Here is a 72,089-nt window from a genome sequence, read left to right on the forward strand (position 1 = left end):
TCGGATATCCGTGGGACTTTTCGGTTGTTCCCACTTCATCACAGCTTCAATATTTGCTGGATCAACCATTATCCCTTCTTGGCTGACCACGTGACCCAAGAATTGGACTTCTCGAATCCAAAAATAACATTTGGAGAACTTTGCATACAACTTCTCTTTCTTCAAGACTTCTAACACTTCTCGCAAGTGTCTATCACGAGTAAATCAGAATGTCATCTATGAACACTATCATAGATTTATCAAGTAACGGATTACAAACCCTATTCATCAAATCCATGAATGTTGCTGGAGCATTGGTTAGTCCAAACGACATAACCAAGAACTCATAGTGCCCATATCGCGTTCTGAATGCAGTCTTCTCGATATCTTGTTCTCTTACCTTAAGCTGATGATATCGTGACCTTAGGTCGATCTTTGAAAAATAACTTGAACCTTGTAGTTGATCGAACATGTCATCAATCTTCGGCAACGAATATCTATTCTTTATAGTTTCCTTGTTCAGCTCTCTGTAATCGATGCACATTCTCATACTTCCATCTTTCTTCTTCACGAATAAGAGCTCCCCAGGGTGATGGACTAGGTCTAATGAAACCCTTGTCCAATAACTCTTGAAGTTGCATCATCAGCTCCTTCATCTCCGTCGGTGCTAATCGATAAGGTGCTTTTGCTATTGGTGTGGTTGCTGGTAGCAAGTCTATTCTGAACTCCACTTGTCTATCAGGTGGTAATCTAGGAAGATCTTTGGGAAATACTTCTGGATAATCACACACCACTAGAATACTCTGCATCACCTTCTTTTCCTTCTTAGCATCGATCATGAATGCTAAATATGATGTACATCCCTTGGTCAAACACTTTCTGGCTTTCATTAGGGAAATGATTCCAGAATTTACTCGACGTTTATCTCTATACACCATAAACAACTCTTTCCCTGGCGGGTTTACTTTTACAATCTTCTTCTTGCATAGTATTTCGGCATCATTGGCGCTAAGCCAATCCATTCCAAGCACGATGTCGAAACCGTTAAGTTTGATAAACAATAATTCCTCGTGAAACTTAGTCCCCTAGAAGTCAATTAAGATGTTTTTCATATGATGGCTAACAGGTACAAGCTTGCCACTAACAACTTCGACTAATAAAACATTATCTAGTCTATCAACAGGCAAAGCTAGTTTTCTACCAAACTCATGTGAAATAAAGGAGTAGTTGGCTCCAGAATCAAACAAAATTTGAGCAGGTAATCCGTTTACGAAAAAGGTACCTGAAGCGACATCAGCTTCATCTTTCGCAGCCTCAAGTGTCATCCGAAAGGCTCTCACCTTCGACTTTGGTGGAATGATGGGCTTAGCTGCCTCCTTCTTCTTCGGGCAGTCTTTCAAAATGTGTCATTCCTCGTTACAACCAAAGCACATCCTTTTGTTGGATAGAAAGTCATTGGCAAAATGTCCAATTTTTGCACACTTGTAGTAGGTTACATCATCACTACATTTTCCAAAGTGCTTTTTCTTGCACTTCTCACACCATTTCGCTTCGCCTCCTTTTCCTCCATACGTTTTCGAATCAGACTTCGAAAATTTTCTTTTCTTATTGGAACTTGAAGTTTCTTCAAACTTTCTCTTCTCGCCAACTTCAACCTTGCTGGTGGTTCTTCCCTTGATCATGTCCTCAACAGACTTGGCAACCTAAATAGTTGCCTCTAGAGTAGGTGTCTGACGAACTAGCACTGCGTACCCCCATGAGAGTCTTTTTGCATACCGGTCAACCTTTATCAGCTCATCTGGAACGATGCGCAAGGAAAACTCCATTTTGTCGGTGAAAGCATTTGTGTATTCATCAACTGATATGCTGCCCTTTGTTAATGTCAGAAACTTGTTCTCCAACTCCAATAGATTTTGAGCCGAGCAGAACTTGCGCTTGAACTGCGCCAAGAACTCTACCCATGACAATTGCAGTGGCTCATTAGGGCTTAAAGTCTTCCCTTGAGTGTTCCACTAATGAACGGCTCCACCTCGGAACTGACGCACTGCAAAGGTAGTCTGCAACTTGCCTCTGCAGCCACAAGTCATGAAGGCTAACTTCATTTCGGAGATCCAATCCATCACTCCGATCGGGTCCTCCTTTCCAGTGAAGGTCGATGGTTTGCAAGTTAGAAAGTCCTTGTACTTACATCCCATTCCATCATTCCTTCCATCATGGTTGTTTTGCTTAACTATCGGTGGGTTTTCTTGACCAATAACTCCATTGAATTTCTCTCCTTCAGACCGCCCTCCATTCACTTCGGGCTCTTCCACTTGAATTAACAGTTCTTCATGATTCCGTTGAAGCAGACATCTCGTTTCATCAATCTGAAGATCCAACATCGTCTGAATCATCAATTGTACACCAGCCTATGTTATCGGCTCAAGTGCTGCTGCTACGACAGGTATTTGCTCAATCACTCGTGGTTAATTCCTGTTTTCATCAGCATTTCCAACTTCACTTGTTGTTCTCACCATTTTTGATCTATACACTAAATAAGGTGAAATTAGATCCTTATGATAGATATTCAAATCATCCTTATCACTCCGAAACGTTTACATGCTAGTTCTAAATTCGTAGACGTACGCTTAGAATCCTACACACATAAGGTTTGTAGATCCGGTTGGCAACAGACCATAGATCCGAACAAATAATATCAGATATGGCAACAAATAACATTTAGCACATAAAAGCATTTTAGGCAACTTTCCTAAAATAAACTAGTGCTCGTGTCTAAAACATAACAGACACACATCTCAAAATTTCACTTAGCATTTTAAGTTTAAGTCTAGAAATCCTACAAATTCCTAGTTCGCTTAAACTAATGCTCTGATACCAACTGTGTCATCCCCAAAATCCTCGGCCAGAATAGACCGATTTTCATTTATGCTTTAAAATAATTTCAGAGTAAATTCTTTTGATTTGAAAGAGTTGCGGAATTTGATCCCAAAAACAAAGTATGCTAAAATAATATTTGATGGGTTTTAGCCATAAGAACTTTCCTATGTGCGCATGCAAAACCCTAATGCTTGGATCTAGGCTTTCTAATTAAACATGCTTTGAATCCAAGACTTCTAATAGCTAATTAGGTTAAATAACAACATTGAAATAGATCTAGAATCATACCTTTGGATTCCTTGTTGATCTTGTTGTCTTGGAGCTTCTAGAGTCACAAATATCACTCCTCTAATGGCTTACAAACACCAATAGCAAGCAAGATGATTTAGGAGAGAGGAGAGGGGAGGAATTCGGCCAGAGTATCTCTACTTTAGATGGTGTGTCGAATTCCCTCACCCCTAGGGTCTATTTATACTTGTAGACTCCTTAAGGGTTACAACCTAAACCCTAATTGGATAATCTTCTCTTAAGGCTATCCAAATCCATTCCATAGATAAACCTTTGGACGATTTTAGCTTATCCAAGCCCTAGAAATCGTCCATCCTATCCAGGATAAGGATTTATAGTCTAAAGTTTAACTATCAAACAATTGACAGTTTATACCCTCTTATTTAATTAATCTCTTTAAGTCACCAAATTAATTCCAATTAATCTTTGACTTATATTAATCAAATAACCATATATTATTCCTTATAATAATTACTCTCTTTTAACAAATCATCCATCAAGTTGCTATGGTGAAGGCAACCCAAAAGGACCATGCACAACCGGATCAAATACTTGCCTAATATAGTTGCAGCCTTAGACACTATTCCAACAGTCTCCCACTTGGATAAGTCTAGTAACTATACAAGTACAATTTGGTTTGCAATCATAGCTCTCAAAGATGCTGTCAACTCTGATCTAATCAATCTTGTCCTTTAGATAAGGGATCGTACAGTCCTCTGTTAGATATCATGCCGACAATCCTATGGAATGGTTAGTCAAGCATTTGATTTCTCGATCTCCGATTTATTTGACATAGAACTTAATCAAACACATCAATTCAGTTCTGACCGGGCCCAGCACATAAGTCAAATCAAATCATCGAGTGGCCGAGATATCGCTTTTACCTTCATAGATAAAAGTTACAGATAAACTTCGACTTATATGCATTTACTTATCCATTAACCTACTATACACAACAATGCGTTTTATAACACCGAGTTACTGATGCGTTTTCGCATTATCAATGTACAATCAATTAACAAATAATAAACCATATATCTAGGTTTTAAGACTTTATGATATTATTGTCTTGCGATCACCTTTTATATCGTATTCCATAAGGTGATTCCAGCAAGCGCGGGTTTATTCCAATGCTCAAAACCAGTTCATAAGCACTCATGAACGTTGCAGCAACCCTTGCTATGTCTAACACCATTTAGACATTCTACACACCAATTCATGACAATCTTCATTCATATCTACTCCCAACATATGAACGATTGTGGACCATTTGAATAATTTGATTATTCCTAATAAACTCAATTATTCTGGAAGTCAAAACATGCAAAGTGAAACAATAGTTAAACAATTAACATGTGATAGTAACTTTACTCATAAATAAAACTCCTTTATTTAATCATCAAATGTTAATTACATTTATCTATTATACGTTTCTAATACTATCTAATCTATACTAATATCATCCTTCAGCTCAATACTCCTAGCATGCTGCAAGTGCTTAACCCTACTCAGTCCCTTCGTAAGCGGATCTGCTGGGTTATCTTCTGATGATATCCTCTTCACTACGAGTTGTCCTTCTTCTACACGATGTCTAATGAAGTGATATTTTCTGTCGATATGTCGAGATCTACCATGATCCCTCGGTTCCTTGGTCAAGGCAACCGCACCTTCGTTATCACAGAAAATCTCCATGGGCTCCTTTATGGCCGGCACAACCCCAAGATCACCTATGAAGTTCTTTAGCCATATTGCCTCCTTCGACGGTTCGCTTGCTGCAATGTACTCTGATCCGCACGTTGAATCAGCTACAGTTTCCTGCTTGGAACTCTTCCATGTCACTGCTCCTCCATTTAGGGTAAAGACCCAGCCCGACTGCGAACGGTAGTTGTCCCTGTCGGTCTGAAAGCTGGCGTCACTATACCCTTGCACCTTCAAGTCATCACTCCCTCCGAGGACTAAGAACCATTCCTTCGTCCTCCGAAGGTACTTAAGGATGTTCTTCACCGCAATCTAATGTGCTTTGCCAGGGTTCCCTTGATATCTGCTAACCATGCTCAAGGCGAAGGCTACATCAGGGCGAGTACAAGTCATAGCGTACATGATTGAGCCAACTACGGAAGCGTATGGTACTCAGCTCATTTCTGCTATCTCGGCTTCGGTACTCGGACTTTGAGTCTTACTCAACTTGGCATTTCCTTGTATCAGTAATTCTCCCTTTTTTGAGTTTTTCATACTAAAACGTTTTGGTACCTTCTCTAAGTAAGTATTCTGACTAAGTCCAATTAGTCTCTTACTTCTTTCTCTTACTATCCTTATTCCTAAAATGTAAGAAGCCTCTCTGAGGTCCTTCATAGCGAAACACTTCCCGAGCCAGGACTTAACCTCCTGCAGAGTCGGGATGTCGTTCCCTATGAGTAATATGTCATCGACATATAGAACGAGAAAGCTTACTATACTCCCACTGGCTTTGACATATACACAAGATTCGTCTTCGCTTCGTACAAATCCAAACTCTTTGACTTTCTCATCGAAGCAAAGATTCCATCTACGAGACGCTTGCTTAAGTCCATAAATGGACTTCTCAAGCTTACACACTCTATTCGGATGCTTCGGATCCACAAACCCCTCTGGCTGAGCCATGTAAACATCCTCAGCCAACTTTCCGTTAAGGAAAGCAGTCTTGACATCCATTTGCCAAATCTCATAATCATGAAATGCGGCAATTGCTAGCATCACTCTAATAGATTTAATCTTCGCAACTGGTGAGAAGGTCTCATCATAGTCAACTCTGGGAGTTTGAGTAAAGCCCTTCGCGACCAATCGCGCCTTATATGTGTGTACGTTCCCATCCACGTCGGTCTTCTTTTTGAAGATCCATTTGCACCCAACGGTCTTACGTTCGGGCACATAATCAACCAAATTCCAAACTTGGTTATCGTACATGGATTGGATCTCGCTATCCATTGCCTCTTTCCATTTCGCAGACTCCGGGCCTGCCATGGCTTCCTTATAGCTATTAGGTTCATCAAGATTTACTAGTGTACCATCACTAATATACGTGTCCCCTTCGGTAGTAAATATGAAAACCATAAAACTGGGGTTGAACTCTAACTCTATCGGAACGTCTGAGAGGTAAGGATTCGTCAATCGGTTCAACCGGAGTTTCCTCCTCGGGTTGAATGCCAGCGGTAGAGGTTCCTTCATCTATCGACTCTTGAATCTCTTCAAGTTCGATTTTCCTCCCACTGTCTCCTTGGCTTATGAGTTCTTGCTCTCGGAAAACTCCTATCCTCGCAACAAAGACAACATTGTCTTTCGGTCTATAGAAGAGATATCCAAAGGATGTTTGCGGGTAGCCGATGAAAATACATCGCTCACTTCGAGGTTCAAGCTTGTTGTGAGTATCTCGTCTTACGAAATCCTCGCAACCCCAAACCTTGATATGTGCCAACGAGGGAGCTTTCCGTGTCCACATCTCGTGAGGTGTTTTGGCAACCTTCTTAGTAGGGACTCGGTTAAGGATATGGGCGGCAGTCTCTAAGGCATACCCCCAAAAGAAGATAGGTAGTGAAGCACGACTCATCATAGAGCGAACCATATCCAATAAGGTTCGATTACGCCTTTCTGCCACACCATTCAACTGCGGTGTCCTAGGAGGCGTCAATTGCGAAACTATTCCACACTCCTTGAGATAATCGTGGAATTCAAGACTTAGGTACTCTCCTCCTCGATCGGATCGAAGCATCTTGATTTTCCTGCCCAATTGATTCTCCACTTCATTCTTGAACTTTTCAAAGGTGTCTGACTTTTGCTTGATTAAGTAGATATACCCATATCTACTATAGTCATCGGTAAAAGTCACATAGAAGCGGTTCCCATCCTTCGTGGTTGATCTAAAGGGTCCACATACATTGGTATGTATTAGGTCCAATAGCCCCTCACCACTTTCACAAGTACTCGTGAAGGGTGACTTAGTCATCTTTCCAAGTAAACAAGACTCGCATGTGTCATCTTCCCTAAGGTCGAATGACTCCAACACTCCATCCTTTTGGAGTTGTGCTATGCGTTTCTTGTTGACATGTCCAAGACGACAATGCCACAAGGATGCTTTATCCATACTAGTGGAAGAATCAATATTCAAAACATCATTTCCTAAGTTATCAAAAATCATAACAGTTTCATATATTCCATTACATGGTATAGCTTCAAAGTAAAAGACACCATTTAGATAAGCCAAAATAGAACCATTCTCATTATTAAAAGAAAATCTAAATCCCTGTCTATATAAACCATGAAATGAAATGATGTTTCTAGCCATTTCTAGCGAATAGCAACAATTGTTCAAATCTAAAACCAAACTATTCCTAAGCACTAAAGAATACACTCCAATCTTGGTCACAGGCGACGATCTTCTGTTCCCCATGATTAGATTGATCCTTCCTTGCTCTACATCCCTACTTCTTCTTAGTCCCTGCACATTAGAACAAATGTGATAACCACAACCGGTATCAAGAACCCAAGAAATAGCATGATTAGAATCGTTAGATTTGATTGTGTATATACCTGCGAAAGATGGCTTGATCTTTCCTTCTTTGATCGCTTGCAGGTAATCCGGGCAGCTTCTCTTCCAATGTCCTATCTTGTGGCAGTGGTGGCACTCTGCCTCCTTTGGGTTGGAGCAGGGCTTAGAGGGATCAACTTTGGTCCCACTAGAAGAGGCACCATCTCGGGCTTTCACCTTGCGATAGTTATTTGATGAAGCTTTCCTCTTCTTTCCCTTCCATTGACCAATAGCCAAGACAGGAGCAACGGACGGATTGGGAGTTGGTGCAATAGACTTGTCCTTGAAGTTGCTCTCAGCGACCCTCAAGAGACCTTGGAGTTTGCTTAGGGTGACCTCTTCTTTGTTCATGTGGTAGGTCATCCTAAATTGGTTGTACATTGGAGGCAAAGAGTGAAGCACCATGTCGATCGCCAAGTCTTCACCGAAGTCAACATTTAACTTGCGAAGGCGGTCGACATACCTTTGCATCTTTTGCAGGTGCACGGTAAGAGATTCTCCATGACCCATCTTAGTGGAGATCATGTTAGTGAAAATCTCGTAACGCTCTTGTCTCGCATTTTGGTGGTATCTTTCCAACAAGTCTTGATGCATCTCGTATGGATACATGTCCTCGTAGGACTTTTGAAATTCGGAGTTCATGGTGGCGATCATGATGCAATGTACCTTCGTTGCATCTCGCTCATGAGTTTCAAAGGCAGTGATTTCTTCGGGAGTAGCAACTTCGGGGTTGATTTTCTCGAGCTTCTCATCGAGGACATACTCTTTATCCTCATAGCGAGCAATGGTGCGAATGTATCTTATCCATTCGCTAAAGTTTGTTCCATCGAAGGTGACCTTTTGGCAAAGGCTCATCAACGTGAAAGAACTAGCAGCAGCGTTGTTTGCGTTCGACATATTCAATTAGAAAAAGGACAAAGATAGATTAGAATAACAATCCCTAATTATCACCCAATAAGAAAATTAGGGCTAGGATCCAACAATAACATTTACATACTAGAAAAGGGATGCTGTAATCTAACATGCAAATAAATTGAAGGTAAGTGAATGACGATTCACTAATTCTCCATCACAAAACTTAAACTATTAGTCCTAAGTGTTTTTGAGAATTCCTAGGTTCGGATGAGATTCATTGAACTACTCAATGGCATGTTTAAATTTCGATATGCCCCTCTTGTTTGTGACTGGGATGCCGAGGATCACAAAGCGGGTGTGAATTACCATGCAAATTCACATAGTGCCTTCATTGTAACGATCACCTATTCGATGTGCCGGTAAACCACACACGCTCCATCGAACTATGATAAACAATGAATCACCCTTTGCCACCTTCGCTTAGAACCAATTAGTGTGCCGGTAAACCACACACGCTCCACTAACTTCTTAGCAAGGTGCAAAGTGTAATTTCATGGGATTGCATCAATTCACTTTTCCTAAAGTAACTAAGATTGGGAAATTTTTAAAATGTGTAGTTACTTTGTATTTCTTATTATACTTTTAATGGGAGGATGAGGTTGCCCTATCCTACCCGTTCGGCTAACGACCCTCCACCAATCAAGCAAGCGGTGGGTGTGAGTGTACACCCATTAAGCGTCATTTTATAGGCCGCAACCTTATACCCACCTTATAGATCGGCTTCGTGAATGAGGCCTACTAACGGTAAGACTAGCATTTAGTTATACATATATATATATATATATATATATATATATATATATATATATATATATATATATATATATTATTCTAGTAATATCATATTAGTATAGGGTTGTATTTTAAAACCTTTTAAAATCTAGGGTTTGAAATTTAAGTTGTCTAAATTAAAACTTTTAATCACAAATATAAATTTCAAAACTTTAGGGTAGGTTTTAAACATTTAAAACACGGAGGATCAAATAACAAATAATTCCAATTAACAATTAATATCCTAATTATCTTTATTTGATTTATCCAAGATTTCTTTTAAGATAATTATCAAAATAATTAATCATTTATCACATAAGGAAATTAAATATTTTATTAGATGATAAATATCTTTAATTAGATCAAGATAATAGTCATATATATCAAAAAATCGGATTAGGGTTGATCTAATATGATTAAGGTAAGTTTCCATAAGATAAACATGAAAAAATCCCGGTTTTGCCTAATCCAGACGCCCGGACTCGCCGAGTACAGGCCTACTCACCGAGTACATGACTCATAAACCCAAAATCGAATTTTGCAGGTTTGTTTCAGTTAATCAAGCAACAATTTAAAGAAAACCAAGCTAGGCTCTGATACCACTGATGGGTTTTAGCCATAAGAACTTTCCTATGTGCGCATGCAAAACCCTAATGCTTGGATCTAGGCTTTCTAATTAAACATGCTTTGAATCCAAGACTTCTAATAGCTAATTAGGTTAAATAACAACATTGAAATAGATCTAGAATCATACCTTTGGATTCCTTGTTGATCTTGTTATCTTGGAGCTTCTAGAGTCACAAATGTCACTCCTCTAATGGCTTACAAACACCAATAGCAAGCAAGATGATTTAGGAGAGAGGAGAGGGGAGGAATTCGGATAGAGTATCTCTACTTTAGATGGTGTGTCGAATTCCCTCACCCCTAGGGTCTATTTATACTTGTAGACTCCTTAAGGGTTACAACCTAAACCCTAATTGGATAATCTTCTCTTAAGGCTATCCAAATCCATTCCATAGATAAACCTTTGGACGATTTTAGCTTATCCAAGCCCTAGAAATCGTCCATCCTATCTAGGATAAGGATTTATAGTCTAAAGTTTAACTATCAAACAATTGACAGTTTATACCCTCTTATTTAATTAATCTCTTTAAGTCACCAAATTAATTCCAATTAATCTTTGACTTATATTAATCAAATAACCATATATTATTCCTTATAATAATTACTCTCTTTTAACAAATCATCCATCAAGTTGCTATGGTGAAGGCAACCCAAAAGGACCATGCACAACCAGATCAAATACTTACCTAATATAGTTGCAGCCTTAGACACTATTCCAACAATATTTACCAAAGCATTTCATCAAGAAATGTATTTTCATTATATAATCAAAACTCGGGATGTCATGTTCTGATACAGACCATAAAGCATAAACGATAACATTACAAGTCATTCAACAAATATATACATATACAGACTTGTAAACAAAACAACTTGATGATTCATCCATCTTATGCCCTTGCGCCACTTCTTGTAATACAAATAAAACTGAGTGGGTCAGGCTTGGGAGCGTGGTGAGCATATAGGGTTTTCAACCCACAATAAATGATTAAATTAATTTTCATCAACCAAAAATAACCCAATTACCCATTCCCGTTATTCTCACTTTACGTCCCTAAAATAACTAACACAAGGGACCTAGTCTAAGAATATTTCATCGGGGTGACAACACATGCTTTGGGGGTTTCCCAGCAATATATGTCAAATAAGGCAACCATAAACGAGGATGGAGTACAACAAATGAACACCCAAGTTCATTAACACCTACATGTGTCGATCCTAATAGCGTTCCATAAGAATGTCTAGAAAAGTCTGTGGTCGTCATCTAAACTCTGCTAGATGACTGAATCAAAAACAACATCGAGGCCTCTCATCTGTTTATCACACAACTATCTATCCATGTTCTACCCGACATATTAGTAGATAAAAATATATATTTTTATACATAGTTAAAACCAGTATAGCATGTTCAATCAATACATATTCCATATAACAGATGAGGCACACACACATCACACGTATTTCATAGAGAATAAATCAGATCTATGAGATAGAAGAAAGTGAATATACATTCACACATATAACAACAAAATATACACATAACACGTATTTCGTATAAAATACTTCATAATTATGTGTTAGAAGAAAATAACTACATACTCACTTGATCAGAAGATGATCGGACAACACTACGGCTCTAAGAGTAGTATTCTTCGGTGAAAGCGGGATCACTTCACACACCGGGCTTCACGCGGGCAAAACTTCGGCTCGGAAACTCTTTTCTTCTGGGGATCTTTAAGCTTCGGGACTTGCTTCGGGTCTCGGGATGAACACTGGGGCTTCAGGATGGCTTGTCGAGGTAATTACGCAGAGTAACGACACTTAGAAGAGAAGAAATGAGCACCTAAACCCGAAACCATCGACTTCTATTTATAGGATGTATTCACGTCGTGAGCATGGGTGGCTCACGTCGTGAGCTCGACCAGGTCTCCTCACATAGACTTGACAACTCGTTGATAGGTTCTGGAACCCATCCATCACAGACTCACGTTGTGAGCATGGTTCCCTCACATCGTGAGGCTGAGTTAGTCTCGGATTTTGTGTCCCGGACTTGTAAAATCCGTAACTTTCGCGTACGAGCTCCGGTTTCGACGTTATTTATATGCACGCGTAGGTGTGAAAAGGCTCTACAACTCTAGTTTAGACTCCGTCGGCTAATTTTGACTTTAATTTTATTATATTATTAATATATTATTTTTAATAGGCCGGGACAGGAAAACTCCGTTAGAAAATCATAACTTCTTCATCCGACGTCTGTTTTAGCCTATCTTTTTATCGTTTCACTACTATCGATGAGATCTTCGATTCTCATTTAGATTGTTTCGGCTAAAAATCACTCGATCTCAAATCGAGGATTCGGGCTGCATACTACTAAGTCGAAACTTCGGAAAATCATAACTTCCTCATACGAAGTCAGATTTGGGCGTTCTTTTTATGCACGCTCTCGGTTTAACGAACTCTAAAACTTTTGTTTAGATCACTAAGGCTAGATATCACTCTATCTTAAATTCATATTTTATGTCATTCAGCGTCGTGCTGGTTCTGTCGCGAAACTTCGACATGTCATAACTTCTTCGTTATAACTCAGATTTCGGCGTTCTTTATATCCCCAGAATCCTTGTTTCGACCACTACAACTTTATGTAAAGATATCAGGCTTATCTCACACTTTAATTTTGACGCTTATTTTTATCCTTTATTAATTATATCTTTATAATTAAGTAATAAGCACACAAATACACATAATTCAGATAATACTCAAATATTTCATCATTAATACTTCAAAAAGAGCTACAAGGGTTAACCTAGACTATTACATTGTAACGCCCGCATTTCTAGGCTAGGCATTTTCGTTGATGTAATACTCTAGGTTAACCTTTGTAACCCGTTTTGAAATAATAGAAGTGTATTATTTGAGTATTATGTGTTTTGTGCTTAATTGCTTAATTATGTGGTTTGATTAATTAAGAATAAAAATAAGCGTCAAAATTTAAGTGTCAAATAAACTTGTTATCTTTAGATAATGTTGTAGTAGTTGAAACAAGGTTTCCGAAGATATAAAGAATGCCGAAATCCGAGTTATAACGAGGAAGTTATGACCTGTCAAAGTTTCGCGACAGAACCGACACCGCTGAATGACGTAAAAAGTGAAATTTACGTTAGAGCGATATTTAGCCTTAGTGATCTAAACGAGAATCGAGGATCTCGTTGTTAGTATCAAAGCGATAAAAGTTAGGCGACAACGGACGTCAAACGAAGAAGTTATGAATTTATAACGAAATTTTCTATCCCAGCCTATTAAAAATAAATTCAAAATTAGCCGACGGAGTCTAAACGAAAGTTGTAGAGCGTAGTCTCACCTTCGCGTGGATATAAAGAACGTCGAAAACGGAATTCGTATGAAGAAGATATGAATTTCCGAAGTTTATTAAATAATTAATAATTAAATTTAATTATTAAAATCCGGCCTTATCCGAAGGCGAGTCACCGGGCTCATCCGGAGTACGCCCCGCGTACAGCGAAGAGTGTCGACACTCGCACTCGAGGACTTCGGATGACGAACGCCATGACGAACTCGGAGCAGTACGCCCCGCGTACTGCTGTACGCCCTGCGTAATTGAGGCTTCCAGCCTCCTATAAATAGGATGCGAGGATAGCCGGATCTTTTGCCATTTTCTCCCTTCTCTCTCCCGTTTTGCATCGTTTTGCGTGCCAGAAATACCCCGAAGCCCCGGTAATATTCCCGAGTCCCGAAGCAAGTCCCGAGATCCCGAAGATCCCGACAAGTGCGGTTTCCGAGCCGAAGCTCTGCCCACGAGAAGTTCGATTTTTGTAGAGATCTTACAGATCTGCTGAGCATTACTACTTTTGCAAATCATAGTACTGTCCGATCATCTTCTGATCAAGTGAGTGTATACTACTTTTCATAAACACGATAATAATACAAGTATGATTTGAGTGTACTAAGTATATTGTTGTTTATATGTGTGAGTGTGTGGTTACTTTCTTCTAACGCATAATTATCAAGTATTTAATATAAAATACGTGTTATGTGTATATTTTGTTGTTATATTCGTGAATGTATATTCACTTTCTTCTATCTCATAGATATGATTTATTCTCTTTGAAATACGTGTTATGTGTATGTGTCTCATCTGTTGTTTTGGAATATGTATTGAATGAGAATGCTATGCAGGTTTTAAACTATGTATAAAAATATATATTTTTATCTACTAATATGTTGGGTAGAACATGGGTAGATAGTTGGTGTGTAATAAACAAATGAGAGGCCTCAATGTTGTTTTGATCTAGTCATCTAGCGGAATTTAGATGACGACCACAGACTTTTCTAGACAGTCCAGTGGAACGCTAGCAGGCTCATAACATGTAGGTGTGAATGAACTTGGGTGTTCATTCGCTGTATTCCATCCCCCTCATGGTTGCCTTATTTGACTTATATTACTGAGGAACCCCCGAAGCATGTGTTGTCACCCCGATGAAATATTCTTAGACTAGGTCCCTTGTGTTACTTATTTTAGGGACATAAAGTGAGAATAACGGGAATGGGTAATTGGGTTATTGTTGGTTGATAATAATTAATTTAATTATTTATTGTGGGTTGAAAACACTATATGCTCACCAGGCTCCCAAGCATGACCCACTCAATTTTATTTGTATTACAGGAAGTGGCGCAAGGGCGTAAGATGGATGAACCATCAAGTTGTTTTGTTTACAAGTCTGTATATGTATATATTTGTTGAATGACTTGTAATGTTATCGTTTATGCTTATTGGTCTGTATCGGAACATGACACCCCGAGTTTTGATTATATAATGAAAATACATTTCTTTTATGAAATGCTTTGGTAAACATTGTTTTATCATGTTTTGTTTTTGGGAACAAATTCCACAACTCTTTCAAATCAAAAGGATTTACTCTAAAATTATTTTAAAAGCATAAATGAAAATCGGTCTTTTCTGGCCGAGATTTTAGGGGATGTCACAGTTGGTATCAGAGTATTAGTTTAAGCGAACTAGGAATTTGTAGGATTTCTAGACTTAAACTTAGAATGCTAAGTGGAATTTTGAGATGTGTGTCTGTTATATTTTAGACACGAGCACTAGTTTATTTTAGGAGAGTTGCCTAAAATGCTTTATGTGCTAAATGTTATATGTTGCCATATATGATATTATTTGTTCGGATCTATGGTCTGTTGCCGACCGGATCTAGAAACTTTATGTGTGTAGGATTCTAAGCGTACGTCTACGATATTAGAACTAGCATGTAAACGTTTCGGAGTGATAAGGATGATTTGAATATCTATCTTGAATAAGGATCTAATTTCACCTTATTCGGTGTGTTGATCAAAAATGGTGAGAACAAGAAGTGGAGTTGGAAATGCTGATGAAAACAGGAATCAACCACCAGTGATTGAACAAAGACCTATCGTAGCAGCAGCACCTGAGCCAATAACCATGGCTGGTGTGCAAATGATGATTCAAACAATGTTGGATCGTCAGATGGATGAAACTAGACGGTTGCTTCAATAGAATCATGAAGAAATTTCAATTCGTGTGGAAGAGCCTGAATTAAATGAAGGGCACTCGGAAGGTGGAAACTTCAGTGGGTCTGTTGGTCAAGCCAACCCACTGATAGTTAGGCGAGACAACCATGATGGAAGGAATGATGGAATGGGATGCAAGTACAAGGACTTTCTAACTTGCAAACCATCGACCTTCAATGGAAAGGAGGATCCGATTGGAGTTATGGATTGGATCTCAGAAATGGAATTGACCTTCATGACTTGTGGCTACAGAGGCAAGTTGCAGACCATCTATGCAGTGCATCAATTCCGAGGTGGAGTTGTTCGTTGGTGGAATACTCTAGGGAAGACTTTAAGCCCAAATGAGCCACTGCAATTGACATGGGCAGAGTTCTTGGTGCAGTTCAAGCGCAAGTTCTGCTCGGCTCAAAATATATTGGAACTAGAGAACAAGCTTATGACATTGATGAAAGGCAGCATGTCAGTTGATGAATACACCAATAAGATGGAGTTTGCCTTGCGTATCGTTCCAGACGAGCTGGCAAAGGTGGACCGGTGTGCGAAGGGACTCCCATGGGAGTACGAGGTGCCAGTACGTCAGGCACATACTCTAGAGGCAGCTATCTGGGCTTCCAAGTCTGTTGAGAACATGATAAAGGGGAGAACCACCAACAAGGTTGAGGTTGGTGAGAAGAGAAAGTTTGAGGGAACATCTGGTTCCGATAAGAAAGGAAAATTTTCAAAATCTGATTCGAAAAAGTTTGGAGGAAAAGGAGGCGAAGCGAAATGGTGTGATAAGTGTAAGAAAAAGCACTTTGGGAAATGTAGCGATGATGTAACCTGCTGCAAGTGTGGGAAGGTTGGACATTTTTCCAATGAATGTCCGAACAACAAAAAGATGTGTTTTGGTTGTAATGAGGAGGGGCACATTTTGAAAGACTGTCCGAAGAAGAAGGAGGCAGCTAAGCCCAACATTCCACCAAAGCTGAAGGCGAGAGCATTCCAGATGACACTGGAAGCTGCTAAGGATGAAGTTGATGTCGCTTCAGGTACCTTTCTCGTAAACACATTGCCTGCCCAAATTTTATTTGATTATGGAGCCAACTACTCCTTTATGTCGCATGAATTTGGTAGAAAACTAGCTTTGCCTGTTGATAGACTAGATAATGCTTTATTAGTCGAAGTTGCTAGTGGCAAGTTTGTACCTGTTAGCCATCGTATGAAAAACATCTTAATCGACCTTAATGGGAATAAGTTTCATGAAGAATTATTACCTATCGAACTTAATGGTTTCGATATCGTGTTGGGAATGGATTGGCTTAGTGCCAATGATGCCGAGATATTGTGCAAGAAGAAGATAGTTAAAGTAAACCCGCCTGGAAAAGATTTGTTTGTGGTGTATGGGGACAAACGTCGAGTGAATTCTGGAATCATTTCCCTAATGAAAGCCAGAAAGTGTTTGACCAAGGGATGTACATCATATTTAGCATTCGTGATTGATGCTAAGAAGGAAAAGAAGGTGATGCAGAGTATTCCAGTGGTGTGTGATTATCCGGAAGTATTTCCCGAAGATCTTCCTGGATTACCACCTGATAAACAAGTGGAGTTCAGAATTGACTTGTTACCAGGAACCACGCCAATAGCAAAAACACCTTATCGATTAGCACCAACGGAGATGAAGGAGTTGATGATGCAACTTCAGGAGTTATTGGACAAAGGTTTCATTAGACCTAGTTCATCACCCTGGGGAGCTCCGGTGTTATTCATGAAGAAGAAAGATGGAAGTATGAGAATGTGCATTGATTACAGGGAGCTGAACAAGGCAACAATAAAGAATAGATATCCGTTGCCAAGGATTGATGACCTGTTTGATCAATTGCAAGGTTCGAGCTATTTCTCGAAGATCGATCTAAGGTCAGGATATCATTAGCTAAAAGTAAGAGAGCAAGATATCGAGAAGAACGCATTCAGAACTAGATATGGACACTACGAGTTCTTGGTTATGTCATTTGGACTAACCAATGCTCCAGTAGCATTCATGGATTTAATGAACAGAGTTTGTAATCAGTTCCTTGATAAATCTGTGATAGTGTTCATAGATGACATTCTGATTTACTCGAAAAGCTAGGAGGAACATGGCAGACACTTGCGAGAAGTGTTAGAAGTCTTGAAGAAGGAGAAGCTGTATGCTAAGTTCTCCAAATGTGATTTTTGGATTCGTGAAGTCCAATTCTTGGGTCACGTGGTCAACCAAGAAAGGATAATGCTTGATCCAGCAAAGATTGAAGTTGTAATGAAGTGGGAACAACCGAAAAGTCCCACGGAGATCCGAAGCTTTTTGGGATTAGTCGGATATTACCGAAGGTTTATCCAAGGTTTTTCTTCGATCGCTACTCCGTTGACAGCTTTGACCCACAAAGGAGCTACTTATGCTTGGAGTGAGAAGCATAAAGAAGCATTCGAGAAGCTAAAGAAGAAACTATGCGAGGCACCGATACTTTCTCTACCCGATGGAGTTGAAGACTTCGCTGTTTATAGCGATGCATTTGGTGTTGGATTGGGTTGTATTTTAACCCAAAGAGAAAAGGTAATAGCATATGCGTCTCGACAGCTGAAGGAGCATGAAAAGAACTACCCGACTCATGATTTGGAGTTGGCAGCGGTAGTTTTTGCTCTAAAGATATGGAGGCATTACCTCTATGGCACGAAGTGCAAACTTTTCACTGATCATAAGAGTCTCCAATATCTCTTTAATCAGAAGGAATTGAATATGAGGCAACGACGCTGGCTAGAATTACTCAAGGACTACGACTGTGAGATACTTTACCATCCTGGTAAAGCTAATGTAGTTGTTGATGCTCTCAGTCGGAAAGTCAATCTTGAAAGGAAAAGGCCAAGAGCATTGAGAATTGAAATTGTCTCAACCATTGTGGAAAGTATAAAGAAAGCTCAAGAGGAAGCTTCTGAGAAGAATGACCGAAAGGAGGAACGTTTGGGCAAAACGTTGGTGTTCGGTTTAAACAGTCATGGACTGAAAGTGTTCCAGGACCTGATTTGGATACCTAAGTCAGGAGGAATCAGAGATCTTCTGATGGAAGAAGTTCACAAGACCATGTACTCGATTCATCCCGGTAGCACAAAAATGTATAGGGACCTGAAACCCTACTACTGGTGGCCGACGATGAAGATTGATGTTGCAAAGTATGTGGCCGAGTGTGTGACTTGTGCAAGAGTCAAGACACAACATCAGAAACCATATGGGAGTTTAGAACCTTTAGATGTGCCTATGGGTAAGTGGGAAGACATTGCTATGGATTTTTTTCACTAAACTGCCCAGAACAAAGAATGGTCACGACATGATTTGGGTGGTCGTCGATCGATTCACTAAGAGTGCGCATTTCATAGCAGCCAGGGAAAAATGGTCTATGGAAAAGCTTGCGAATTCTTATGTGAAGGAAACTGTGAGACTTCACGGTGTTCCGCTAACAATTGTGTCGGATCGTGATAGTCGTTTCACCTCAAGGTTTTGGAAAAGTCTACAAGAGGAAATGGGTACCAAGTTATGTTTAAGTACAGCTTACCATCCGCAGACTGATGGCCAGAGCGAACGAACGATACAAACACTTGAAGATATGCTGAGAGCATGTACCTTGGAATTCCTAGGTAATTGGGATGAACATTTACCACTGGTAGAATTTTCCTATAATAATAGTTTTCACTCGAGCATTAAGATGGCACCTTACCAAGCTTTGTATGGACAAAAGTGTCGTACGCCGTCTTGTTGGCTTGAGGCTGGGGAAAAGCAGTTCATGGGACCGGAGATGGTTCATCAAACCGCTGAAAAGTTAAAAATAATTTAGGAAAGAATGTTAGCGGCTCAGGATCGTCAAAAGAGCTATGTTGACAAAAAGCGAAGACCGATGACTTTTGAAGTTGGGGATTCGGTTTTGCTTAAAGTCTCGCCTTGGAAGGGACTTATAAGATTTGGAAAAAGGGGAAAATTAAGTTCAAGGTTTATTGGACCGTTTAATGTTCTTCAGAGGATTGGGAACCAAGCTTACAAGCTCGAACTACCAGAAGAACTGACTGGAATTCATAACACTTTCCATGTGTGTTATTTGAGGAAGTTCACAGGAGAAGTTCCCGACATGATTCCACTTTCGGAGTTGAGAATCGATGAGAACAAAAGGTTGATTGAGGAACCAGAGGCAATCGTTGACCGGAAGACTAAGAAATTGCGACGTAAAATGGTTGAGTTAGTGCTTGTCTGATGGAAACACACGAATGGGCCAAATCTCACTTGGGAAACGGAGAGTGACATGTTGAGTCGCTATCCGCATTTGTTTGTTGATGTGTGATTCCGGGGACGAAATCATCCTAAGGGGGAGAGAATTGTAACGCCCGCATTTCCAGGCTAGGCATTTTCGTTGATGTAATAGTCTAGGTTAACCTTTGTAACCCATTTTGAAATAATAGAAGTGTATTATTTGAGTATTATGTGTTTTGTGCTTAATTGCTTAATTATGTGGTTTGATTAATTAAGAATAAAAATAAGCGTCAAAATTTAAGTGTAAAATAAACTTGATATCTTTAAATAATGTTGTAGTAGTTGAAACAAGGTTTCCGAAGATATAAAGAATGCCGAAATCTGAGTTATAACGAGGAAGTTATGACCTGTCAAAGTTTCGCGACAGAACCGGCACCGCTGAATGACGTAAAAATTGAAATTTACGTTAGAGCGATATTTAGCCTTAGTGATCTAAACGAGAATCGAAGATCTCGTTGTTAGAATCAAAGAGATAAAAAGTTAGGCGAGAACGGACGTCAAACGAAGAAGTTATGAATTTATAACGAAATTTTCTGTCCCAGGCCTATTAAAAATAAATAATAAAAATAAATTCAAAATTAGCCAACGAAGTCTAAACGAAAGTTGTATAGCGTAGTCTCACCTTCGCGTGTATATAAAGAACGTCGAAAACGGAGTTCGTATGAAGAAGATATGAATTTTCGAAGTTTATTAAATAATTAATAATTAAATTTAATTATTAAATCCGGCATTATCCGAAGGCGAGTCACCGGGCTCATCCGGAGTACGCCCCGCGTATAGCGAAGAGTGTCGACACTCGCACTCGAGGACTTTGGATGACGAACGCCATGACGAACTCGGAGCAGTACGCCCCGCGTACTGCTGTACGCCCCGCGTAATTGAGGCTTCTAGCCTCCTATAAATAGGATGCGAGGACAGCCGGATCTTTTGCTATTTTCTCCCTTCTCTCTCCCGTTTTGCATCGTTTTGCGTGCCAGAAATACCCCGATGCCCCGGTAATATTCCCGAGTCCCGAAGCAAGTCCCGAGATCCCGAAGATCCCGAGAAGTGCGGTTTCCGAGCCGAAGCTCTGCCCGCGAGAAGTTTGATTTTTGTAGAGATCTTCCAGATCTGCTGAGGATTACTACTTTTGCAAATCATAGTACTGTCCGATCATCTTCTGATCAAGTGAGTGTATACTACTTTTCATAAACACGATAATAATACAAGTATGATTTGAGTGTACTAAGTATATTGTTGTTTATATGTGTGAGTGTGTGGTTACTTTCTTCTAATGCATAATTATCAAGTACTTAATATAAAATACGTGTTATGTGTATATTTTGTTGTTATATTCGTGAATGTATATTCACTTTCTTCTATCTCATAGATATGATTTATTCTCTATGAAATACGTGTTATGTGTATGTGTCTCATCTGTTGTTTTGGAATATGTATTGAATGAGAATGCTATGCAGGTTTTAAACTATGTATAAAAATATATATTTTTATCTACTAATACGTTGGGTAGAACATGGGTAGATAGTTGGTGTGTAATAAACAAATGAGAGGCCTCGATGTTGTTTTGATCCAGTCATCTAGCGGAATTTAGATGACGACCACGGACTTTTCTAGACAGTCCAGTGGAACGCTAGCAGGCTCATAACATGTAGGTGTGAATGAACTTGGGTGTTCATTCGCTGTATTCCATCCCCCTCATGGTTGCCTTATTTGACTTATATTACTGAGGAACCCCCGAAGCATGTGTTGTCACCCGATGAAATATTCTTAGACTAGGTCTCTTGTGTTAGTTATTTTAGGGACATAAAGTGAGAATAACGGGAATGGCTAATTGAGTTATTGTTGGTTGATAATAATTAATTTAATTATTTATTGTGGGTTGAAAACCGTATATGCTCACCAGACTCCCAAGCCCGACCCACTCAGTTTTATTTGTATTACAGGAAGTGGCGCAAGGGCGTAAGATGGATGAACCATCAAGTTGTTTTGTTTACAAGTCTGTATATGTATATATTTGTTGAATGACTTGTAATGTTATCGTTTATGCTTATTGGTCTGTATCGGAACATGACACCTCAAGTTTTGATTATATAATGAAAATACATTTCTTTTATGAAATGTTTTGGTAAACATTGTTTTATCATGTTTTGTTTTTGGGAACAAATTCCGCAACTCTTTCAAATCAAAAGGATTTACTCTGAAATTATTTTAAAAGCATAAATGAAAATCGGTCTTTTCTGGCCGAGATTTTAGGGGATGTCACATACATCAACGAAAATGCCTAGCCTAGAAACACGGGCGTTACAATTACTGCCCGGAAACTATTCATCGCCGTCGTTGTGCGCGGGTACACCGCTAGTTACTTAGTTATTGGTCATTATCAAATGTAATCTTTTATTTATTCGAATTTTACTGCCAACAGAATAAAATGAATATATTAGTTAGACTACACATAGTGCGTGGCACCAACATATATACCAGAGGCCCCTTCGACGATAGCTATAGAAGGTCGCTAGAGGTGGTGGTCATGGTATAAGGGTTTATCTATAAAAGTCCGAAACCATATAATAGTGTATAATATTTGGAATAATTTTGTGTTATCTAAATTACAATGAAAACTCGTATGAAAACTATATCAAACATAAATAAATACGGAAACTTGGGTAAACTTGGCTAATATCGAATCAAATAATAATATAATACTATTATCATGCATATGGTTTTTTTGACAAAATTTTGATTATCTCTTGAATCATTTGAAGTTTGACATCATTCATTAAATCATTTCATTGTGTGGATATTTAGCTCTTCAGATCAAAATAAGATTACCATTGATTATCATGAAATCAGATAAAGCAGTAACCACCATTCATTATTCACTGCTTATGCATTTGTCACATACGTAGTAAATAGAAATTAAAGCACACACATTATTTAGAGGATTATATATCAAGCACACACTTCTTTGTAATACGGTAGGTTCTTAGATCTTCATTCATCATCTTCAAGTCCCTTCAGAGTCCAAGATGACTTGTGGCAACCAGGATTCATGCCACTCGGAGGAGCGTGGCCGTAGTTTGGGCCTGGAGCTCCATAGCCGTGCCCATGTGTCAGCTTTTCAAATTGGTTCATAACACCACCTCCATGTCCTTGCGTATTTCCAAAACCATGTGAATTTCCATGGTTGTGTGAATCTCCATAGCTATGTGGTTTACCAAGATCATGTGGAGTCCCTACGCCATGACCGTTTGGGCTTCCATGACCTTGTTGGCTTATATGGCTGAATGAGTTTTCATATCCATGTGATTTACCAAGACCATGTGGACTCCCTAGGCCATGACCGTTTGGGCTTCCGTGGCCTTGTTGGCTTCCATGGCTGAATGAGTTTTCATATCCATGTGATTTACCAAAACCATTTGGACTCCCTTGGCCATGACCGTGTGGGCTTCCATGAGCTTGTTGGCTTCCATGGCTGAATGAGTTTTCATAACCTTGTGACTTTGCATAGCCATGTGAATTTCCTCCATATCCACCAGCATTGGGCTTGACTGGATGGTTGGGTCTATTGCCATGCTGGTATTCATCACCAACAGACCAACTAGATTGGTATTGTGAAACATGGCTTGATGGGTAAGTTGAAACTTGAGGATAAGTCGGGTATGGGGTTGTTTGGGCTGCAGTTATTCCGTGGAAGTTGTTGAAGTAGCCATCAGGTCCTTGGTGTGTTGGATAGTTGTTCTGCTGGTAGCCACTAGGGTAACGTTGAACCTCGAGAACCATTTTTTTTCTTTGAAAAAAAATGTAGTGTCAAATTTGAACCTATGTTGATGATGGTTTTTCTATACTCTTGCTTGATCCTATTTATAGGGTTAAGCCCATGATTCCAAATAAGTCGAAAGATGCATTACATCTCTTGTCATGGGAATATATATATGATAACCCCACATTCAGTGGTCATCTTTTTATCGAAAGGTATTTACAACTTTATTCCCAACTTGTTAAATGACCATAGATTCTGATACAGAACACCAAAATGTAGTCATCTGTACTAATGCATTATCTTGTTTAGAACTTGTACTGTTTGATGGCTTGCCAACTTACTATATTGAAGAAAACTAACAAAAGATGCTTTTCATTTCCTCTTATCCCATGTTATTCCACATTATGATGGATCAGTTCTATTCCCTTATCGTCCTTTTTCGTTATTTATTTCCCTCAATTATATATATTCCTATTCTTTTCCTTCCACTTGTCTTGTATTTTGGAAAATGTAGTAATCAAAATTTCATGTCATATCACATACACAATGATGAACACGAAAGGAACCATGATTGAGCAAGATACAACTTTCAGTCTTTCACTACATGAGAGGTATAACTACTCTTCAATAAATTCACCAAACATATAATAAAATATAAAATGCATTTTAATACCATCTTATATTGTGTTGAAACTGTACATCCACGAATGCTCAACTTTTATGGACTTTTTAACTCTTACATTTCTTATTTGTTTGCTTTTGCCTTTTTATTAACAGATTACAAATGAAGAGCGATACAAATGGCATCATGTATATATATAATATTATATATAAATAAAACAAATAAACAATCGTCATTCCCTAATCTCCCTGGTTCGTTCCACTTACACAAACAATACCCCCTAAAAAGAACATGAATTTTGTTGCAGCCTAACCCAGCCCAATCTAGGGCCCAAATGATTATCTTACAAGATTGTTCTTTGTTGTTACGTGCGCTTCTAGTTGTACTTACGTACATCAAGAGGATGAAGAAAATTGTGGACATGGAGGAGGAAGTAGCTCATATGTTGGATGCACCTGACTGTAACTGCTATGTTTATGGTTTAGAGCTGCTCCTGTAACGAACGGGTGCCTCAACAACTGCGCCGCCGTCCATCTCCTCGCCGGATCCTTCTGCAAACAGCATGCAACAAAATCTCTGAACTCACGAGAAGCAGTCGCCGGCGCTTTTGGTGGCTGTGACATGCAAATTGCACACATAAGGCTCGCCCAATCACCCTGTCTTCCGACGGTAAACGGAAAACGCCCCAGATAGAATTCCAAAATGCTCACCCCCACGCTCCATATATCTCCGGCACACCCGTCGTATTTTCCTTCGTTCAGGTCGGTGTTTATTCTTTCCGGGCTCATGTAAGCAATCGTACCCACCGCAGAATTACAGGGATCCATCGTTTGTTCCAAGATTCTCGAAACCCCAAAATCCGCAATCTTCACTTGTTTCTTGGAATTAATCAACAGATTGGAAGGTTTTATATCACGGTGGACGATCTTTCGCCGGTGGAGGTAGTAAAGGCCGGAGATAATCTGACGGGTGAGATCGGCCAACAAGGACTCATCGGACAGGTGCGTGCCTTGAAGACAACCACCGTCCATGTACTCTAGAAGCACCTGAATCTCACCGGCACGATCAAACATGTCGTGACACTTGACGACGTTAAGGTTGTCGACCCCACGCAGGATCTCGATTTCTCGACGGATCTGATGGCGGGCATCGTCATCGTGGGTTCCATAGATTACTTTGAGAGCGAAGAGGGTGTCGGTAGGGCGATGGAGGACTTTGTAAACAGTACCGCCACTGCCGCTTCCGATTCTGTTGATCCGATGGAGGTCGGAAAAGTTGATGTGTTGGTGTTGGAGGGCGGAGGAGGGTGGGAGAGGGAGAGGAACAGCGATCTGGGGATGGGGTAAAGGTAAAGGTAAAGTTAAGTCAAGACGACGTCGAGGGCGACTATTGGTGTTGTTGTTGTTGGGCTTCATTGACTAGACCAAATAAAGTGATTCAGATTTCAGAGCGTAGGTTGATGCATAGACTGGACGATCGATGTATATGTATATATAATATATGACGAATAATAAACCTAATGCATGACGAAGAAGTAAGGAAAGGGTTTAGGGTTTGAAGTTGTGATCTGGTGAAGCTTCTGGGAAGAAGATGAAGGTTGGAATAATTCTACTCATGTGTTTCGGAGAATTGATGGGTGTCGAAAAAACTAAGTATGTTACTCATTTATTGCCTCGAGGTCAACGTTGTTATCTCTTTTGGAGGTATATATGTGTAAAAATTTAATTAGAAACGTCTTGTATTTGATATCCTTAGTTTTCGTGAAAATGATGTTCGATGTTGAAAATACATGCTTGCTAGATACGGAATATAGTTTTTTATTAATGGTGTTGATTTAAAGAAAAAAAATATATATTAAGAACATGATTAAAGTGTGGTATTAAATCCATTTAGATGATAGTTAAAAATACGTTCTTGAACTAGTCCACTACACTACAGTATTCATGGTTTTAAAGGATCTGGGGAAGACGTATCTACATGGTCACTTCTGAATTAGAACCTTTGGTAAAGATTGGGATCTCTTGTATGAAAATGAAAAGTTTATCTTTTGTTTTCTCAACGGCTTGGTTATTCAGGCTGTGGTATAGATAATAGAGTTAATTAAGTCGAAATGAATTGGTTTTTTTGTACATATGTATGTATTACATTTAGATACATAAAGTTATAAAAAAGTATTGTTATTAATGATTGACGAGTAATAATAATAAAAATAAAAATAATAAAAGGAGAGAGGTGACTTTTCCTTTTGAGCAAGAGCAAGAGTCCAGATAGAGGAGGAACAAGTCATAAAAGAAATGGTCTCATTGTATTTGTAATCCATCTCTCCCTCCCAAATTGGACTCGAAAAACACACAACAGTTGACTGCTAACTTAATCCTATTCTCACACCAACTACATTAATTCCTTTATTACTAGCACTCTATTTTTATTTCTTTGTACAAGATTTTCTAAATTAAAAAATGGACAGAAATTTGTCCTTTACATAAAACATACGTACCCGACAAAAGCATAAAGTTAATAGATTGACGCCTATCATGTTTGTCCATGTGGCTCTCCACTATGTGATGATAGCGGAGAGGGGCAAAGTGTTTCCCAAATGCCAATGTTACTAAACAACCATTTTCAAAATCTCGTCACATGGCCTTCTCTTAGCCACCCCTGATTAATTTTGCGTCACTAGTGAGGAGTTGCTTACCAAACTTACCTACCGAGTTAAGCCATCGGGTATCATGTTGGTTCGTATAAAATTTTAGATAATTTAGTGAACACTTTTGTCATACAATAACAAACATAGTAGTATGTAATTATCCTATATCCATCCATGCCTTATAACTTATCGTTTGTCTTTTGACATCTCATTTATTTTAGTACAAACCCAGAATACATATTATTTACTGTTTCGTTGATGACGTATTAGATATTCATAAAGGCATCCACAATGCATTGAACTTCATAGAGTTCAATGTATTGTCACATCATTTTTCTACATTCCATACAACTCAATAAAATTTTGTCTACAATGCATTGAACTCTACAAAGTTCAATAGAAAGTTACAAAAACTAATTTATAGTATCTATTTAAGATTAGAAAACTTTCATTTTTTTCACTAAAGAGTTCAATGGCCATTGAACTGTAAATCCATTAAATGCGAAGATGACATCTCACTATGGTAGAATTTAATCCATTGAATGACAACTAGACTTGCCACCTCATTTAACCCTCCCATTAAACTCACAATTGTGGATGCTCTAAACAATGACAACGAAAGGAGGTGAAACAACATTACTATTAATATTATACTATTATTCATATGATGTGTCAACCCTTCCATTGAGCTCACCATTATGGATGCTCTAAACAATGACAACGAAGGGGGTGAAACAACATTACTATTAATATTATACTATTATTCATATGATGTGTCCCCCCCCCCCCCCCCCCCCCCCCTCTTTAAACTACTTATGAAGTTTAAAATATCAAAAGCAGAAACTCTTCTACTTGCAAGTGAAACATCCCAAAAATACAGTCTAAATATTTCCATTTAATTTAAGTAAGAAAACCATAAGTCATCAAATCATTCTGTTAAACACATAAATCTCATTGTTACAAAACATTATTATCAGAGTAAAACATCACAGGCTAAATAAACAATGGTGTGTGCCACGCGATCACCCCAAGCTCCTCCCTCCGTTACTGGAAGTACCTGAAACTAAAACTGAAAACTGTAAGCACGAAGCTTAGTGAGTTCCCCAACCTACCACATACCCTGCATAATCACATACTGCATATAATGGGCCACGCCAACTACTTCGGGCCTCGCCCGCTACATCGGCCCCGCCGACCCCAGGTCACGCCTGTCTTCGAGCCCCGCTCGGTTACAAATATGTTTCTCTTAGGCCCTGCCTGTCTCTGGGCCCCGCCCGCTGAACACATACTACATATAATAATGACATATAACACATAAACTGAACATACCATACTGCATTCCTGTACTAAGGCCTCGCCTGTCTTGGGCCTCGCCCATGACCTGCTACTAGTGAGTCATGGAACCCTGCCCATGCTCCTGCTGTAAGTGAGATACGGGCCCCTTCCCACACTCACTCCACTCCTATCTCAGGCCTCGCCTCTGCTCTGCTACTAATGAGGTATGGAACACTATCCACCCTCTGTTATTGGTGAGATACGGGACCTCGCCCACACTCACCTCCGTATCAGGCACATACATGTATCATATAAACAACAAGTATAAACTATCATGTATACTGATCCTTGGGCACCCGCCCGCTAACATTAGACCTTGGTCTTGAATATCATACTAGCATACAGTGCCTAGGGCTAACCCCCAGGTCTTCCTACTCATACCACATGGGCCGACATTGTGGTCGTAGACCCATCCATACAAAGGGAAAACTCACCTTTGCACTGCTAAAGTTCTTGCTGCTACACTTCCGGCTGCTTGAATGACAACTCCCTGAACCGCCGCTCCCCTAGCTCCCCGAGCTACTAATATCAATATGAAACTTAGTCCCAAACTATCCTTCAAAAGTCAAACTAAGTCAACTCTGGTCAGATTCAAAGTCCTAGTCAAAGTCAACCTCCAGATTGACCCTACTCACCGAGTCAGCCTATTGAATCATCGAGTTCATAACTCAGAAATCCCATAATTCGCGACTTGACTCGCCGAGTCACCCACCGACTCGTCGAGTCTCCAACATCCAAATCCTAGCCCTGCTCCTGACCAACTTACCGAGTCACCGCCTTAACTCACTGACTCGACTTGCATCCAGAAGAGGTTAAGGTTTCGACTCGACTCGCCGAGTCCAAGAACGGACTAGCCGAGTTCATCCTCAACATTTCCATTATGTCGATTTCAGTCCAAACCCTTGCTTTCCAACCATAGATCTGGGCTCCTAGGGCTAGCTTCACACGCAAAGTTGCTAACTTTACATGCATGCAAAGGGTTATGAAGCTAAAACACCAAATCCAAGCAAAAATGGTGGTCTATGACATAGAATGGAGTCATGGATGGAAAAAGCTAGCAACTCTAAGCTTCTATATCCCAAGGTACTAAGATATAAAGTCTTCTTCGTCCTCAAAGGCACAATACTCGGATTGGCCTTGGAAATGGCCTAAAAGTGACAAAATACAAACTAAGGAGAGAATCTAGATGTAAAACAACCAATGTATGAGCTTCATACCTTCCAATGATCTGAAATAGCACACTAAATCTGGATCTACTTCCCTTTCTTGAATCATAAAAGGTTCCTTTCTTCCTTCTAGCTTCAAATCACTCAAATATGGCAAGGATACTTCAATGGAGGCTTAGGGTTTCGAGAGTAGGTAAGGAGGGTGATGGAGGTTGGGTTGGAGGCTTGAAATGTTCTTTAAATAGGGTGTTGGAACCTAAAATTAGGGTTCCCCAATCCAGACCGGACTCGCCGAGTCAGTCCCTCCGACTCGTCGAGTCGGTCACTTAATCTTGACGCGGAACCCGCTCCGACTCGTCGAGTTCACCCATGGACTCGACGAGTTGATCCCTTTGACTTAGGGTTTTCCTTTCCTTTCTTGGTCTTTCAGATTTCGGGTGTTACAACTCTCCCCCACTTAAACTAGACTTCATCCTCGAAGTCCGCTACGACCAACTGTCCTGCAATCTGCTTTCAACCTTCCTGCTGATGAATCTAACTTCTGTTGACCGCTTCAAATGACCTTCCGACCGATCCCTCTGAAAATAATCTGTGAAGATAAGGACCCCCAAGAACACTCTAATTACCAATACTCCTGAGAACACGACTCTTACCTGACTGACAATCCCTTCCGGTACTCCCCGAGTAATTATGCTGGACATTCAAGTGGTTCACCCCTTTTTCTGCGTGATCCCTGGCCTTTCCACGACAACTTCCATAACAACAACCTTCTCTAACACTGCAGGGATATACCCTTTGTTGCATCTACTCCCCCAGCCACTCCCAGTGCTGGTTACTTCCCTGATACCCCGACTGATTCCTCTTATGACATTCTGACGCTGAAACCCTTTTCAGCAAAATGAATCAGATACTCCTTCGAGTAAAAGGTTGATCCCTACAACGGTTAGACTCATACAAGAGCTGTGCAGCAGGGTCAAACCCTTCCCTCTGAGATTATTTAATCCTGCTGTGAGAGGTGAAACTCTTCTCGATCAACTAGCTGCTCCATTCTGAATTTCTCTTATCATTATTTACCCCCGACTGAAGTCTCTGTTGTCTCTTATCCGCCTTCCGGATGTATCGAGACCACCCTGGTCCCAACTAATCTGCCCTCAACTGGGTTACTGGACTCTCACCGGCTACTAACTTTCAGCTCAATCGCTGAGTCGCTACCAGCGACTCCCGAAGAAAACTTCGGCTACCACAAACTGCTCTATCTACTCTGCTACACTGACTCTACTAGACTTGGGGTCCTCGATCCCCTATTGTGACCACAAGGTCTCTACCAGGTCCCACCTGTACTACTATAGTCATGCAAGCCTCACCCACGGGTCCCACCCAGCTGCCTCCTGGAGCGGCCTCTCCTTAGATCTTACCTTCAAGGGCTAAGCAGACCAACTCCATACTAAATCCTAACGAACTATTCTTTCATTTTCTTTACCTTGATAACTAGGATTCACGGGCCTCACCCAACTCTACTACCTAGGAAATACGAGCCCTAGCCCACACTCCTTTGACTTAGGAGATACGGGTCATCGCCCACGCTCCTCTAACTGACCTCTATTGAGAAGTTGCGACTCTCCCGCAGTCTTACATCCTAGATATGCTCGCGTTCTGCCGAGAAAATCACTGACTTGGTTTCCCCAAACCAATCATCTACTAATCATAATTTCATGAACCCTAATGTTGGGAGGCTTCTCAAACTCCCAACTCCTGCATTCTTCTATCCACACAGTCCCTCAGACTGCTTTCCTTTCCTTCTTGAAGGTCACTAATTCCTCCAGATTTTGCATGCTACTTATCTTGAATACTCAGAGGGTTCTCCCCCCACTTTGATCCGGCTAATCCCTTATCACTCTCTGCTTGAAACGGGTTTCTAATCTTTCCTATCCTTCGGAGTGTCTATCTGTTGTCAACCACGTGTACTCCTGCTGGTGCTCCATCTATCCTTCACCAAATCCGAACCAATCTTCCAACTAATAGAGCACCTCCCCAATCCTAAATATACATAATACAACGACTGCATCCTGAAAACCTGCCCTAAGGGGAAACATCTTCGGACTACTATTATATCATCCATGGAATGCATATGGCATAAAACTCATTCATAGGCAAGCAATATAATACTACAAATATACACTTACTAACATCGATGCAGTACCATAACAATAAAATCATGAATCAAAATTGACAAGAAAGTAAAAGGTACGCACGTCCAACATTCGGTGTTGATCGCAGCTCCACTGTAGCTAACTGAAAAGCCCTGCTCCCCCCCCCCCCCGCATGCGCCTTAGCTTGTCCCTGACGGCCAATAGTGATCCTCACAGTTGCGGGGGCAGGTGCCATCTCCTCTCCTGCTGGAAACAATCTCGGATACTGAGCCTTTTTGTGGCCCTTCAGACTGCAATGGAAACATATCAGGTCTGATCCCTGGGTGGTGGTAGCAGTACAATCCCTGCTGAAATGATCAGTTCAGCCGCACTTGAAGCAACCAGAATCACCACCACTACTACTCCTGCACACACCCTCATGCGTCCTGCCACACCTGCCACAACGACTGCCGCCCCGAACATCTCCCGATCTCCTATCTGGCTGCTTGGTCCTCTTGCCGGAACCTGTGGCTACGTGAACCTCATCTGTCTTTCTCATCCTCTCCATCTCCAAATCAATCTCTGTCTCCCTGGCACGAGCAATCATATCCTCTAGTGTCTTGCAGTTGGACCTGCTCACAAACTGCCTGATGTCACTGTTGGGTTTTGAGCATTCTAACACTCCTAAGTATACATGCAACCCTAAATACCTTGGATCTATGTTTTCTCTATCATACATGCAAATATGAACTTTCCAAGGTATTCATCCTAACTAGCATAATAACATTGATTCATATGAATATATCAAGTTAGAATTACATACCTCTTTGATGTATAATGTCTTCATGAAGCTTGAGTGCCTAGTGCCCCAAGTGTGACACCTCAAATGGTTCACACAGCACCAAATACACTTGGAATAGATTAGAGAGAAATCCACACTTCATAAAAATCGGCTAGCCCTTCATTCTCACACACATAGTGGCCGATTTTGTCAACAATAAGATGCTTATATAGTTAGTGACAATTAGGGTAAACCCTAATTGTCATGGCTTACCATTTCCTTGGATCCATGGGTTCAAATACACCATGGAGAATCCATGGAGCATCTTATGGGTTTTAGCCCAACTTGACAATCCATGAAGCATTAGCCCACTATACAAGTATGGATGATTTACACAATCAACCCATATATTTAATTAGTCTTCTTTTGATCACTTAATTAATCCTAGATTAATTCTTGATCAATACTAATTAAATCATCTTATTAATATATTAGAACTTATAATATATTAACAAACCTTAAGTGTTATTTCTTTTATTATAGTCTATCCAAATGCATGATGCCATGCAACCCAAATGGACCATGCCGGGTCGGGTCAAGTCTCACCAATTATAGTTATGGACTTAGACATTAATCCAACAGTTACTCCTCAACATCTCATGATATCGGGCCTTCTACATTTCCTCATCTGCCACATACTGTGGGATAAGAAGGGACCTCTCCTTGAACTTGGTGGTGATCTATGCCATAGTCTCTGTCGTCTGCTGGAGGTCCTAGAACTCTCGTGCCAACTACTACACCTCAATGACCAGTGCAAACTCATCCATGAACTTGGTGGAGAAATCAATCCATGTCATCGCATCCAACGCGGCATAATCACCCATGGCATGACCAACCTGATGGGTTTTGGTCATAAGACATCCTATGTGCTCATACAAACCCTACTGCTTGGATCTAGGTTTCTCTATTGTACATGCTTTGAATCCAAGACTATAAAACCTAATTCTAGCATACAAGTAATCATATTAATATGTAATTAGGTTTAAGATCATACCTTGATTGTTATGTAGCAATAACAATCCCAATTCCTCCTTGTATTGACTTTGGAAGGCTTAGAGTCACAAGTGTCACTCCTCTAATGGCTTACAAACACCATAAGCAAGAGGATGAAGAGGAGAGAGATTGGAGGCTGCCAAAAACGTGTGTAAACCCTTACAAGAAGCTTAGCCACGTTTTTAAGCCTTAAGGGATCTTTATATAATTGGGCTATTAGGGTTATCTAACAAGAAACCCTAATTTGGATGCTTAAGCCCTAAGCAACTCATAGACTCCTTTTAATCAAGCCCTTGGATGATTTCCTTATGGGCTTCCCCATAGAATTCGTCCAACCCTTGATACAAGGCAATCCATGGCCCAAATCATAATTATCTTATAATTACAATTCCAGTCCCTTAAGTTTAATTAATCTCTTTTAGTCACAAAACTAATTACCAATTAATTACTGACTAATATTAATTAAACAATATGATTTCTCCTTTAATATATTATTCTCATAATACATTAATAAATCATATTTAATCCTTACTCTCCATAATTCATCCTATCAAGTTGCTTTGGTCAAGGCAACCCAAAAGGACCATGCACCATCGGGTTAAGTACATACCAAAATAGTTATGGACTTAGACACTAATCCAACACAACCTCCTTCCACCAATCCCGCGCTCTGTTCTTCAGAAGACAGGAGGCAAATCTGACCTTGTCCCCCTCGAGACACCGACTTGAACGAAAAGCATTGACAACATCGGCCAATCACCTGCTGCTAGCAATGGGATCCCTAGCCCCATGATAATCTGGTGCTCCACAAGCTCTAAACTCTTAAAATATCGAGGTACACGCCCCAACCAAGGCCGTCATCTCAGTGCGAAAAGATCCTAGCTTCTTATCCAAAAGCTCTAAAATACCTTCCTTGACTGTACCAAATATCACAGGAGTCTGGTCTAGAATACTGTGCGTGATCTCAGCTGAAACAAACTCCCTCATTCGCTCCTCGAGCTGCTCAGTTCTTGATCCCGAGCCTGATCCCTCCCTGGCGCCTGATCCGCCCACTGGTCTCTCACGCAATGTCACAATGTTGAAAACATATCACAATAACTATCAGAATACTCATCACTGCTGAAGGATCATACACACACTACAAGTTTCCCGGTTTCATCTCGGCCCTCCTTGAATCGAGTACGAATCCTATGCTTTCAGTAGTATGGGCCCCTACTACCTTCCACATATATCTGTACTTTCCTCAAGAATTTCTTCGACTACACCAAGTCCCTTTCACTGCTACTAACACAGCTCCCAGCACTACTCTCATCCTAGGCTTACCCTAGGGAAATTTCCGACCCAACTAGTCCTCAGCTGCTAAAGGTCTCCTCGTGATGCCAATTATCCATCACCTGAATACCATCACATGTAACAAGGCTCGAATAATCCTTCAAGTAAGGGACTCATCCCTACAACGGTTGGACTCAAACAAGAGTTGCGCAATAGGGTCAAATCCAATACTCTAAGATTATTCAACCCTGATTACATGTGACTTAACGTATTCACCTAACAGCTAACTCCCATCACTCATAGTCCCACAAAGCATAGAGCAAGTAGCATTCAGATAAGGGAAAACCTAATCACAATATAATCGAGCAATCATATGCACATATCAAGAATCTGTACTAGCATGCGACATAACCTCATATAATCAGGCATAACCTACACATGCTATCCTACTGCTGTCTAACCAATATTATCATGCAGCTCAAAAGCACATAAAACAGGCACCTAAGGCATCCTCTCTAGATCCTTAGTCCTAATCTAGCATGTAGTTCTAATAATCATATAATAGCATAACATAAACATGTATGAGTATTTTGGGGTACTTACTTGAGCTCAGCTGATTGCGTGCACCACACCTTTTTCTCTTTTCAATCCTTTTGTTCTTTTCAAATTCTTTTCCTTTTCTCAAAATATCTTTGTAAAAATGATTTTCATTGAAAACTTCCATACCAAGTCCTCAGTTTGAGTTCAGACACACCCGAGAGTGTATCCGAATCTCTCAAACCAAGGCTCTGATACCAACTTGAAACATCCCAAAAATACAGTCTAAAAATTTCCATTTAATTGAAGTAAGAAAATCATAAGTTATCAAATCATTTTGTTAAATACATAAATCTCATTGTTACAAAACATTATTATCAGAGTAAAACATCCCAGGATAAATAAACAATGGTGTGTGCCACGCGATCACCCCAAGCTCCTCCCTCCGTTACTGGAAGTACTTGAAACCAAAACTGAAAACTGTAAGCACGAATCTTAGTGATTTCCCCAACCTACCACATACCCTGCATAATCACATACTACATATAATGGGCCACGCCTGCTACATCGGCCTCGCCGACCCCAGGCCACGCCTGTCTTCGAGCCCCACTCGGTTACAGATCTGTTTCTCTTAGGCCCCGCCTGTCTATGGGCCCCGCCCGCTGAACACATACTACATATAATAATGACATATAACACATAAACTGAACATACCCTACTGCATTCTTGTACTAAGGCCTTGCCTGTCTTGGGCCTCGCCCATGACCTGCTACTAGTGAGTCATGGAACCCCGCCCAAGCTCTTATTGTAAGTAAGATACGGGCCCCTGCCCATACTCACTCCACTCCTATCTTAGGCATCGCCTTTGCTCTGCTACTAATGAGGTATGGAACACCATCCACCCTCTGCTATTGGTGAGATATGGGACCTCGCCCACACTCACCTTCCTACCAGGCACATACATGTATCATACAGACAACAAGTATAAACTATCATGTAAACCGATCCTTGGGCACCCCCCGCTAACATTAGACCTTGGTCTTGAATATCATACTAGCATACAGTGCCTAGGGATAACCCCCGGGTCTTCCTACTCATACCACATGGGCCGACATTAGGGTTCCCCAATCCAGACCGGACTCGCCGAGTCAGTCCCTCCGACTCATCGAGTCGGTCACTTAATCTCGACGTGGAACCCGCTCCGACTCATCGAGTTCACCCATGGACTCGACGAGTTGACCCCTTTGACTTAGGGTTTTCCTTTCCTTTCTTGGTCTTCCGGATTCCAGGTGTTACAACAAGATTAAAAGCTAAATGGATTTTTTGTAAGAGTCTCCATACAAAACAATTAACGTTTATCAGCAACCAATTATTCAATAGAAAACAACAAGAATGTGATTGTAAGAGGCTTTATCAATGAGTTCTCTTAAAAATTGCACATAGAAGATACCCTGTGAATTTCAAAGTCATTCCCACGAATCATTTTGATTTGACATGCTATTATGTTCTTGAAAGAGTGCTAAAAGATCCACCAATTGTTGTGATTCAACTCCCGTTCTCATGCAATTTTTATTCGATTTAGTTATGTATAAATTATTAGGTTTTGAGCATTCTAACACTCCTAAGGTGTACATGGAACCCTAAATACCTTGGATTTATTTTTTCTCTATTATACATGAAGATATCAATTTTCCAAGGTATTATCCTAACTAGCATATTATGAGGTACAAGTAATATAAAATCTTGTAGAATAACATACCTCTTTGTTGTAGCTTGATTCCATGGAGCTTAAGAGCCTAGTGCCTCAAGTGTGACACCTCAAATGGTTCACACAACATCAATAACACTTGGAATAACATGAGAATAAGGATACTTGTACAAAATTCGGTTTTGCCTTCTTGTGTACACACACTAGTCACACTAGTTCCACTAGTGTCATTTCATGAACCATAGACTTCTTTATATAATGCAGAGGATTAGGGTTATATTAATGTAAACCCTAATACCCATGACCTTTCATTTCCATAGGATCCATGGGTTAAACACTCCATGGACTATACATGAAATCTTAACCCAACCTAAATGAGCTTGGCCCACCAACTATATATAGGAGTCCATATTTAATTAGTTCCTTTTGATCACTAAATTAATTCTTGATCAATACTAATTAAATAGTATGATTTCATATTAATATATTAGAACTTATAAGAGATTAATATACATCACTAGTATCATTTTTCTCGTTTTGTCTATCCAATTGTTCCAATGCCATGTAACCCAAATGGACTATGCCAAGTCGGTTCGAATACAAACCAATAATAATTTGGGCTTAGCCATCTATTCTAATAGTCTCCCACTTGGATAAGTCTAAAACTATTATTGCGTATGATTCCAAAACCTGACTAAATATGTTTTTATTTTAATATATAAAAATAATAATAAATTATATTATATAAAGGCTCATTTAGGCTCGTGAGCCTAATCGAGCTTAGTGACATGTGCTCGAGCTCAAGCTCGTTTAATAAACGAGCTTAATATTAAGCTCGAGCTCGGCTCGGGCTCGGTTAAAATCGATTTCGAGTCGAGCTTTTAACGATCCGATCCTGAGTAGCTTGGCTCGTTTTCACCCCTACCTATCATCATAAGGATGTATGTGTGATAGTGGATATGGACCGGTTGAGCATGTTTGGTGCCATGATTGGTTGCGAGGGCCAGCGAGTGGTACTTCGAACCCCAAATAAGGGAGAACTGGTTATTTATTGTGACATCCATCAAATTTTGGTCAATAAAAATCAACAATTATCAACAAAAGTCAATTGTGCGTATATTAGGTCAAAAAAGCGAAATGTGATTTTCGTAACATCCATAATGTATTATTGACTCTTATTAGTGACAAGACAAGGGGTAACCGGGTACCCTTCAACACTTCATTTTTGTTAAAATGACTTTTTTGAATCAGGAAAATTTAACGTTAATCCCCTAGACTACAACAACAAAAAATAATAAAATAAAAATTAAAAACAAACAAACAAAATACTAACCAGATGCAAAACCTAAAGTTTGTAGAGCTAAAACGTTATTTTCCATTAATAATAATATTGGGAAAATAGAATAACAAATTACTAACAACAAATACTAGAAATGAAATACCCACTCACTACTTACGGTTATCTAATATCTATACATGAAATGTCCATACATATGTGCAAAATTTGACATACAACAACGGTACAACTTTTGGTTCATGTCCATACATATGTGCAAAATTTGACATACAACAACGGTACAACTTTTGGCTAGAAAAGTCCAAAGGAATCTTGCACACCAAAATCACTTAATGAAGAAGATTTTAAGTTTGATTTGTAGACAAGAGATAAACTCAAATGTTGCTAAATTGTCAAGGTGGCAACAAATTCTATCACCAAAATTACATTTGTTTTCCCCACCACTAAAGCTGGATGGAAGGTACACCAACCAACCACCTCGGTAAATCCTCGGTAAATCGCATAAAACCACAAGTCTAGAGAATGAATGCAAAAATTAAGTTTGTTATTGGTTGTGCTATAAATACCCTTTTAGGTTGGAGAGAGTGGTGTCACCAAAATCACACTCACTTCACCGCCACATAAGCGTTACGTTATTTTTTACCATACAAGTGTGGTTTCTTGTTACACCAAGAGAGTAGTGCCACACTTTTATTTTCTTTTATTTTTTGTTTTTTTTTTTTAATTTAATAAAACTTCTTTTTTAATAAAAAAAACATAATTTAAAAAAGATAATATTTCATTAATTAAAAATACAAATATCTTACATTGCTTAACTTTAAAAAGAAAACTAAAAATTTAGAAAAGAAGATTAGAAACATAAAACCTATAACTTATTAGAAAAAAAAAACACACCAAACGATTAAAAACTTGAAAAAAAAAAAACTAGAAATTAGCTACGACTTACGTAACGTTTTTTCACTTCCTCCTTTGTCGCCAAAATAACTTGAAGTTCGTCCCCGATCATATTCGACGAGTCCAACGATAGTATTCACATGTCGCTGTCCCTTTGTTTCCGAAGCTCTCTTTCAGAAGCAATTTGCAAAATCTTGTCCATTCTATATTTTGTACCCTTCATGTCGGCCCCCATTTCTTTCAACTCATATGAATCCGACGTTTTGCCTTTGCCTTTGCTTTTATGCTTTGTCTTTTCTCATTGGTCGGGAAGGTGGTGAAACTGGAACATGTTCATGCCCGTTCAGATCAAATTGAACACAAACATCTAATGTAGTGTGGTCGAACTCAGATGTTCTGTTGCGTTTTGAACCGTTGTCGATATGCTCGTCTGATGTTTTGCTACTTTTCCATTTCTTGTTATTTTTCACAAAATTCCAAACTTCAAGAAACTTAAAAGCCTTCAGGTTTTTTATACACTTTCAGCGCTTTCTTCAAAATCACATCATCGTTTTCTCCACTTTTCCATTGACATTTCATGTTGTTATACAAATCATTAAATAACATGATTTCCTCGTTCACCTTCCCCCATTTCGAGTAAACTTGATGTTTTGAACGGTATTCTCCACGGTTAATTCCTTTATGGAACCTATGTAAAACGTAAATCCAAAACTGGTAATGCTTTTGATCTTTTCCAACCATCGCATCTTCTGAAATATCGATCCAAGATTGTGTCAACACTAACACTTTCAAGGTTCCCAATATTTAGCCTCCGCCTTCTCTTTTCTTTTAGTTGTTGCTCAAGTGGGCTGAGTCTCTGTGACGAATTCTGGTTCGGAATCAGAAATGATCGTTCGTGGTTGTGTTTGAGTTTGTTGAACAAACTCAGGTTGAGACAAAAAATCAAATGGATTAAAATTTGTGTCGGGTTGTGGTAGTGGTTGTGTTGGTCGTTGTGGAAAATACGGAAGCATACCGCCATAATGGTAATACACAGGTTAAAAATCAGTTTATCAAATGAAGGTATTGGAGTTGTGGTGTTTCTGACGGGTGTTTTTTCTTTGCTGGGCCTTTTGGAAGAAGACATTTCAAAAAAAATGGAGGAAAAAAGAGTATAATTGTAAGGATTTTGTTTGAATGTTATGTAAAAAATGATAAGTATATATAAAGTAAAAATAAATAAATCAATTCAGTCCCAAGGACCGCTCAACGGTCAACATGGCAGTAACCAATCACAACACACGGTCCTTTCTAGCCACACTGCGGCCAAAACCACAGGAAACCGCACTCAGGGGGCGGTATTTGCGGTCCAAGTGGCAAGAGAGTGGTTCCAAACCGCAGCCCACTCTCAGTAGCCTTATCTATATCTACCCTTTTAAAGTCAATCAAATCAAATTTTTGACATTTGATTTGACATTATTTTTTCCTTTTTTAACACAAATTATTATATTATATTATTATTATTATTATTATATTTTAATAATAATATTATTGTTGTTATAAATTTCGCACAAAATTTTAACATTCGGATGATATTATAAATTTGAACGGCTATATAAAATCGGTTTTTAAATATTTTTTATATTATAATATTAATATTATTATTGTTATTATTGTTATGAACTTCGAACAACATTTTATAAATCATACATTATAAATTCGAATGATTATATAAAATCGGAACAAAAACAAAGTTTGTCCCTATTAATTACGGATCAAAACATTCGGTTGCATAGAAATCATTGTATAGTGTTTGACTAACTGTTATCAATCCGCATAACACAGCACACAATTGTAATACCGTACCAATTAATATTCATAATTAATAGGAACAAACCTTGTTTTTATTCCGATTTTATATAGACGTTCGAATTTATAATGTTTGATTTATAAAATGTTGTTCGAAATTTATAATAATAATATTAATATTAAAATATAAAAAAAAATATAAAACCGATTTATATAGTCATTCGAATTTATAATGTCATCCGAATGTTAACGTTTTGTACGAAATTTATAACAATAATAATAATATTAAAATAATAATAATAATAATAATAATAATAATAATAATAATAAAAAGAATTAAAAATAACAAAAAAAAATAGGAAAAAAAAAACAATAAAAGACAAAAAAATCAAATTAGGGTGAGATTGAAAAATAAGAGGGATAGTTATAGAAAAACCATTGTTATTTTGTGTAATTTGTCTATATTTAACAAAGGTATATAATTATTGGTTATATAATTATATTTAAACAAAGGTATATAATTATTGGTTATATAATTATATTATAATCAAAATCTAATTAAACGATAAAATTATGTATAATGAGAAACAAGAATAACATGTAATACTCTATATAAACAAACAAAAGCTTTAAAATTAAAATATGTAAAAGATATCATTTGTTGAAACTCGTATTTTAGGGTTCTTTTACTTTGTGTGCTTCATTGATGCATTCTCCACCAAAAAATTATACTTTTCTATGTTTGATTATGATCACTTACCATAGTCGGTCCCATCTCTTTCCTCAACCCATATCTTTAAAGTATGCATTTTCTTTGAAAGTCATAATGTAGAAACAAAATATGTTATTTTCTAAGTAAGGGAAAATACAACAATAGAATATAAATTCAGGTATAAGATTAAAGATCTTTAATAAGATGATAAGACAACTTTTTTTAGTGTATAGTAGTACTTCCTTAGGCTAAGTTTTTTCAGGAATTAATATAATACTTTTATTTTCGTGAATTTTCTATCTATATCTTTATCTAAGTATCAACTTAGGTTTATAACCAAAAGAAATTTGACATAGGGCTATTATGATGTTGGAAAGATCGTAAGAACCCAAATGGTTGTGGTTCAAGTCCTATGATTAAAAAATAAATAAATAAATAAATGGAATTGTGAGTTAGCTTCTAAAAAACATTTACGCTTATAAGGGGATTACCTTTCATTTCTTTTGTACATAAAAACATCAATCTAACATTAAAAATCATAGAGATTAAAATCATACATATTAAGTTTCAAAATTATTCATAAAAGATTAAAATCATACATATTAAGTTTCAAAATAATTCATAAAAGTTTCGAAAGTCTTGTATGTAAAACGAGAGTTTCGAAATTCGTTTTAATTTATATAAACAATACAAAATCACTACATACCAAGATTACCAAGTTGCTAAACATTATATCATATTTATACACCGAACTAAAATAAAATTAAAAACATAAAAGCTAAAGAAAATATTGAGTTTTGAAAGGGAAAATGACATAGAAGCCCTTAAGTTTTCACAATAATATCGGTTTTACTCTTGGACATGTTTTAGGTCCAGTAAAGCCGAATGTTTTGTTTAATTTGTTAATTTATACAATTTTAACCGGTTTCCAGGTAACCTACTGTGACAACTGGCAGTTCTGGGTCAGCAAAAGTCAAACAAGTCAACAAGTTAGAATGTAAATCGTGTTTTAACCCTTGCCTTTAGGGTTCTTGGCCTAGAACCCCAAAACATGGTGATTTCGTTTAGTACTTAGACCGAAATCATAATGTGATCTCGGTTGGTACATGGACCGAAATCACCATGTGATCTTGGTGGTGCTAGACCGAAATCACATGTGATTTCGGTGGTTCTATAGGGTTTTCGGTGGGAAGAAGAGGGAAAGATGGTTGACTTCGTGACATGATATTTCATCCTTTCCAACACGAAGTTTTACCCAACATGTATCAATGCAATTATCCAACAGATAACAAAAGCAAATATCACCTCACCCCTCTCAATTTAACGACGGCTGAAAACACAGACAAACCCCCACCCATCTCCATTTTTCCTTTTGTTTACTCCATATTATCTAAAGAACAAGTTCCTCCTCATTAAGCTAAATTATTCCAAGTGATTATGGACATTTTGGTAAGTGTTTTCTTCATCATTTGGTGTTTCTACACACTTTTATGCTAGTTTCATCTTATTTACACACATTATCATGTGTTAAAAACTCTTAGGATAAGACAACCTTCAAAGAGTTCTTCAACCACCTTCAAGTGTTCTAGGTTTGAAGCTCTTCACAGTCATCTCTTTATCTAACCACAACCACACTCATGGTGAGTTCAAACCCCTTATTTTCGAGATTTTCATGTTTTAGGGGGGGGGGGGGGGGGTACAGGAATTAGTTGGAACAATTGCATAAATGTTTGCATGTTTCATTCCTATGTCAAATATAAAACATATTGTGCATGAAATATGGTTATCACTAGTTTTTAGAACATCTATTTGTGATAAGTTAGTTTTGAGATGTAAAACTAAGGGAAACAAAACATAAACTATGTTATATATTCATAAGGAAAAGTTATAATTACAAAACTACAAAGATTAAGATTTTCTTTGCATAAAATCTAACATCTCTAGCAAAAATGGTTAATACCATTTTTGTAGGGGATAAGACCCCAAAAATATGTTGTTTTGGCCATGCATTCTGAACATAGAAAAAATATCAAGGAGTTGTTTTATAAAAAGAAAACATAAGAGTTTATCATTTTATGAAAAAATGGATTTTTAAACAAAAAAAATGGACTTTTCATATCAATTTCTCATACATGTGTTAGATGTAAAGTTCTTATGATATAATCTTCTAAAAACTTATGGTTTTTTTTAGCATTACAACATTCCTATGGTGCACATGCAACCCTAATAGCTTTGGATCTAGGTTTTTCTAAGGTTATACATGCAAATCAAGTATCCAAAGCAAAACCCTAGATCTAGCCTACATAATTTCGAAATTCATATATATATATATATATATATATATATATATATATATATATATATATATATATATATAAAAGGGTTTGATGATTATCTCACTTGTTATATTGTAATAACAAGAACAATTCTTGCTTGATCTTGACTTCTGAAAGCCTAGTGCCCTAAGTGTTGCACCTCTAATGGAGTTACAAACACTCAGCGCAACAAGGATGACTTGGAGAGAAGAAAATCGGCCAGGGAAACTACTAGAAGCATTGTGACGATTTTATTAAGGTTTAGAGGCTTTATATAAGGCTAGGTTTCTTAGTCTTCAAGTTTGACTTGAATAAGGAAACCCTAGTTCCAAACTTAAACCCAAAGCAATCCATTGACCTCCTTGGTAATCCTTTGGACGAAATCTTATGGGGCAATCCATAAATTTTGTCCACTCCACTTACAGGGAGTCCTAAGCCCAGTTTCACAACTATCTTTGATTTGCAAAACAACCCCTCATTAATCAGTTCCTTTAATCCCAAAATTAATACCAAATTAATTTCTGATTAATTAGTAATTGATAATATGATTTCCAAATAATATGATTAATTACCAATTTATTATTCATATAATAAATCCTACTCTCTCTCTCTCTCTCTCTCTCTCTCTCTCCCCCCACTAGTCATCCCATCAAGTTGCATGAGTGAAGGTAACCCAAAATGACCATGCTCATATTCAAATCAAGTACATACCAAATATAGTTATGGGCTTAGACACCTAATCCAACAAAAACATCTAGACAATATAACTATTATGCATTTATATAAATGATTAAATAAATGGATTTAACAAAACATTCATAATAAACTATAATTGGTATAGTTTAGAGATCATAAATACTACACTATCATTTCGGAGGAAACATATAATTATTTAAAGGTTTAATTATTTTCACACTATGTAACCACCATGGAATGGTAACACTTTCATTTACAAGAAAAGGGGTTTTCATTACACTATACGTAAACCTTTTGATACAAGGTTGTAAGATCACTATCTTCACCGTACCTACCAGAGTACACACTAAAGTCCTGAATTATAACCAGAGTCTCGGTAAGAGAGCGTGACAGTTGTGTATATATCTATACGGGGACTGACAACCTCGCACTTAAGCTATTCGCTACAGTAGACCCGCAAGGTTTAGGGTGACAAATGTCTCACAGTCCGACGCCTGAAGAACGTCATATCAGGCCACTAGTCGCTAGTATGGTTATAATAACCCACATAGGGTATTAACAACATATTTGATGTACGGGGCTAACATACATTCAATTAGTTTTTATATAATTATAAAACTTCATAACATTATTCTTCTAGTACGACACTACTTACATTTTTAATCTTTGGATTTAAGACTTACAACTCATTTTTAAAGAAAATATTGGATTTTATGAAAGCACATTCTATCATTCGTACAAGGAAAAATCATTGATTTTTCGCATACACAACTCTTATGAACTCACCAACTTAATTGTTGACACTTTTTCAAAACCGCTTGTATTCTCAGAAAATCAAAAAACAGGTAGTCAAAGGGGTTTAGAGGATGGGGCGTCGCTGCATCACGTCATTTATTTTTGTCATATGTATTTAGTATCAAGCAAGCAATGATTGGAATACGACGTAAACCTATAAATTATCATTATGGTGGTTTTATTGCTTTGATCACTATTATTCATTTGTTATGATATTGTACGTGAAGTCATCCACCTCAAACGTTTCCACCATTCTGGTTTGGGGGTGTGACACCTACTGATTACCTGATACCAGTAAAGCTTTGAGTTTTCAAAATTGTTCGGATTTACCCTTAAATTTTCAAAAATTCTCGAATTTACCCTTTACTTTGTTTGTTATTATTATTATTATTATTATTATTATTATTATTATTATTATTATTATAGTGATTATTATTTAACACCCGCAGATTCGGGCTAGTCAATAATAAATGTTAAAAATGATTTTTTTTATTGTATAGGATAAATAATCTTAACCAAAATAATAGTTATGGTCAACAATTGTAACATATTTCACGTAATAAAGAAAAATTATATGAATATTATGTGTTTCATGATTATTATAATATAAATTGGATAAATTGCCAGAATCGTCCGTAAATCGTAAAAACAAGTGCGCGAAAACATACATATATATATATATATATATATATATATATATATATATATATATATATATATTATTTGGAAAGTACACGCCTTCCAGATCCCGAAAATATAAATTTCGTAGAAATCCAACTCCGTATAAATTAAATATGATTTTTTATAAGATATAAAAGTCAGCCGCGTACAACGAATGTATGACGTAAAAAGCTACGAAGAGAATGATTGACTTTTAGCTAATGCCACCAAAACGAAAATCATAGTACTCATTAAAATAATAATTTTGAGAAAAAAGAATGTCAAAAACGGAGTTCGTATGAGAGAGCTATGATTTTAGCAAAATCATTTAATTTTATTACAATATTGACGCAAAATAAAGTCAAAAGTGACTGACGGAGTCTAAACAAAAGTTGTTGATATCGTCAATAGCTATGCGTGGATATACATAACGTCAAAAACGGAGTTCATATGAATGAGTTATAGATTATAATAGCATATTTACGTATTAAAATAAAATATAAATCATATATATGTATACATACATACATACATACATACATATATATATATATATATATATATATATATATATATATATATATATATATATATATATATATATCATTAGAAAGGTATCAACGATGCGGTCGTTATAAGACTAGTGTTGAGTAATTTCGACATTAGTTTAGTATAAATATCGTTAAATCTATTTAAAATAGTATTATAAAGAGGTGTTTAGTCATTTATATAACTATAAGGCCATTAAGTAACTATAGAGGATAGTTTTTGAAAATTCAGTTACTATAAATAAGAGTCTCTAGGCTCTCATATTTCTTTCACCATTCTCTTGATTCAAGAGTTTTTTTCTTCTTATCCCCCGAACATTTCGGTCCCTCGTGATTCGACTTTTCTTTTTGTAGTTTTTAGTATAGTAAGGTGAGCTCTAAAGTGCTACAAGAATTTTTCTTAGAAAGATTCAGCGACGAAGTTTTCCCCCTACAGAGCCTGACTCCTAGCTAAACCCCTTGTAAGTAAGTTACGCTTACCCTACTTTAAGTATATGTTATGTTTAAATTTATTATCATTATTATGAGCTTATAAACTATATATATATATATATATATATATATATATATATATATATATATATGGTATAAAAAGTGTTACTATAATATCTTTTAACCGCTCGTGGTACGAGGAATAGGGTTATTGGATTTCAGAAGTGCTATATGCCAAAATGGTCTTGTCATCCGGTGTTTTAAGTTTGGCCCCTATCTGTACATAGTGGTTGGAAAATATTGTTTAACGCTTATATAATAATAATACTAAGACTAGTAATTAGTCACGGTAAATATTAGACTAGAATCTAGTGGTAATGATACTATGTTTCGTCGAAGGAAAATAAATTAATAGAAGCGATGCACTGTCTGAGTTTGGAGTCACCACCTTAGCAGGTGAGTGCATAGTTACTTTCACCGTACACATAGATATGAAGTATTCAATATAAATTACATGTTATGTGTGCATATTATATGTATTCTTGATATCTATGTTGGATGAACCAAATATACACGTTTTACTTGATTTTAACTGTATATGTATTTTATACCTATAAAAATATTGGATAAAGATGGGTAGATGAATGATGAGAGGTTCAAAGATGATATAGATGAATTTTGGCAGCTATGGACTTAGTGCTCTATAGATGAACATTGGCAGTTGCACCACAACTTTTAGGTGATTTTGAACTATGTGTTCACCAGATGTACTCTAAAAATCTTGGTAGTTGTGCCTAAGGGATAATAATGGCAAGCCTAATAGAGAACATCATAATCTTGGATGTTGTGCCTGAATGATAATAACGACAACTACACCTAATAGAGGACGTCATAACCCTAAGAGTTGTGCCTAAGTGATAACATTGGAAGTTGTGCCTAATAGATAATATTGACAGTTGTGCCTAATAAATAACATTGGTAGCAATCCATAGGCAACAATGGAATTCATGCCTGTTCCTTAGGAGAATCCTTAGGAATGAAAAAAAGTGAATGATAAATGATTCTTAGGGTAGATCCTTAAGAAGTAAAGAAGATAATGGGGATAGGTAATTGGGTTAGTTGTGTGATGATGAAACATAATAACTTTATTATTGTGGGTTGAAAACCCTATGTAATCATCAGGTTTCCCAACCTAACCCACATCATTTTATTTGTATCACAAGTGTCGATACGAAGCTACATTACAATGAGAGATTAAAAGAGATGTATATCACTAGAGTAAATGAATGTAAGGTCTGTTTATGCTTATGTTTCTGCATTGACGATAACATCCCAAAGTTTTAATAAAAACAAAATACATTTCTTCGGAGATGATTTGATAATATATTTATCATCTTTTTTTCTGGGAAAAAACTTCCGCAATATCATCTGAACTTTCATTTTCATCTCGGAGCATAAATTCCGAGACAGGTTTCCATGATTGACTTGGTCCTTCTCCCCGTCTTACAATGGTGGACCTGGAAACTAGTGCACGCGACTCCTTTAAATTCAGAAAATTTTCAAAAACCTTCTGAAAGCTGGTGTTGAGCTGAAGAGTCAGGGTATCGTAAGCTTCAGCGCTGGGAGCCTAAGCTTTAAGATGATTGAACAGTTGCGCAAGGATTGACAACACCTCATCAAATTTATTGTTCCGAACATCCACAATATTACAACATGCACTGAGTAGCTTAAGGCGGACTTGTTGCATGATGAGGTTCATTTCGTCTTTCTTCCGGATGTATTTCTCCAATCGTTGAATCTGTTTCTCATGATGAACATGAGTTTGCTTGATGAGCTCGTAGGTAGCAGCAAATAGATCCTCATGAACTTTCAACATCCGAGTGATTGTATCTAGATGATGATCGATAGAAGTATCATATTTTTGTTCAACTTCTTCGATTGTGTATTTAATACGAAGAGAGATAAGTTGATCAAGTTGGGCTTCTCATTCAACAACGGTGGGTCCGAAATTATTGGTTTCGGATAATGATTGGAGAATGGCAGCAAGCTTGGAGTCCAGCCTGGAGACTTTTTCATCGGTCTTGGTGTTGAGTCCGGACATGGTGGTTTCGATGGTATCGACCCTCTTCATTGTATCAGAGACATTTTTTCTGGATTTCAAGGTGGGAAAATGGATCGATGTAGTTTCCTGCAGAAGATCTAGTGTCCGAAGTGGAATCTTGAAGCTTGGATTTATTGGGTTCTGGATTGACTTGTGACTTGGAAGAATTGGACTTGTTTGTAGCAACATCATCATGAAGCTTGGGAGTTGATTTTGTTTCCGCATCAGGATTAGAGGAGGAGGATCCGAAATCAAAGGTTGATTTGGATAAGGGTGGCTTGGATGAGTAGAAGTGAGAGACAAATGGTTGAGGAGCTGCAATGGAGGTGCCTTCTTCATCGAACAACACTTCTTTGGAATGTTCCTCATTAGGATGAGAGTGAAGGTGGTCCAGATTGATGTTGCCTTTTGTTTCACTGGATGCAATTCCAAATCTGTTTCATCATTGTTAGGAATAACAAAGGGAATGTTGCTTTAGATGGCCCTGTTCCTCATGGAGATGAGAGTTGCTTCGACCTGAGATCTTGTGAGTTACGGATGTCGAGTTTGAGCCCAGTTAACATAATCTTCCCAAGCAGGATCATTAACACATGGTCGTCCTGTACCCTTACCGGGTATCAGACCAGTTGAGGCATCCAAAATAGGAGGGATTGCTCCTGTTCGGAATGCTTGGGGTCCGAAACAAGGGTTTCAGACCGTGTGTGTAGAAAAGAGTGAGATATCAAAAGTGACATGTGGGTTATTTCTAGGGGCAAGGAACTTTTGTCAACACGGCCATCGCCTTTTTCGGAAGGTGGGGGTGGATTATATGCAGACTCCCTGTGGGTGTGTACATGTGATATGAAACATCGAGGTGTACCTCAGATGAGTGGGTAGGTGGGGTAGACTGATGGCCAGAGTCAGCCAGAGTGTCATGGGCTCCTTCCTTTTGAGAGGAGGAGCTGACTTTGGTTCTCTTTCTATATTTTGGCTTTGAGGGAGAAGTCTTCCTTTTAGTTGACTTCTTTTCCTTTCCTCCGGATGAAGCAGGTTGGGCTACTTTCGGAATTGGCTCAATGGGGACCGGGGCAGATTGTGTCGGGTTATACACAACTGAAGTCTCCAAGTGGTGTTTCAAATGAATAGATCCGGAAGGGATAAGGGCCAACATGTGCTCCGGCAAACGTCGAATAGGTATAAATAAAGATTGGTCTGGAAGACGATAATGTTTTACAGTTTTGAAAGAAACATATACCTCTTTCGGAATTGTAGCCACTGAAATTGGTTCAGACCTCTCTATGTATAATTGTTGGATCGTCAATGCCCAAAACCAAGGGCTCAAAATTTCATTTTCCTTGCGTTTGGTGGCGAACTTTTGGTTTCTCCATACCTTCATGCTTTCCGGACAGTCCCCTGATGATGAAGTGAATCAAAACGGTCCAAAGACCAGAAACGGCTGATTTCTTAAACTCATTCGCCTTGTACTCCTGATCGTAACTGATGTGGTTCAAGAATTGTTGAAATTCCTCAACAGTTGGTTCTTGAACGTTGAACCCAGTGGGATTTTCCTTAACACCGATTGCATTGAGGATGGTAGATTTGTGGATTGAACGATGCGATCGCCAGTAATTTTGGTTTCCAGAACATCATTGTAGATTTTAATCCTCTCGAAGGTTGTGTGAAGAAGAGAGGGTATAAGTGGGGTTTCTAGGATTTTAGTGAGGGGTATAGAATAGGATGATGAGAAATGAACTCAATCATCACTCTGATGGGTTCATTAAAGTCCATGGGATTGACCGAGAATAGTTGTGTAGTATCCCTAAGGAATGGTTCAGACAGCTATGAAGATGATGATCCTTTTGAGGACTTCTTCTTGACAACAATTTTGGTTATTTTGGGGGCATTTTTTGAGGTTTTGGAGGGTGACGAGGAGGCCATTGGTGCAGATGGATGAGAGTTTGAAGAACACAAGAACACAGGAAGAAGATAAGAGCAGTTTGAGGGTTTTTTGTGTGTGTAAAGAGGAAAATGAGGGTTTAAAGGAGTTTATATAGGTGATGGAAACGGGTCGGGTTAAAAATGGTAATGATGAAATCTGAATTGGGAAATAGGTTGAATCTAATGTTTTGCCATTTTTGGGGTGAATTGACTTGCGATGATGAAAGGTTTTGATGGAATATAATATAGAATAGAAATTGTCATATGGGGAAGGGATGGTTGCTTTATAGAGACGTGGAAACGTGGAGTGGATTTCGAGGTTGAAAAGATAAGCATCTTTGAAAAGTAACCGTTAGAAAAAAATGGTTCACCTTAAAGCCTTTTGGTCTTCACGTTGGTTGTTTCTGGAATCTTTGAGTTTTGAACGGTATGAAACATGTTCCAAAATGAAGTGATTTTGAAAACAGGTTCGGAAGACTTTGAAAATGGAAAATTCCGGAACTAGGTTTTGAAAAGATTTCGGAACAAAAGTTTAAAAAGAGTCTGGACTTGAAATTTGAGGTGAATTTTGCGGAGTAAGGTTTTAGAGTTTCTGGAGCAATATTTTAGAAATTCCGGAACAAGATTTTAGAAATTCCGAAACAAAATTTTGGAAATTCTGGAATGAGAAAATTTTGGAGTAAGGATTTTGAAAATTTTCCTGAGTGAGATTTACTACTTGTCCGGACTTGAATTCCGGGATGATTTTATGAAGTAAGTTTCGAGAAGATATTGTTACCAATGTGACTATATTAGTTTTGAACTTCAAAAGACTTAGGAGCTCTACAACTTAGCACTGAGATAGAACGTTAGATAAAAAGACACATAAAATGATCCTGATTATTCCGAAAGACAATAGTTCCGAGATATGATGAAGATTTTGCTTTGGAACTAGTTTACTTTCTGATGTTGCCATCAGTGATTGCATACCTCTTGAAAGAATTTTGGATCAGGCATCATCATACCTATTTTGTGTAAAAAACCATTAAACTTGGTTTTGTCTAATGTTGTAGTAAAGACATCAGCAATTTCATCATCAGATGGAACAAAGATGAGTTCCATGTCACCATTTAAAACATGATCTTTAATAAAATGGTATCGTATATTGATGTGCTTCATCATGGAGTGCTGAATTAGATTGAGCGAAATAGCAATTTCACTTTGAGAATCACAATAGATCGGAATGTGTTGAAAGCGGTAACCATAATCCAAAAGCTGATATTTCATCTAGAGAACTTGAGAGGTACAGCTAGTAGCAGCAATGTATTCTGCTTCGGCTGTAGAGAGTGCAATGCAGTTCTGCTTCTTAGATGATCAACTAACCAACCGACCTCCTAAAAATTGACATCCACTAGATGTGCTTTTTCTATCCAATTGAAGATCGCCATAGCTTGAGTTCGAGTAAGGTTGAAGAAGAAAACTCTTATTTATTGGGTACCAGATTCTAAGACTCTTTATTCCCTTGAGATATTGGAATATTATTTTTACAACCAAAAGATGTGACATTTTTGGATTGACTTGAAATCTGGCACAAAGACAAGTAGCAAACATGATGTCCGGATAACTTGTTGTACGATAGAGTAAGGATCCAATCATTCCTCTGTACTTATGTTCATCAACTGCTACACCTGAGGGGTCCGAAAAGATCTTGTATCCGAAATCCATAGGTACCTTGGCTGAGGCACAGTTGCCCATTGAGTACTTTTTGAGGAGTTTCAAAATGTACTTTTCTTGGTGAATGAATATTCCTCTATTGGTGTATTTGACTTGTAGACCAAGGAAGAAGCTCAATTCACGATTCATACTTATTTGAAATCTACTAGACCATTAACTTAGCAAAGTCAGCAGCCATTGATGAATCGGTGGATCCGAAAGTGATGTCGTCAACATAAATTTGGACAAACATGAGATGTTTTCCATTTGACCTTCGGAACAGAATAGGATCAATAATACCTCTTTGGAAACTTAAGCGCTTGATAAAGTCGGTGAGGGTCTTGTACCATGCACGAGAAGCTTGATTAAGGCCATAAACTGCTTCCGGAGTTTGTAGTTGTAATTCGGATATGAGAGATTGAAAAAACTCGGAGGCTGTTGGAGATACACTTCGGTATCAAGTTCACCATTTAGAAAAGAACTTTTAACATCCATTTGGTAAACTTTAAAGCCATTGTGAGCAGCATAATCAAGAAAGATTCTGATAGCTTCAAGGCTGGCAATACGAGCAAAGGTATGATCATAGTCAAGCCCTTCGATTTGTACGAATCCTTTAGCCACTAATCTTGATTTATTTTTAGTAATGACTCCAGCATTGTCTAGTTTGTTTCAGAACATCCATCTAGTACCAATAATTGGGTGATCTAGAGGAGAAGGGACGAGAGTCCACACTTCATTTCTATCAAACTCTGCTAATTCTTCCAGCATTGTTGTAATCCAGTCAACATGTTCTAATGCTTCTTTGATGGATTTGGGTTCAACCATTGAGATAAATGCCAAAAAAAATGACATTTATTTTGTACACTTGTAGCAGATCGAGTTTGAACACCAGCGTTTGGATTTCTGATTACTTGATTTGGAGGATGATCTTGAGTCTAGATATGAAGTCTCGGTAACTCTTAAGCAGCAGATGATCCGATATCGACAATAGGGTTGTGTTGCTCCCCCTGAATAGTTTGAACTTGTGGATGATGCACCCCCTGAACTTCTGAACCATAAAGGTTGACATCATCATCAGGTGGGAAGTCAAAGAAATTTACATCATCATCATTGTTGATCAGATTAGAATCAAATTCAACATTTGATCATGGAATCCATCCATATTTTATTCAGAGGAGGGTTGACCATTCTCCCCCTCAACCTAAGAATGTTGAAATGGTTTAGAATCAAATGGAGGAAAAGTGGGTGTTACACCGGAAACATTTTAGGAAATCGGGGCTTCGGTTGATGACGTTTTCCTTGTTCGACATTCTGAATCAAGAGTTGTTCCTGAGGGTCTGAAGAGAGTTTCAAAGTCAACTTCATGGATTACTTGAATGTTCGGACATTCCGGTTGAGGAGCATCGGACTACATGATGTGAGTGGTAACATGAGTAGGACTAGAATTTTGAACGAAATTATCATCAAAGGTTACATCAAAGCTTTCCTCAGTGACTTGAGTATGACGATTTGGTACTCGATAAGCTTTTGATTTTGTAGAATAACGAAGAAAAATGGCTTCATCAGCTTTGGTTTGAAACTTGGTAAGCTGATCATGATTGTTTTTGATGAAGCATCGACATCCAAAAACTTGAAAAAAAGAAATGCTTGGCTTTCGACCATTCATGGCTTCATACTGCATCATGTTGAGACATCGATTAATGATACTTTGGTTCTGAGTGAAACAAGCAGTTGATATGGTTTCGGCCCAGAGGTAGACTGGTAGATTGGCAAAGTTAAGCATGGATCGAGCAGCTTCGACTAACGTTCCGTTGCATCTTTCAACTACACCATTCGGTTGTGGAGTGTAAGGAGAAGAGAAGTTGTGATCAATTCCTTTCTCAGTGAGGAATTTTTCAATGGTTCCATTGGTGAATTCTGAGCCATTATCACTCCGGATTCGTCTTACAGTAAGTTTGACGAGAACTTCTATTCCTTTAATGAAGTTGATGAGTTCGGAGGCTGTTTCAGACTTTAGCCTAAGGAAGAAGACCCAGGTGAACCTTGTAAAATCATCAACAATCACAAGAATGTATTTCTTGCAGTGAAGACTCTCTATAGTGGAGGGTCCACATAGATCAATGTGTAAAAGTTCCAAACGTTCCGAGATTGATTTTTCAATGATGACAGGATGACCCTTCTTCGATTTCTTTTCACACATATACGCAACACACAAATGATCATTTTCGAACTTGAGAAGTGGCAGTCCTATTACCATTTCACCAGATACAAGATCATTCATGTACCGAGAATTCAGATGGGCAAGCCTTCGATGCCATAACCAACTAACATCAAGAACAACTTTGGAGAGAAGGCAGAGTTGAGGTTTGCCAATGATCATGTTGATGTCGAGTGGATACATGTTTTTGTTGTGATTTGACTTGATTAAGCATTCTTTCCGGTCTTCGGTCATTACCTAGTTTTGTTTCTTGCAGAATTCAACTTGTCGATTTGAGTCGGTGAGTTGAGTTACACTTATCAAGTTGTGCTTTAGGTCAACTACGTAATCTACATTTGAAATAGAGAAATTTCCATTTGTGAGGATGTCATAACCACGAATCTGAGAGTTGGAGTTGTCATAGGTCACGTAACCAGCATTTCGAGAAAGTTTGAGATCTTGCAGAAAGTCCTTCTACCCCTTCATGTATATGGAGCAAGCACTATCAATATAACATATCGTATCTTGCTCCAAAGCATAAAGTGTCTGCAAAATTAGTGAGTGATGGAGGTTTTAGGCTTCGAGTTAGGTTTTGGGACAAGAGTATGGGCTTTGGACTTAGGTTGTGGCTTCCGGACAACAGTGTGTTTCTTTGAGTTATTTCAAGAATTCTTTGGAAACAGACAGAAGGTCATGGTTTTATCATCTATCTAGTAATCATACTCAATGATGTGGTGGTTTGGAATGACCTTCTTTGGATATGTGGCCTCCGGAGAAGTGGGTATCACTGTATCACCCGGAGTCAAGAGATTTTTTACTTTCCAAACAAGTTTTGTTTTGAAGTTTTTTTGTGAAATTGGTTTCTTTGAAAATATTTATTTGTTTGATGGTGCATTTGATTTTGAAATGGATTGAGGTTTGAAAATTGTACCATCTGCTTTGGCTATAAAAAATGATGAAACATTCCAAGAATAGTCATTTTGGATTGATTGAGTACATGAACCTTGCATTTCAGGAGTATGATTGACAACTTCCTTAATTTGACTGACTAGGAAGATTTGATTGTCTTTTGAGAATCTTAACAGTATCAAATGTGTTATGATTCTGAGAAGAAGATTTGCTACTACTTCTAGGTGCATTCCTTTTGGAGTTCTCAAGAAACCTAGAATTTTGTCTTGGCCTAACTTCCTTTTAAGGTCATTTTTAGCTTCATGCTTAGGACTTGTGACATCATTTCTGTTCAAAGAGGGTTTCTTCCTTTGGTCAGATGTTGACTTGGATGATTGACCACTTGAAGGATTACTAAACTTGGGCTTGATGGGCACCAAGGATGTTTTGGAAGTTACTAAGGAATTTGATTCACAAGAATCAGTAGAGACATTGCTTGAGATTTTAATGTTATCATCTAAGGATGCCCATGCAAACTCAGAAGTAACCGTTTCTGTTTTCATTGGAATTATTTCCTCAACAACACAGTTGTTAGGAGGATTGTGTTTCAGAACATGATCTATGCGATCTGAGACACTATAGTGGAATTTCGTTGTCTTATTCAGGTGCAGGTTTGTCAGAGGTGGAAGAGGCATGGAATCAGGACACTTGGCAACAACTGGTTTAAATTCAGGAATCAAGGATGCAAATCTGTCAGAGGTTTAAGGAAGGGATGAAAAGGGAGAGACAGGGGTATCCAATTGTTGATGGTTTGGAACATCTCCCATAAAGGTCAGGTTTTGTAACTCCTTCAAGGGACTAGCTATAGGTTTCGGGAACTTGCTTCCGAGACCATGAGCTTTTGACCAAGGATGACGAAAGTTATGAGTCATCTATTGATTTGCTTCAAGTAAGTCAATGGAATTATGCAAAGCATCAATTTTGGCATTGAGACGTTTGTTATCAGAAATCAAAACATTTCTTTCAGAATAAGTGATTTCATATTTGTCTTTAAGAATGATACATTCATCTTTTGACATTACAAGCTCACGTTCTAAAGACTCTATTTTTAACTTCTTATCCTCAAAACGTAACCTAAGACAACTCAATTCACTGTCCTTCTTTTCACTAGATTCCATGGCAGAGTCATAGGCTCTATAGATGGTGTTAATATCTGTTTGGATCTGGGTTAGATAAGATTCACAAAGAGACATATCAAAATTATTATCAATAATCATGGATTTTACCTGCTGAACATGCTTCGAACTGGTGGATCGTTAGTGGCCATGTAGCAGTAGTTTGGTTCAGCAACCTCATCTTCATCTTCTGACTTAGAGGACCAATAGCCTTCATCACATTCAACTGTTTGTCTTGCCATTAGACACATGTTTCTTCCAGTAATCATATCATCATCATCTCCAGATGACCAATATCCTTCCACATCTCTTGAGACAGTTGTAACAAATTCCTTTTCACTTTCAACCATCTCCTAAGCTCTTTGTGCATAGTAAGAAGAATCCTTGACTTTGGGTTTCAGTGGGGCTTCAGCCAGACAATCTTTTGCAAAATTATTTGCATGACCACATTTATGAAACATGATTTTTGGTTTGTCTGATTTAGGAATTTGTTGAGGTTCCATGTTTGGATTTGGTTTAGAGATGTTTGGTTTGTAAGCTGGTGGAGTTTCCGGAGTGGATTGAGGTTCCAGAGCTGAGTATGTTTGAGGATTGTTTTGGTGAGGAGCATGAAAACGATTGTGATACAGTTTGTAAGATGGATTAAAAGGACGTTTATATTTCATGGAAAGTAGTGCAAAGTCCTGATGGAAACGGAGTTCAGAGTCCATTGCTTCTGAATCAGGATTACCATCAACAAGATAGTTAGAAGTAGGCAAGATGGGTAAGGAGGGTTGAATAGGTGGAACAACAGATTTGAAGGGGTCCGAGGTGGATGGGTTTGGAATAGGTGGTTCAAAGGAACTGACAAGAGCAAGAGGACCTCCGGAGAGTTCTCTTAAGGTCTGAGCAATTTTGATTCATGACCTTGAAGTTCATCAAATAGTTAGTAAAGCTTCAGCTTCTTCAGAGATCCATTGCTTTGAAGACAAGATTTCACATTTCCCCATCCTTTACCGAGGCTGTTTATGAATTTGAGAATGTATTCCAAGGGAGTTCGGACAATCCCATGAGCAATCATGTTGTTGACCATGATTTGGTATTGGTTGGAGACTGAGGTAACTGATTCACCAAGAGTTGTTGTAAAAGTGTCAAACTCGTTGACAACAGAGGTTAGACGCTTGTCTTTCATGTTTTCTGAACCTTCGAACAGATCTTGAAGAGTATCCCAAATCTCTTTGGCAGATTTGCACAACTTAATGTGTTCAAATAGATATGGTGGAACACCAAACACCATTTCAGAAAAAAGCAGCTCGATCAGCATGCAGTTTTTCGATATCATCAACAGAAAGAGGTGTTGGACAATTTTCATCTTGACCCATGAGTTGAGCAGCAACATCTGTAACTGTTGTTCTAACTGAAACATAAGGACCTTCTTTGATGGATCTCCAGATAGCTTCATATTTCTCTTTACCCAGTAAAAACCTTTTCATTCTGACTTTCTAATGATCATATTCTTCAACAACTAGTAGTGGGGCACGAGAAAGGCAACCCGCGCTATTTTCTATTTGCATTGAATACATTTGCTGAGTATTAGAAGCAGCCATTAAGGTTAAGATATATTCAATCAAAAGTGGTATATAGAAGAACTTTTATCCTGAACACAGAAATGGTTGAAATACCAAGGTAATTTCAAACTAACTATAATATGATCTTATGGATTCAAAGGACAACCACTCAAGCTCTGATACCAATTGTGAATTCAAGATGATCTGATGCGCAGGGACAATGTTTAAAAACTGAAACCTTGAGTTAATGCTTAAGATCAATGTCTGCAACTAAAGAATGTTTCAGTCAAGTCCGAGTTCATTTATTGTCCGAGTTAATGTATTTAAGACATAAATGAAGAGTGAAGATAATGATCAAGGTAAAGACAATAAATGAACAAGAAAAATGTTTGAGTGAATGATTTGAAAGAGAATAGAAAGTGAAGTAAACTAGAATAATTTTATCTTTGGTTGAACAATCTGTCTGGTATTCTTGTCATTGAAAGCCCCATATATAGGAGATGATGTTACATTGTACATATTATTTTACATACATAGGACCGGATAAAAGAGTTACACCTGGCACTCTGATTATCCATTTTGACAAAATGAACTAAGTCCTATAAGTTGTTACATCACATAAACGACAAGAATAATTAATGACAAGATAGACAAAATATTTCTTCCTTCCGGACACAAATTGACTTCGGACTTCAGCCTTCAATCTTCACTCCTAACCATGCACACTATCTCCAGAACATAGATCATTCCGGAACTAAAACTGACTTCGGAACATATGGAAATTGAGGATTGTTAGCGGTTCACTTTCAGGTACTAACAATATACATACATACTAAATACAAATAAATATATTTTGTAATATATAAATACGTTTTTAGAGGTGTACATTGGATTTCAAATGTATATAAATACTAAATCGAAGTAAATATATTTTTAAATCTATTAAAGTATTTTTATACATTCAAAAATGTACGTTTAAAATATTTTTATACATTTAAGTACATATTAAATATAATAATAATAATAATAATAATAGTAGTAGTAGTAGTAGTAGTAGTAGTAGTAGTAGTAATAATAATAATAATAATAATAATAATGATAATAATAATAATAATAATAATAATAATAATCAAAATAAGGGTAAATTCGAATATTTTTGAAAACTCAAGGGTAAATCCATACAATTTTGAAAACTCAAGGGCTTTACTGATATCAGGTAACTGGTAGGTTACCTGAAAACCGGCTAAAAGGATATAAATAAACAAATTAAACAAAACATCCGACTTTAGTGGACCTAAAACACGTCCAAGTGTAAAACCAACATTTTTGTGAAAACTTAAGGGCTTTTATGTCATTGTCCTGTTTTGAATTTCTTCATACGAGTTTCAAATTACCAGTTACCTGGAAACCGGCTAAAATGGTATAAATGAACAAATTAAACAAAACATCTGGCTTTATTGAACCTAAAACATGTCTAAGGGTAAAACCGACATTTTTATGAAAATTCAAGGGCGTTTATGTCATTTTCAAAACTCGTTTTTTGTGTATATAAACAATCCAATACCACTATATACCACGTTTAGCCGGTTATTAAGTCTCAGAACCAGTCTAAAGGGAGTTCAAAGTGTGCCCATAAAGAGGACACATTGAAATCTAAAAGCCCAAAATCTTCTTAGCCTTTGTATTTACTTAGGTTCATTTTTAGCCCAAAGAGTATTATGTTATGTATGAGCAAAGGAAAGGAATGATGCAAGCGGGAATTTGAAAGTTTTGGAGAAAAAACGATGCTTAGGTTCCTTCAATTCAACATTGCAAACAGCGATTATGATTTAGGCATGGAAGCAAGTTAATGATGCTAGCAAAATAGCAAATCATCGTCAAGCTCCTTGGTAACGGTCTTATTCTTTCAATATTGCTTAAAATGAGAAAAGTTATTCATATAAAACCCTATAATCTTCAAAAAAACATAAAAAGAATTTCAAAAGCATTGAGTTCTTATTTCTTAATTCTTTAATAATCTTCATAAATCTTCAAAATTAGACAGAAATCAGAAGCCTTCAATTTTCGATGGAAAGTGTTCGAAAATCAGAATGCGGGTCTTACGAAGTAGGGATGAAAATGTAAAGGTATTACACATTTTTTATTTATATGATATTTTTAAAGGTTGTATGATAATAATTTATGTATCTTTTTTCTTGAATTCAAAGTTTTATTATAAAAAGAAATCAAATTTGAAAACAAGAAGATATTCTCATAAATCTCACCTCAAAATTTTCAGTAAATCATTTTTTTCTCTTTCATTCATTCAGTTTGATTCCTATTTTCTTGATATCAGAAACAAAATCTATCAATCCGGCTTCTAGGTTTCGAAGTTTCTGATTCTTGAGTTGTTTGAAGTTTCAAAAATCAAAAAGTAAATTGCTATATTTTTTATTTCTAAATTTTTTTATTAGAAGCAAATGAGACTTTCTCTCTACTAATAATGTAATATAACATTATAATTTATATTTTTCTTTCTGTATGATATGTTTTTAATTTTTTTTTAGGTTTTTAGAGGACAGAGGTGTAAAAACTTTACTACTTGATTTTCAAAATCGATGAACCTTTTGAATAAAGTTATTTATAAAGATGCAAGTTAAAGTTTTTTTTCAACAAATATTAGAATGATGACCGTTTTCAAGTAGAATATATATATATATATATATATATATATATATATATATATATATATATATATATATATATATATATATATATATATACTAGTTTATAACCCGTGGTGTGACAACCCGAAACTTTTATCTTGTACAATTGATCCGTATATCAATATTACACTCGAAATTATCATCTTTTAGCGAAATTGTGGGTCCATATGAGTGCTCTAGGTTTAGTATAACTTAGATATGAGTCTTAAGAAGGATTAGAAAGTGTGTAGCATCACAAAATCGAGCTAATCACACCAAGGAAGGTGTGTGCGGCCGCACACCCGAGTGTGCGGACAGCCATCCGCACACCCAACCGCACACACACCCCCAGCCACACACCCGACCCTATATATAGGAGAGGACCCCCTTTCATTCACTTTTTCTTCTTTGGCTGCACACTACTTTCTCTCTCTAAAAATCTCATCCAAAAACAATCTAAGGGCCTAAAAAACGTGATTAAATCCATCATCTAGCTTGTTATACAGGTAAAACACCAAAATCTAGGCCTAAAACTCTGCATGTTCTTCGTGTTCTTCATCTTTTGAAGGAGTGCGACCGCACACCTTCATAAGGTGGCCGTACACACACAAATACCCTCCAAAGTGAGAGTTTGGCACCTATATTCAAATTAAGACTTGATTTGGAACTTGAAACACCTTAAAATCGACATTTCGGGCTCAAACAACGAGTGTACAGCCACACACTCCTGTGTACAGCCGCACACACCCTCTGTACGGCCGCACACTCCTGTGTGTAGCTTCACACATAGTCTGTCCACACTCCCTGGCCGCGCACACATCAAATCCGTGATTTTGTGGCCATACACCTCCCTAAATTGATCATATAAGGATCCAACACTTAGTTCTAGTGTTCCCAAGTCTTTAGGATGGTATTTCCATCATGATTTATCACGAAATGCTCAATCTAATACATATATGTGCAATATATGTTAATAGGGTCCACTCACGTACAAATCATCGTCTGACATTCGACGCTCATAACCAATCGAACATTCAGATCCTACGATAAATTGTGATTTCATACCCTTACACTTTTCCGAGTTTTTCATGTTTTCAAGGAGGGGAATACAAGCTAAACATAAAGGTTTTCATAACTTAAAAACTGATGCAATTACAACTGTTTTCTACCGAATATTTAGATACAATAATCCCTTTTGTAATATGCAGAGCATAAGGGATGTTTTCTAATCATAATTGCATAGTTTTCAAAACCATACACAAACGTAACAACCATTCAAACTATAATAGGTATAGTTTGGGATTTCATTACTAGTCTTATAGATCTAGACTTCATGCAAAGTCAAACAAATAAACTATGTCAGATTTAGTTTATCCATTACTACGAATACAAAACTAGAGTATCATGCTGAATAATTATTTTATGTATAATTATTTATACTCTACACCATTACAAACGATTTCGAACTCAAGAACAACCAAACAATACGTAAACTAGTTAATACAGGATTGTGAGACTATCTTCGTTTTGCCCCTCGGGGTACCAATAAATCCTCACTGGTAGTATAACCAGAGTCTCCTGGAGGGAGAGCGTGGAATTTATGAATAAATCTATTCGGGACCAACAATCCCACACCTGAACTGTTAGCTACAGTTAGGCGGGCACGCCTAGGGTGATAAATTTTGTAATCGTACGACGCCTGAAGAATGTCAAGGAGGTCACAGGTCAAATTAGTATGGTTATACGACTCACAATAAGTATAAACTAACTATTGTTTACGGGATTTCTTTCTTCCACAGTTTTATTTTAAGTAATAAAACTACCTATCTACTTACTGGAGGGTATTCCAAGGACACAATCTTTAGTTTTATTTTAAGAAATAAAACTACTATACATGCTGGTGGTAACTAGGGTTTCCAAACAATCATACATTACATACTGGTGGTAGCCAGAGTTTTCAAACATAACGTACCTTTCATACAGGAAACAATAAACATGTTAGAAAATATTGGATTTTCTTGGTAAACATGCGTACATATTTCAGAACATGGTAACAACGGTTTTCGATACAAAACGATATTTACTTATAATGGAAAGAAACTATTTATACAATCTCAGTGACTAGTTTTCAATACAAAAACAGGCTTACGAACTCACTAGCTTTATGCTGATACGCTTTCAAAACCGCTTGTATTTCCAGGGCAACGATAGACAAGCACCTTACCAGCTTTAGGAGAAGACAGAGCATTTTTGGAGTCTCGTCTTTATCTTTTGTTATATAATGTGATGTACAAACTATGTTTTCAAACATATGTAAATATTCATATTGTAATGTAATGGTTGTGTTTACTTTGATTGCTATGATACGATTGTTGTGATACTACGTATGACGTCGCCGCCCCCGGACGTTTCAGCTGTTGTTTTTCTAACGGTTCGGGGGTGTGACACGTGGGAACCACGGTTATAAAATTAATTAAACTTTTATAGTAAAAATTCAAAATCATTAATCAATTATTTTAAATAAATTATTAATTAAGAGATGTTTTTATTAGTTATATAAAATTATAATCGTTGATTCAAATAAATATGTAAAATTAATTTTTAATATATATTAGACATTTTTTATTTGTAAATTAATGAAAACAATAATATAAATTTAAAATTTAAAATAGAGAATAAATACATTGACAAATAGCATCACATTAATGATGATGTCTAATAAATTTAAAATAGAGAACTAATAGATTGACAAGTGTCAACACATTAATTAAGAGGTCTAATATGATGACATATGACAAAAGAACTATTTTTTTTATTAATATATTAGGCGAATATCTGCGCGTTGCGAATAAGCATCTATATAACTGAAATCTTTACAAATATATGTTTTTCTCAATATAAGAATAATGTCGTTAAATTTGATATAATAATTAGTATACTAAGTTGATATAGTATATTGATTATTTTGAATTATATGATAATATATACATCTATTAAAACTGCATAATCACAATCTTTTGAATGGTCTCTACCTGGAGGTTACTTATGAATAAAATTAAATACAATATATGGTTTAATATTATTTATAGTTGTTGTTATTGCTAATTCATTTTTTAAATTTATTTGCTTAACATTTTAATTTCTATCAGTGTAATTATTTAAAACATCAAACAATTTTTTTTTGATTTTTTGATTTTTAAATGTAACAATAAAATCATTTATATAGAATTATTTAACTATTGTTATAGTAAGTTATTTTAAGCTACTTATTTCAAAACTTTTAACGATTATAAAAATATCTTTAGGAAGTATTTTAGTGAATTGATATTACAATTTAGTTTTTGCATTTAGCAGTTAGCACTACAATTTATCACTTTTCACAATTCACAAAATATTCTTTGGGTTTTTTCTAAGTGTAACTGAAATTTATATTGAACTTGACCCTGTAATGTTATATTTAAATTAACAATTTAAGTATTTTGTCCATACAGTTCAAAAGTTATAGCTTTAAACTGATAATGGTTTACATACAACAACATATTAAATCTAATAAATTAAGTATAATATGTTAACAGTTAAAGACACAACTTTATACGTAGAACTAAAAATATTATTTTAATACTGGAATTTAGTTTATTGTTTTATTACACTTTAGGTTTGATACTTATTTATCCTTGTTAACCAATTTTTAATCATTATTAGAAAGTCACTACGATTTATCATCTTTAACTATTTACAAAATATTATTTGACTAAATTTTATATTTAAGTTGATCTTCTAAGATTATATTTAAATTAATAATTTAAGTATTTTATACAAATTGATCAAAAGTTGTAGCTTTAAAATGATAATGGTTTACAAACAACATATTAGACCTAATAAATTAAGTATATAACATGTTAAAAGTTAAAAACAAACTTTATAAGTAGAAGAAAATATATTTTTTTAATATTGAAATTTAGTTTATATATAATTACACTTTAGGTTTGATATTTATTATTACACTTTAGGTTTGATATTTATTTAACCTTATTAACCAACTTATAATAATTATTAAAAAGAAATTGAAAAGTCATGGGAGTTTCAAATGCATGTGGTGAAAGGAAAAAATGCATGAGAGTTTTAAATGAATGTGGTTCAAGAAAAAATGCAAGTTTTATAAGTATACTAGGCGAATATCCGCGCATTGCGCAGAAACACCTATATAGTTGAAGTTTTTACGAAGATATGTTTTTATATTATAACAATAACATTGTTGTTAAATTTGATATAATAATTCGCATACTAAATTTGATATAATATATATTGATTATTTTGAATTATATGATAATATATACATCTATTATAATTAAATAATCTTAATCATTTGAATGACTTCTACCCACAAGTTACACATAAATAAAATAAAATAAAATATATGGTTTAATGCTATTTGTAGTTGTTGTTATTGTTAATTAATATTTTAAAATTTATTTGTTTAATGTTTTAATTTCTGTCATTATAATTATTTAAAACATCAAACATTATTTTTTAATTTTAAATGTAACAATATAATCATTTATACAAAGTTATTTTTAACTATTATTATTGTAAGTTATTTTAAGCTACTTATTTAAAAACTTTTAATGATTATATAAATATCTTTAAGAAATATTTTAGTTAAATTAAGATTACAATTTAGTTTTAGCATTTATCACTACAATTTATCACTTTTAACTACAAAATATTCTTTGGTTTTTTAAGTGGAATTGAAATTTATATTTAAGTTGACACTGTAATGTTATATTCAGATTAACAATTTAAGTATTTTGTCCAAACTGTTCAAAAGTTGCAGCTTTAAATTGATAATGGTTTTCATACAATAACATTTTAAATGTAATAAATTTAGTATAATATGTTAAAAGTAAAAGACATAACATTATAAGTAGAAGTAAATATATTATTTTAAAATTGAAATTTAGTTTATTTATGATTGCACTTTAGGTTTAATATTTATTTAACCTTATTAACCAATTTATAATCATTATTAGAAAGACACTACAATTTATCACTTTTAACTATTTATAAAATATTTTTAGGGTTGTTTAAGTTAAAGTAAAATTTATATTTAAGTTGACCTTGTAATGTTATACTTAAATTAATAATTTAAGTATTTTATACAAATTGTTCCAAAATTGTATCTTTAAAATGATAATGGTTTACATCCAACAATATTTTAAAACTAACAAATTAAGTATGATATGTTAAAAGTTAACAAACATAACTTTATAAGTAGAAGTAAAGATATTATTTTAATATTGAAATTTAGTTCATATATGATTACACTTTAGGTTTGATATTTCTTTAACCTTATTAAACAACTTATAATTATTATTAGAAAGAAATTGAAAAGTCATGGGAGTTTCAAATGAATGTGGTGAACTGAAAAATGAATGGGAGTTTCAAATGAATGTGGTGAAAGGAAAAATGTTTTCTTTATAAGTATATACTAGGCGAATGTCCATGCGTTGCGCAGTGGGATAATTATGTAGTTGAATATGGTTATATATGGTTTAATGTATTGTGAATAAGCCATACATAAAACTTGTATGCGATTAAATCGCATGTATATTTTTTGATTTACAGATTTTTTATCATAATAAATAATGAAATTTTTTTACTATTAGTTTAATATTTTAAATGTAATTTTTATGTACATATTAGTATCTAATTTAATTAGTTGATGATTGATTAGATATGGATCCTCATTTGTGGTCGTCTATTTATGTTGAACCTCATAAAAATACATATTTAATGATTTTTGTTAGTTTTACTATTGAATAAAAAATGGTTTCGTATTTTAAGTAAATATAAAAAATCTCATTCTCAATATATTTTAAGATAGTGGCATATTTTAAGTTAATATAAAAAATCATATTCTAGAACTAATGAAAAGAAAAAACGGAGCCAAAATTTTTAACTAGAGTAAATTACATTAATGGTCCCTATGGTTTGGGGTAATTTACGCGTTTGATCCCTAACTAATTTTTTTAACTCGGAAAGTCCCTATTGTTTGTTTTTGTTACGCGTTTGGTCCCTACTATTTGTTTTTGTTACGCGCTTGATCTCTATTTTACCTAAAAAGACTATTATTTAAATAGGGAAAAATGGTGGAATAGGTAAGATAAGGTGAGGGGAATAGAGTTCGGGGTGTGTTTATTTAAATAAATTAAAAAATCAATGGCAAAATAGTCTTTTTAGATAAGATAGGGACCAAATGTATAACAAAAATAAACTGTAGGGACCTTATAAGTTAAAAAAATAAGTTAGGGACCAAACGTGCAAATTACCCTAAACCATAGGGACTATTCGTGTAATTTACTCTTTTAACTATAATAAAGTTGATTTCAATTAAAAAATGCTCAATCGAAAATAATATCATTCAATAAACATCATAAGATATTACGTTATATTCAAATTACATACATCATTTTTGTAAGAATCATTCAAAATATATGAGACTATAGTGCCTAATACAACAATATAATAACCAAATGACCCTAACATATTTTAAATGAAATATAATTATAATATATAATTTATGCAACTAAATTTTTGCACAACATGTGGGATTCGTCTACTATATAGTATTCTTCTAATATATTATATTACAGTATAAACATTATATTTGGAAAACCACTTTGAGTTTTATTGTAGTTTATAACATTAAATTTGTGATGGGTTGTATTTGACACACATTTTTGTATTTATATCTATATTATATATTTAAAACAAATATTATATAAACATCCAAACTAAATATTCATCTTCAAGTTTTCTTTCTTCGCCACGTAAACAAACTTTTGTTATAAAGCCAAAAATTGAATAAAAGACACTTAATTGTATGATCATGATATATTGTATTTTGATTTGGGCTTGTACAAAACATGCATGAACATATATTATTAATTTATCTCTTGTTTTGGGTAATTCGAATAAGATAACTTCAAATCCAACGTATCAGAAGGATTACCCATTTACTAAAGTCTAAAACCCAAAAACTCAAACATATTCTAATACCATACAAATGCATGAGGTTTTAGCAAATTATTATCTCATATAAATTACCATTGATTATGTGTGATTAATTATTAAGAAGGTGAAAAGGTTTGAGGGTTTCAAATGCATGAGGTTTTAGCAAATTATTGTGGGGGTTTCAAATGCATGACAATCAAGGGAAAATACATGCTTTATAAGTATGTAAGATAAAGATAATGATATATATATATATATATATATATATATATATATATATATATATATATATATATATATATATATATATATATATATATATATATATATTGAATGAAATTTTAGTTTATGTATTTTGCAATACAATATGAAAACTTGTAATTGTTTTGGTTAAATTTTTATTTCTTTCAAGTTTTACACCCTATTATTTGTTAAATTGCAAAAGGTTTCCTTACCGCAAACTAATTTACGATTAAAAAACTCAAAAATTAAGATCCCGAACTTGACGTTCAGTGTTTTAAAATTGTTATGTAGGTATATCAAAAGCAAAGAAAAAAAAAATAAAAACAAAACTACTTGGATGTGTCAAGCGTTCGAAATAATTTCTTAAACATGGACTCGATATTGATTTGAAAATACATAAAAGAGAACATTTGATATACAAGTTGCGAAATTATTGTCGGTTTATATCATATATAAGACTTTAAATAAGAAGAGACTTATATAAGTTTACAATTTACAATTGACCCGATTTCAAATTTGATTATGATCATTTAAAAGGAAAAAACTAGACCCAAGTTTTATTAATGTAACATATCCCCTAAATCAGTACAACGGATCATAGATAACAATGTTATATATCCCAGATATATGGATGAAGTTTTCAAAAGAATTGATTTTACCATACATAAAAACTTAACGGCACAGCTTGTCGCTCGTTAGTTATGTCACTCGTTGTACGATAATAACTAAAATATAACATGAAAACGAGAATATAGTCTTTTTGTTATTATCGATTTTTAGTTTTATTGTATGAGTATCTCCGGTTTCATTTTGGTTATGATTGGTGAGTCTTTCTTTTACTTATAAAATAATTATTCCCATCGCACACACCTTCAATTATTGAAATCTTCACTAGTTCTCCTGTATTCAAAAAGACTATGATTCTTTTATATATAATAATTCTTTAATTAGAAATCACATGTATAAAGAAGGATAAGGAACCTTACATAAAATAATGTTGCTTCATCTTATTTTATTAATTATATTTTTAGAAGACTAGAAACTAATTGGTAAAGTTGTGCTGATTGATTACAAAGACGCCATTATGCAATGCACAGAGTTAAATTTTATTATTTGGGGTTTACTTTGTAAGTTTTTAGTTATGTACGATCAATGTGTAGGTTTGTTATTAAATAAAATATCATTTATGTCAATTTTATAAAGACTCGCAAAATGTTAGAATCAGAAGCATAATATATTACTACAAGGAAAAAAAAAAGAAGTAGTGCCTTTGGGAAGGGGAAGGGGAAGGGGGTTTTGTTGAGTTTCCACTCACATTTTGTGTATCCTTAATTTATAACAAGGGCAACAAACTATATTTCAAGACACTATTTTAGCCTATTTTGGCTTTTGAACCTTAGAGACACAATCTCTTTAAAAACCAACCATTTACAAAATCCATTAACAACATTAACATTGATGGGTGGCGTTCTTCGATTTCTACTATTCGTGGTTCTCAAGGTCCTTGCTATGGTATTTGTAAGGTGTTGGGATCTTTGAAGGATCATGATTTTGACTTGCATACGTTCTGTCCTTTTTGTATTAGAGATGGGACGAGAATTGATTTCTGGCAGGATACGTGGATTGGTGATCATCCTTTTTTTTTTTTTTTTTTTTTTTTTAGAGGGTTTTTGCTCTTGATCTTCATAAGGTCGGTTCGGTTTCCTTCATGTTCTCGTTTAGGTGGTCGGTTGAGTCTCTCAGGAGGAGTCCGGGGGGGGGGGGGGGGGGGGTATCGAGGAGTCTCAGTGGAATGCGTTGATAGAATTGATGCAAGGTGTGGAGCTTGCTGATCGTCCATATCGATTGGGATGGTATTTGATCCTTCAGTTTGTTTTACAGTTGTGTCAGCCAAAGATTTTCTTGATAGCAACATGCTTCCTAGTTAGGGATGTTAGACCAGATGAAATTCTTGGATTCCTATCAAGCTGAATATCCTTCTTTGGCGTGTTAGCTTAGTTGCTAATCCTACTAGGGAGCGTTTGTCTACTAGAAGAATTTTAGTTCTTTCTATTATGTGTCCGGTTTGCTCTTCGGTGATGGAGAATATCGATCATTTGTTTCTGGGGTGCTCAATGTTGATGGATCTTTGGCATCAGATTGTTGTTTGGTGGGGTGTTCAGTCTCATATGCAAGTTAGTGTCAAGTCGTTCAATTCTTGGACTGATTCTACCAGGTTGATTACTACACGACAGATGAAGGCGTTTGATGCGGTTGTGGCTACAACTTTTTGGGCCATTTGGAATTATAGAAATTCCATTGTTTTTTGGGACAGGTAATCCTAATAAATCCCTTGTTTTTTATGATATTGTCGATAGGTCTTTCTTTTGGATTTCCTATAAATGTAGGGAAACAAGTTTTTCTTTGGTTAGTTGTTGCATAATCCAACTTTAGCTTCTTCTATTTTGCAATGGTTTTGTTGGTGTTGCTAGTTTTTTAATAAAATATTGTCGTTCCAAAAAAAAAAAAAAAAAAAAGACGTTTACATTTACAACTGTTAAGAGTTCATATCTTCTTGTTGTTGTGTGCATTCCATATTTTAAGCAGGAAACTTGTTTGAGGAAAAAACAATTATAAAGGAATAGAAAAAAATGGGTTTTGAATCTAAGAAACCTAGGTTATGGCAATATTTTTATTCCTGTTCACAAACCAATTAAAAGAACAGTCAATTATAAAGTAAAAAATCAGCTCTTTTTTTTTTTTTTTTTTTTTTTTTGTTTACTTTTGTCTCCAAAAGCCATGGCGTCTTCTAAGCTCCATAACACCCATCAAGTAGTCATCACAATAGCTTCCGAAGCTGGCTTTTTGATGGAGGATATCCGATTTGCACCAAACATGAGTATCTTGAATAACCGTATTCTTGTTATTGTGGTGATGTCTAATGTAATGTATGTAAAGTGGATGAATATTCTAATTGTATGTCTTCATGTTTAAAGTTAATTTTATTTGCAGTGTGATATTTGATTTGTTTTTAAGTATTCAGACATATGTTATATATACTTGTTATATATATTTGGTTGTTACACCGCATACATTTGTGTAAAATAACGACAATATCTCATCATGTCTCAAGTAACCAGTAACATGAGTGTCCTGAATAATAATGATTTAATAACTTTAGTGTCCTATTTAACAACAAAAACAGTTTGCTACCCATATTAACACAAAGTTAGGAAAAGAAATATACATGCAAAATTTATCCATTAAGAAATACTCGAGGGACTGGTTTTGTAACATTTAGTATATTATTAATCAATTAGTGGCATGTAGATACGAATGATTGTTGGCGCTTATAAAGACACCGACGGTTCTCCCGCAAAAATCACCCCAAAGAAAAAGGAAAGAAACCAAATTGATATTTCCGTTGATTTCCGCCATGATCGCTTCAACTGTTCCTTCTTCTTCAAAATCTTCAATCAACCTCCCAACCTACGCCACCCCTTTCAAATCTTCATTCCTACCTTCCTCATTTTCAGTTCCCCCAAGATTTTCTCCTTCAACTCCTCGATTTCAATATCTAACTATCACCAATGTTCTTAAAACCGAAGATTCCCCAAATCTC

At 36.4% G+C, this 72,089-nt stretch overlaps 1 protein-coding gene and 1 pseudogene across 1 annotated transcript in view; one reads left to right on the forward strand and one right to left on the reverse strand.

Annotated features, from left to right (window-relative positions):
• Positions 1–22,691: 22,691 nt before the first annotated feature.
• LOC145031353 (mitogen-activated protein kinase kinase 5 pseudogene) lies at positions 22,692–25,946 on the reverse strand (annotated as a pseudogene).
• Positions 25,947–71,820: 45,874 nt separating this feature from the next.
• LOC145031363 (D-3-phosphoglycerate dehydrogenase 3, chloroplastic-like) overlaps positions 71,821–72,089 on the forward strand; it is a 2,397-nt gene continuing 2,128 nt past the window's right edge. The window contains exon 1 of the mRNA XM_078979907.1: positions 71,821–72,089. This exon is cut by the window's right edge and continues 418 nt beyond it. Coding sequence (XP_078836033.1) covers positions 71,904–72,089 — 186 coding nt within the window. The 5' untranslated portion in view covers positions 71,821–71,903.

The sequence above is a fragment of the Lactuca saligna genome, chromosome 1, assembly GCF_052625555.1.
Source record: "Lactuca saligna cultivar CGN05327 chromosome 1, ASM5262555v1, whole genome shotgun sequence".
In the NCBI taxonomy this organism is placed as follows: Eukaryota; Viridiplantae; Streptophyta; class Magnoliopsida; order Asterales; family Asteraceae; genus Lactuca; species Lactuca saligna.